Source organism: Acinonyx jubatus, chromosome B2 (genome assembly GCF_027475565.1).
Source record: "Acinonyx jubatus isolate Ajub_Pintada_27869175 chromosome B2, VMU_Ajub_asm_v1.0, whole genome shotgun sequence".
Lineage (NCBI taxonomy): Eukaryota > Metazoa > Chordata > Mammalia > Carnivora > Felidae > Acinonyx > Acinonyx jubatus.
The window spans coordinates 49,914,859-49,986,947 of record NC_069385.1 but is presented as its reverse complement, the minus strand read 5'-3'; the positions used below and the strand labels follow the sequence as shown (position 1 = coordinate 49,986,947).

The window sequence follows — 72,089 nt, the reverse complement described above, 5'->3', positions numbered from 1 at the left end:
AGTATTGAGATTTGTAAGTTTTTTATAGATTTTGGATACTAATCCTTTATTCAATATTCATTTGCAAACATCTTTTCCCATTCTGTAGGTTGCCTTTTAGTGTTGTTGATTGTTTCCTTTGCAGTGCAGAAGCTTTTTATCTTGGCGAGGTTCTAATAGTTCATTTTTGCTTTCAATTCCCTTGTTTTTGGGGATGGGTCCAGCAAGAAATTGCTGCGGTTGAAGTCAAAGAGGTTATTCCTTGCTTTCTCCTCTACGGTTTTGATGGTATCCTGTCTCACATTTAGGTTCTTCATCCATTTTGAGTTTATTTTTGTGTATGGTGTGAGACAGTGGTCTAGTTTCATTCTTCTGCATGTTGTTGTCCAGTTTTCCCAGCACCATTTGTTAAAGAGACTGTCTTTTTTCCATTTGATGCTCTTCCCTGCTTTGTCAAAGATTAATTGGCCATACATTTGTGGGTCTAATTCTGGGTTCTCTATTCTATTCTACTGGTCTGTGTGTCTATTCTTGATGATTACAGCTTTGTAGTAGAGGCTAAAGTCTGGGATTGTGATGCCTCTTGCTTTGGTTTTCTTTCTCAATACTACTTTGGCTATTCAGGGTCTTTTGTGGTTCCACACAAATTTTAGGATTATTTGTTTAGCTCTGAGAAGAATGTCGGTGTGATTTTGATTAGGATTGCATTGAATGTGTAGATTGCTTTGGGGAGTATTGACATTTTAACAGTATTTGTTCTTCCAATCCAGGAGATGGAATGTTTTTCCATTTCTTTGGGTCTTCTTCAATTTCCTTCATAAGTTTTTAATAATTTTCAGCATACAGATCTTTTACATCTTTGGTTAGATTTATTCCTAAATATTTTATGGTTCTTCGTGCAATTGTAAATGGGATCAATTTCTTGGTTTCTCTTTCTGTTGCTCCATTATTGGTGTATAGAAATGCAACTGGTTTCTGTACGTTGCTTGTGTACCCTATGATTTTGCTGAATTCATTCATCAGTTCTAGAAGGCGTTTGGTGAAGTCTTTTGGGTTTTCCATGTAGAGTATCATGTCGTCTGTGAAAAGGAGAAGTTTGACTTCTTCTTTGCCAATTTGGATATCTTTTATTTCATTTTATTGTGTGATTATTGTTGCTAGGACTTCCAACACTATGTTAAACAACCATGGTGAGAGTGGACATCCCTGTCATGTTCCTGATCTCAGGGGGAAAGCTCTCAGTTTTTCCCGATTGAGGATGATATTAGCCAAGAGCTTTTCATATATGGCTTTTATGATGATAAGGTATATTTCTTCTATCCCAACTTTCTTGAGGGCTTTTATTATGAAACGATGCTGTATTTTGTAAAATGCTTTTTCTGCATCTATTGACAGGATCATATGGTTCTTATCCTTTTTTATTATTAATGTGATGTATCATATTGATTGATTTGCAAATATTGAACCAGGCCTGCAGCCCAGGATGAATCCCCTTGATCATGGTGAATGATTGTTTTATATGCTATTGAATTTGATTTGCTAGTATCTTGTTGAGAATTTTTACATCCATGTTTATCAGGGATATTGGCCTGTAATTCTCCTTTTTAGTGGGGTCTCTGTCTGGTTTGGGAATCAAGGTAATGCCAGCTTCATAGAATGAGTCTGGAAGCTTTCTTTCCATTTCTATTTTTTGGAACAGCTTGAGAAGGATAGGTATTAACTCTGCTTCAAATGTCTGGTAGAAGTCCCCTGGGAATCCATCTGTCCCAGGACTCTTATTTGTTGGAAGATTTTTGATAACTGATTCAATTTCTTCACTAGTTATGGGTCTGTTCAAATTTTCTATTTCTTCCCATTTGAGTTTTGGTCATGTGTGGGTGTCTAGGAATTTGTCCATTTCTTCCAGGTTGTCTAGTTTGTTGGCATATAATTTTTCATAGTATTCTCTGATAATTGGTTGTATTTTCTGAGGGATTGGTTGTGATAAGTCCATTTTGATTCTTGATTTTATCTATTTGGGTCCTGTCTCTTTACTTTTCAAGAAGTCTGGCTAGGGGGTTTATCAATTTTGTTTATTTTTTTCAAAAAAACAACTCTTAGTTTCATTGTTCTGTTCTACTGGCTTTTTTAAAAAAAATCTATATTGTTTATTTCTGCTCCGATCTTTGTTATTTCTCTTCTTCTGCTGGTCTTGGGGTTTCTTTGCAGTTCTGCTTCTAGTTCGTTTAGGTGTGCTGTTAGATTTTATATTTGGGATTTTTCTTGTTTCTTGAGATAGACCTGGATTACAATGTATTTTCCGCTTAGGACTGCCTTTGCTGCATCCCAAAGAGTTAGGCCTGTCATGTTTTCATTTTCATTTGTTTCCATATATTTTTAAATTTCTTCTTTAATTTCCTGGTTGACTCATCATTCTTTAGTAGGATGTTCTTTAACCTCCATGCATTTGGAGGTTTTCCACACTTCTTCCTGTGGTCGATTTCAAGTTTCATAGCATTGTTATCTGAAAATATGGATGGTATGATCACAATTTTTTTTATATTTATTGGGGTCTATTTTGTGACTCAAAATGTGATCTATCTTGGAGAATGTTCCATGCGCATGCAAGAAAAATGTGTATTCTGCTACTTTAGGATGAAAAGTTCTGAATATATCTGTCATGTCCATCTGGTCCCATGTATCATTCAGGGCCATTTTTTCTTTATTGATTTTTTGCTTAGATCATCTGTCCATTGCTATAAGTGGAGTATTAGAGTCCCCTGCAGTTATCATATTCTTACCAATAAGATTGCTTATGTTTGTGATTAATTGATTTATATATTTGTGTGCTCTAGAATTTGGTGCATAAACATTTATAATTGTTAGCTCTTCTTGATGGATACACACCATAATTATCATATAATGTCCTTCTTCATCTCTTGGTATAGCCATTAGTTTAAAATGTAGTTTGTCTGATATAAGTATGGCTACTCCGCTTGCTTTTGACTTCCAGTAGCATTTTAGATGGTTCTCTATCCCCTCACTTTCAATCTGAAGGTGTCCTTAGGTCTAAAATGGGCCTCTTGTAGACAACAAACAGATAGGTCTTGTTTTTTTATCCATTCTGATACCCTATGTCTTTTGATTAGAGCTTTTAGTCCATTTACATTCAGTGTTATTATTGAAAGATATGGGTTTAGAGTCAATGTGTTATCTGTAGGTTTCATGCTTGTGATGATGTCTCTGCTCCTTTGTAGTCTTTGCAGCATTCCACTCACAGAGTCCCCCTTGGAGGGGGATTTCTTGCAGGACTGGTTTAGTGGTCATGAACTCCTTTAGTTTTGTTTATCTGGGAAAGCCTTTATTTCTCCTTCTATTCTGAATGACATCCTTCCTGGATAAAGGATTCTTGGCTGCATATTTTTCCTATTCAGCACATCGAATATTTCCTACCACTCCCTTGTAGCCTGCCAAGTTTCAGTGGACAGTTATGCTACTACCCTTATGTGTCTACCTTGTAGGTTAAGGCCCATTTGTCCCTAGCTGCTTTCAGAATTCTCTCTTTATCTTTGTATTTTGCCAGTTTCACTATGATACAACATGCAGAAGATCCATTCTTGTTACGTCTGAAGAGAGTCTCTGTGCTTCCGATTTCAACGTCTGTTTCCTTCCCCAGATTGGGGACGTTCTCAGCTATGATTTGTTCAAGTCACCTTCCACTCCTTTCTCTGTCTCTTCTTCTTCTGGAACTCTTATGATATGGATATTATTATGTTTAATTAAATCACTTATTTCTTTAATTCTCCCCTTGTGGTCTAGAATTTTTTTATCTCTCTTTTTCTCAGCTTCATCCTTTTCCATAATTTTGTCTTCTATTTCACTTATTCTCCCCTCTGCTTCCTCCATCCCTGCTGTCACTGCCGCTAGTTTATTTTGCACCTCATTTACAACCTTTTTTACTTCATCATGACTATTTTTTAGTTCCTTGATCTCTGCAGCAATAGAGTCTCTGCAGTCTTCTATGCTTTTTTCAAGCCCAGTGATTAGTCCTATGACTATTATTCTAAATTCTTGCTCAGTTTTATTGTTTATATCTGTTTTGATCAATTATTTAGCTGTCATTTTTTCTTGGAATTTCTTTTGAGGAGAATTCTTGTTTTATCACATTGGCTAGTTTTCTGTCCCTTATGTGTTTTAAAAGCTTGTTATGTGTCTTGCACCTGTGAGCACTACCATATTAAAGAGGGGTCATACACTGTCCATGGCCTGGCCCTTCAGAAGGTGTTTTTTGGAGTGCGTTACTTGGTCTCTGTTGTTGTGGACACTGGTTGCTTTATCTCCCTACTCATAGTGATGTTTGGACCCTCCACCAGGTATGCTTTGATTTTTTCCTTGAAGTTGCCCTGGAAAATAGAACAAAAAAACAAACAAAACAAAAAAGAACAGAGAGAATAAAAACAAAACAAAACAAAACACCATCAACAGCGAAACAACAGGGTGGGGCCAGTGTTGATGGAAGAGGCTTTATAACATACAAAGAGAGACATGATAGGGGTAGGGAGAAAAAAAGGAAAGAAAACTGAGCAGGCAGAGAAACTATATGGCCCAGTCCAGAGAGAGAGAGAAAGGGAGAGAGGAAAACAAAGAAGGAGATATAGAACAGGTATAAAGAGAATAGATTAAATATGTCTGCTTGACAAACCAACCACCAGAATGACCAGACTAGAGAAGGGAAGAAATAAGAAGAAAATAAAGGAAAAAACCCCAACATATATATATATATATATATATATATATATATATATATATATATATGAATCGTCCAAGAATTAAATCAGGAAATACAAAACTGCTGGGTGCCTTGGAACCAGTGGCAGTGCTGGTCTGGAGGGGCTGTCTGGTCAGCGTCAATCCCACTCTAGTAGATAGGCAGTTACCAGGCACAGAGGGGCGTGTTTTGCTGTAGGCTGGTCCTGCCTCCACTGGGGACTCGGTGTCCCTTCCCTGATGCCTCACCTTGTTGGTGATGGGAAGAAAAATAGCAACATTGTAGTCTCTCCTCTACCCACCAGGTGTCCCAAACCACTCTGTTGGTGTCCCAAACCTCCCAGTGCCCTGGGCACAGACAAGATGGTTTGTCCCACCCTGCCAACTCCCGTGCCTCCCTGGTGCTCGCCTGAGATTTAAACCCTGATGTCTTAAAAGGTCCCGCTCCGTGCACCCCTATTCCAGGGAAGTGCCGCTTGGCACCACCAATATATGGCCTCTGGCTGGCAGGCACAGGCAATCTTTGTCCTTTGAATGGTTACATACCTTCTTCTGACAGCACTCCAGGAAGGGGATTGTTTTCTCCCACTGCCGACTGTGCCTCTGAACTAGTTACCAAGCCCAGGGCTGGCTCCCCTTCTCTGCAGGTGCGGGAACAGGGCAGCCATCTCCAGTCTGGAGAAAGCAGTTTGAGATTGGATCTTTCTCTGTCCTGGTCCGTGGTTTTTCTTTTGTCCAGATGCAGTCTTACACTTCCCCAACCTTTCTTTCTCTTCGCTTTATCTCTCTGCGGAAGGGGATCCTTCCCATCCATGCCTACACCACCTGTTTTATCTCTCCCAGTTCGCAATCACCCACGTATGGCCTGCCAGTTTGTCCTCGTGTGCCCCTGGAGATGTCTGTGTCACTCTGCAGCTTGGACCCTTGGAATTCAAAGTCCTTTGGCCTCAACACTTCTGTGTTTGAGGGATGAGGGAACTTTGGTCCCTCTACTTCTTTGCCATGTCGGATCTCTGCACCACCAACCCCCCGCCCCCCCCTTTTTTTTTAATGAGAAGAGGGAAAATATAATTCAGAATAAATAAAGTACAAGAGTCGCTTGAGTTAAAGTTTGCTATATATTTAGAGAATGCCACCAGATTGGCAGAAATATTTCATTTTAAACCCAATTTATCCAAGAACATTTATCCAAGAATCCATGTCCTAAGGATTCTTTTTCATTGAACAATTTATCAAGAAGTGAAAAAGCATTTGTAATATTGAATTTACTTAAGAAATTAATTAGAGAATACCCAAGCATACCCAAAATCGTATCTTGCTCTGTTTTAATACCAGATAATTAGTAAATAGCATTTACTTCAAGAAAGTTAAGAAAAGTGTTTGAAATTAAAATGAAGATTGCAACCATATTAACACTATGTAAAAAAGTAAAATTTTTATTTTGAGCTGTATGCATGCAGCTAGTATGCTGTTTCTCAACATTTGAAGATCCATTTTTTTAGTATATATTGATTAGTTGACCTAATAACTTCCACTTACCAATTCATTACAGCCAAAAGTCTCCAGGTTTGAAAACACAGAATATTGTTTTGGGTGTACATAAGGACTCAACCCCAATGTAGAACAGTTTTAGTAGGTAAAGGCGATTAAAATTATTGTTGGAGTGAACCAGTGATACATGGGATTATAATCATGGACTGCTGAAAATTAAAGACAACACATGACCCAGCACAGACTCACTCAGGACTGTTAGGAGTATTTCAATCTACTTTAAAGTAGGTTGTAACTATTAAACTTATGTTCTTTACATTTTTTAAACCTTTTTTTGTTGTTGTTGTTAAAAAGAAACAGAAAACTCTGGAGAATAACTTGATACTCATTGAACACTTAATTTTTTTTTTTTTTTGCCATATAGGTTTCAGATTAAATAGTACATATTAGCATTATAGTTAGCATTAAAAAATGGCATCAGCTTTAGATTTTGAAATAATAAGTCATTCTGATAGAGTTGAAGCCACGCTATACCTTTCTCTCATCCCACTCACTCCCCTTCCTACCCAAGAGTAACCTGCACTCTGAACTTGGTATTTGTTATTTACATTATGTTTTTATACTACTTCTACTTCTATATGTACCCCAAAGCAGTATATATTAGTGTTTGGATTATTTTAAAACTTTAAATGAATGGTAATATGATGTACAGATATTTCTGTAACTTTTCCCTTCACAGTAATTTTGTGACCATTTTTCTTGAGCATGTAAGTGATTTTACTTCATGAAGATGATTTCCATATAATATTCCTTTAACATGCCAAATACAGTTATCCATTTCCTATTTATTGACCTGTACAACTGACCTTGAACAACACAGGGTAAGGGGCATGAACACCCCTCCCCAACATAATTCTTGACTCCCCAGAAGCTTAACTACTAACAGCCTACCTGGGAGCCTTACTGATAACATTAACAGTCAATTAATACATATTTTTATGTTATATTTGTTAATACAATGTACTCTTATAATAAAGCAAGTTAGAGAAAAGCAAATATTAAGAAAATGACAAAGAAGAGAAAATACATTTACAGTGCTGTACTGTATTTAAAAAAAAAAAATCTACCTGTAAGTGAACCCACACAATTAAAAGCCGTTTCGTTCAAGGGTCAATTGTAGATCGTTTCTAATTTTGCTTTCTTTGTTTTTCTTCCTAAATGATGCTAAATGAGTGGTTTAGTTTGGATTTATTTGTGAAAATGCAGTAGAGTATCACTAGGGCATGTACTTCGATAGAGGAATTATTAGATGCCATCAGATTTTTAAATTCTTCCCAAACTAATAGGAGAGAAATGATGTCTTCTTTTGTTTTAATTTGTTTCCTCCTGATTGCTCATGAATTTGAACATCTCTCTGCCAAGGTCATTGGCAATTTGAATTTCTTCCCCTGTGAATGGACTATTTACAGCCTTTACTCATATGTTGATTTGATTGCCTTTACTTAATGCTTCATAGAGGTTATTTATAAATTTCAGGTACTGAGCTTTCTCAGTTACATGTGCATTGAATATGTTGTCTCAGCTTGTGGTTTCTCTTTCAACTTTATTTATAGCGCCTTTTGTCATACACAGCTTCTACTCAAGATCTTAAAAATAATCTCCTGTACGGTCTCCTAACATATTAAGTTTTTGCTTTTCAAATTTAGTTCACGAATCAATAGATTGCTGTGTGCAATGTATACAATGTGGGATATAATTAATTTTTCCCATACGGTCGATTGTCCCAGCACTGTATGCTGAACAAAATATTTCTCCAGTGATTTGCAGTGTGGCCCGTGTCATTTATCAGGATTCCTTTGTGTGGCTTCTGGCTCTGTATAACAGGTTGGGAGGTCCAGAAGCAGTGCCGAGTTGGAGTTTGGTGTGCAGGTTGTTTATTAGGGACTGACATCGGTGGAAGGAGGAAGAGAAAGCAGGATTAAACAGATGGGAAGTCAACCTGCCATCACAGGGTCAGGAAAGACTCAGCAACACTGCGGGGGCTCTGGATATTCAAAGCCCTAAAAATTGTCCCATGGCTGAAAATCTCTGGCTTTATATCCTCCACAATCAGTCCTTGGATGTGGGTCACTCTGGGAAAGCAGGCCTCTGCTGAGGCAAATCCTGAAGGAACTGACTCTGGAAGATATCTGCACGTAGCATTAGCGTCAGCTGGACAAGTCCTTTCTGAAGAAGGCAGATAGCATGGAGCATCTTTGACTCTACCACATTATTCCATTCCACTTGCATATTCTTCTATCTTTGTATCAAGAATGAATCCTGGGGGCGCCTGGGTGGCTCGCCGGTTAAGCATCCGACTTCAGCTCAGGTCACGATCTCGCGGTCCGGGAGTTCGAGCCCCGCATGGGGCTCTGGGCTGATGGCTCAGAGTATGGAGCCTTCTTCGATTCTGTGTCTCCCTCTCTCTCTGCCCCTCCCCCATTCATGCTCTGTCTCTCTCTGTCTCAAAAATAAATAAATGTTAAAAAAATTAAAAAAAAAAGAATGAATCCCTAGTAAGCCAAATAATTCTTCGTCAAAACAAAATTGTCTATATTTAGCCCTATCATTTTTATTTCACTTTGGAAGTTTATATACCAAGTTCCAAGAAAAACTCTGGATTTTTATTGAAATTGCATTGAATTTATAATTCAGAAAGAAATGATATCTTTCGATCATCATAATATAAAATATGTTTCTGCTCATTTATAGTTTATTTTATAACCTAAGGCTTTGCAATTTTTCCATAAAGAATTTTCTCATTTTATGTTAAATCAATTTCTACTTGTGGTAAGATTTTTGTGGCTATTTTAAAGCGATTTTATTTTCTTTGGCTGTTTCCAAAGATTTACTATCGATGTATACGAACATTCTTGATTTTTTAATTTTCATCTAGCATCTGCACACCTTGTTGAGCTTTGTCAGTTCTAACAATTTGTCCAGAGATTGTTTCATATTTTCTATGTAAAATCATATCACCTTTGGGGCAACTGGGTGGCTTAGTCGGTTAAGCATAGGACTCTTGATTTCCTCTCAGGTCATGATCTCACAGTTTGTAAGATCGAGCCCTGCACCAGGCTCTGAGCTGACAGTGCAGAGCCTGCTTGGGATTCTCTCTCTCTTCCTCTCTCTCTGTCCCTCCCATGCTTGCACTCTCTCTCTCTCTCAAAGTAAATTAAAAAAAAAAAACATTAAAAATCATATCATCTTCAAAGTAAAAGCTTTTTTTTGGCCTAATTTCATTCATCAATTCATATGCTTTCCATTTCTTTATTGTCTTATTGCAATAGCTAACATTTCCAGTATCATGTTGAATAGAAGCATTGTTTATTTTCTCATGTTAAAAGGAATGCTTCTAGAATTGCATCGTTAACTTTTCCTTTAGATTTAGGTTTTTCATAGGTGGTTTTTATCTGTCCAAGGAGTCTCCAGTCCTTATTGAATGAGTTCAATAGGTTTTCTTATTGAATGAGTTCTATGCAGTATTGTGCAGTTAGTGACATCTGAGATGATCTATGGATTTTCTCTTTTGCCATCTTAACACTGTATTCTATGTTATTAAATTTTCTGATGTTGTTCCCTGCATTCCTGGGTAACAACTAAGTTGCTTATGATTCATCGTCCTTTTTATACATTTTATATGAGAGTTTTATATCGTATATTTGCTTTTCTTCAAAAGTGGGATTGGCCTGTATGGTTTTTGTCTTGTACTTGCTCTGATTCTACTTTCCAGTTATTCTAGTCCTATAAAATGGGCACTTTATCCACTTTTAAAATTCTTTGAAACAATTTGTTGTGATAGGAATTATCATTTTTTTTTTTTTTTTTTTTTTTGCTACTTGACCAAAGAAATGCATAGAAACAGTGAGAACCTGGAGGTTTCCGGGGGAGAGTGAAGTCATTGGGAGTAAGATTTTTGATTATCAGTTCAAATGATTCACTGGTTGTTAGTTTAAGTTTGAGATTTTTCTTGAGCAGATTGCACAGTTTATATATTTAGGGTTAATTATTTTGCCCTTATTTGCAAATGTATGTACAAATTTTTAAATATTTTTAAATGTTTATTTTTCTTTTTGAGAGAGAGAGAGAATGAGAGAGAGAAAGAGAGAGAGAGAGAGAGAAAATGAGTGGGGGAGGGGCAGAGAGAGAGGCAGACAGAGGATCCGAAGCAGTCCCTGCAGGAGACCTATGTGAAGCTTGAACTCACGGACCATGAGATTGTGATTTGAGCCCAAGTCAGGAGCTTAACCCAATGAGCCACCCAGGTGCTTCTACAAATTTTTTCATCCTTAAAAATTTTCAAAATTGGGTCTTCCTTTCATTTATGTTTTAAGTCATTTTTTTCCTTGATCAGCATCTATTTTTGTCTCAGCTGTTTAAAGATAATACCAAGTTTATTGTATCGATTGTTATCTTATTTACTAATTTTTGTTCTTATCTTATTTTTGTTTATGTGTTACCTCTCTTGTTCTTTTGCTGGCTGCTTGACTTAAATGCTGAAATCATTTTTTAAATCTTTCTTAATTAAAAATATATGTGCTTCAAGGTAGATTTGTTCTATTTGGGCTGCTTTCAATATAATTAACATGGTTTTATATGTTGTCCTTTTAAATTCAATTTGAAATGCTTTTTCATGACCATTATGATTTAACCTTTATTAAACAACTTATTCGTATTTGTATATTTAAATTCTCAGTCATATGTGTTTTTAAAAAGAACTATTATGAATTACTGATATTGTATGCTAGATTCAATGGTTTTTGAGAGGTAATATCAGGGAATTCTGTGCTTCATGCCATAGAATTATGGATTAGATAAAGGCTAATGTGTTAATTAAAAGTATTCTCTTTATTATGCAATAATATGATAGCCAGTCATAAATAACCATTGTGCTTGGTAATGATGATTGTTTTCCAGGGGAAGTGTTCTGTTAAGAATGTTAGAACTGTGGCATGAGCTCTTGCTGTTTCCAAAACATTAGAAATCTATTTGGCCTTAATTTTTTAAACATGCGAATTGGACAGTCAGTCCTGCTTAATCATCGCATAATCCACTACTTTTAATTATCTCCATACCTCCATGCAAAGGAAGGAACATACATAATTCTCAATTTCAGGTGAGATGGAAGGCAAAACAAGTTTCTACAGATTATTACAAATTTCATAAATTAATGTCACTTGCCAAACAAATAAGGTATTGTTTTGCTATTGCACATCTATAAAAAGTTATCGCCAAACATCTATGGATTTGGTATGATTTTAAACTTAAATTCCCGACTTTATTCAGATTTTGCCAGTTTTTCCACCAATGTTTCTTTTCTGTTCCAGGATCTAGTCCAGTTTATCACATTACATTTAACTGTCATGTCTCCTAAGTCTCCTCAGATTGGTGACAGTTTCTCGGTCTTACCTTGAATTATTTTTTTTCCTTTCTTTCACTTCCTTCTGCTCCCTCCCTCCTTTCCTTCCTTCCTTTTTTTCCTTCCTTCCTTCCTTCCTTCCTTCCTTCCTTCCTTCCTGTCTCTGATAATTTCGAGAAGTATTAGTTAGGGCAGTATTTTGTACAATGCCCTTCAGTTTGAGTTCATCTCTTATTTTCTCAGGATTAGACTGAGGTTTTGTAGTAGAATATTTTTATTTCCTTTTTTATCATAAGAAATCATATGTAGAAATAAAATCATGGCTCTAGGTCACCTTCTTTCATTAGCGTTTAACTAATTTTAGTTAATTAATTAATTAATTGATATAAATTTATTTTTTTTAATTCAAGTTAGTTAACATACAGTGTAGTATTGGTTTTAAGAGTAGAACCCAGTGATTCATCGCTTACCTATAACACCTAGCGCTCATCCCAACAAGTGCCTTCCTTTTAAAAAAATGTTTATTTATTTATTTTGAGAGAAAGAAAGGGAGGATGAACAGGGGAGGGGCAGAGACAGAGGGCGACAGAGAATCCCCAACAGGCTCCATTCTGTCAACGCAGAGCCTGATTCAGGGCTTGAACTCACGACTGGTGAGATCATGACCTGAGCCAAAATCAAGAGTCTGAGGCACCCAGATGCCCCCAAACAGGTACCCTCCTCAATGCCTATCACCCATTTAGCCCATCCCCCACTCCCCTCCCTTCTAGTAAGCCCCAGTTCGTTCCATCAGAGTTTAATTTAAAACTAGTTATAACTCTGTGAGGTAAATTGTTCAATCTGGATAGCAGTGGAGAATTGCATACGGCATTTGAAAATTCAGTTATTTGCTTCATTTTGGATAAAAGCTAAAAAAACGTCCTGAGACTTCTTGTGAATTTAATTTCTCTACTGCTAATGTAATTAAAACAAAACACAGGACACATTTTAGCATGCGTTACTTTACTCCCTGCAAGGAGTAATTCCAAACTTGATAAGTTAATACACAAAAAGCGAGCCCATCTGTCACATCCAAAGCTTCAAATATTTATTTATATACTTTGATCTCAAAGTATTTAAGAAGGCGAAATCACTATTTCTCTAATAACTTTGCAGAATTTCAAAAAGTTACTAATGTAATAGTGTTTCTGTGTTTTAATTGCCTAGATGCAACCTTTTAAAGTAGACGTGTGATTTTTGAAATTCTTTTCTTTTTTTATTAATTTTTTCAATGTTTATTTATTTTTGAGAGAAAGAGACAGTGCATGGGCAGGGGAAGGGCAGAGAGAGTGGGAGACACAGAGTCCGAAGCAGGCTCCCGGCTCTGAGCTGTCAGCACAGAGCCCAACACAGGGCTCCAACTCACGAACTTCGAAATCACAACCTGAGCCGAAGTCGGATGTTTAACTGACTGAGCCACCCAGGCGCCCCTGAAATTATTTTCTAGTTTCCTACTTGGTGTGTGTTCCGATTATACTTATTAAAGTTTAATTTATGACGATTGAATATTATAAGAAATTTTGCTTGTATTATATAAATGTAATTTCATGAGCTGGTAGTTGATTTTTTTAAAAATTTAACATTAGACATTTTAGAATATTGGTTTTCAAGTCTTATTCTGAGTAGAAAAAAATGCAATGTGTCCGCTTTTTACTTTTCTTCTATTTTTATTTCTCTTGCTCATTCTTGTCCTCTGCTGACACTTCTCTGGCTTTGAGTTTTGTGATTGCATTCCTCCAGCCTCCCAGGGCTGCCGGTCCAGAATCAGACCCTATAAGTGCATCTGTGATCCTTCACCGTCATGGATAATGGGATCATGATGATCCTGGTACCAAACAAATGGGCAACTGAGTTCGTTTCCTGAATTTATGATTTTTGTCTTTTGGGGGCCCGGTATCTTTCTACAAACCACAGCAGATTATTTCTAGTAACTCTTGAGGTCCTGGCTTCAAGTAGATTTTGTCTCTCGTCTTCTAGCTCTTAAAACTCCCACTCACCCAGAACCCCTTCAACTTTTTCTACCCAGGAAAGCCAAAAGCCTGGCCCCAACAGCCTACTCCTCAATGAGGAGCCAAATGGGTCTCTGCCTTCTGTTCCGCTCATCATTTTAGGTTTTTGTTCTATTCTGGACAGTGGAGAAGTTTTGATTCTGGAATTCCTATTTTATATCCATCATCACTATGACAACAACAAAGAAAATTAAGCCAGAGTTTGCATTTACAGATCCATGTTGACAAGGAGTCTTCAATGTTTCTCACGTCAAATGTTTTATTAGGAAAGCAAAATTTCAACTTTATCAGGCCTGCAGTTAATATATTTTTAATGTTTCTTTAGTCACACAATGGAAATTCTGGATATAATTTGCATTTGAATTGCAATAGAATTGGAATTCTATTCAGAATTTCCACTGTTTGGTCTGTGATGATACATTTATTAAAAAATTTTTTTTAATGTTTTTTTACTTTTGAGAGAGAGAGACAGAGAGAGACAGAGCATGAGCCAGGGAGGGGCAGAGAGGGAGGGAGACACAGAATCCGAAGCAGGCTCCAGGCTCCAAGCTGTCAGCACAGAGCCTGACGTTGGGCTCGAACCTACAAAGTGTGAGATCACGACCTCAACTGAAGTCAGATGCTTAACTGACTGAGCCACCCAGGCGCCCCTGTGATGATGCGTTTAATTAGAAAAAAATCTTACTCCAGACATTGAAATCTAAATGAGCTAAAGCCTGACCTCCAATTCTGTCCCACTGTCTCCTGCCATATTTTTCAGGAACTGAGATAATGCCATGAGAAAAAACACGGCATCATAGAAATTCATTAGATGCTAATTCCTCTTCATCACATCAGAAAAGTAGCAAAATATATCACCCTTTTTCCAATGGAGCTTGCTTTCAATTATTAGGAACCTTTTGCTGCTGGCCTGTTTCATCATTAATTATTCTCAATATGCTATTTCCCTGCCGTTCTATGGCTGCATGTCAAAACTTAAAGATACTTGAAGTAGGGCTAGCTAGCTAGAATTCTTCTTGTGAATGAGTTATATTACTACTAGTAGGCTACTTTTGTCTTTATAGATTAACAGGTCTGAAGGTGACAGGGTCATTATTTGTGTTTTATGATGGAGAAGATCCTTTTCCATGGTAAAGCATTTTAAATCTACCCTTCATCCATCTTTCTGTTGCTTCAGTGATTCCCCCTTTCACCTAGAGGACTCATAACCTCTGCCCTTGCCAACTCCTGGTCCCCCTTGTCTTTTCCTTTTCTCAAGGAGAGGGAGAAAGATGGGGGAACTACCAGTCGGCAGAACGGTCAGAACATACACAACACGCATCAATAAAGTTCTCTGCCTTAAACGGGCACGGTTCATGGTGCCTCAAAAACAGTTATAATAGTAACATGAGGACTAATCACAGATCACCGTAAGAAATAGACTAATGATGAAAACGTTTGAAATGTTGCAAGAAGTATCAAAATGTGACAAAGAGACCCAAGGTGAACAAATGCTGTTGGAAAAACGAAGCTGATAGCTTGCTTGATGCAGTTACCAGAAACTTGCAATTTGTAAAAGAAAAAAAATGCAGTATCTGTGAAACACAATAGACCAAGGAATGCCTGTATGGCCTTTTTTATGCCTTTTTCTACAGTCTTATCCTTCCATTAAGATGTGTCACAACAACTTGTTTTTCATATATCTTCTCTGTAACCTATTTTGTGTAATGTCCAGTTATCTGACCACTGGGGAGATTTTTATTGTTTATTTATTTATTTTTTCGGTACAGCCCAGAGTATAGGAGAGATCTATGTTCTGAATCTAATTTATGTGTGGATCTATGAATCTTATGTGACAGCAGTGGCTTTAATCCTATAACTCTCTTTCTCCTGGGCTAGGTGGTTAGAAAGAGAATTAAGAAGACTATTCCCATCATATTGCTGGGCCTTAAATTGAATGGGATGTGCCAATATCTTGGAGCCATTACTGCAGAATCTTTGCATGCAGAGATTTGTGTGAAAATATGACACATCTGGAACAGGAGAGAGAGCAATCTGTTATTCTGTTACTAAAAAATAGCAGTAAATTCCTTATTGCTACTGGCTACTTATTTTTATATAGCTGAACATGAAATAGAAAACGTAAGAAACAATCACCTAATTTACAAAGTCCATAAGAGTCCGTTGTAATCTCTTCATGAGGGAACCTCATTAACATGATGTCAGCGTATCAGTGAAAGTTTATTGAGACAATATTATCACGTCACTTTTCCACAGCCATGCTGGTTGGATTAAGTGGCTCTCCAAGTGTCAAGGGTTGGGTGTTACTGCCAGAAACAATACAAGCATGAAACGAAGAATCAGGAAACCTTCAACACAGAGTGAATTTGAAGATATTTCACCTGAATGTCGATTTCAAAAAGAAAATAATTTAAGCCATTCATTAAATCAACACTAATTTACACACAAGAATTAGGTTTGGTGAAGGACTCTTCTTGATCCAGGGGAATACAAAATGGAAAGTGGATTAGATCACTCAGAATGGGAACTCCCTGCTTGGAGCATTAGCCATATGCTTTGGGGTTTGGGAGACAAGAAACGTGTCAAGTTACTTCGTAATTCAGGACTGGAGCTGTCTCTTTAAATGCACGGCTGGTCTTTATTTTCAGTGAACATATTGCTCTTTAGTCTTTCTTCAGATACAATCTTGGTGTTCTTTCTTCTTTGGCTGCTGAGCTCTGCATTCTGTGGCTCCAATTATGGAATGGGTGACCTTAATTGTCTCCTGCGTGTTGTCCGGGCCAGAATGGCAGCTGGATGGCAGGAGGGCCGAGATTGCTCAGTGATGACAGTCATGGAAAATTGGAAGCTGGTGCTCTCACTGAGGCAGGAGAGGATGTAGACTGCAAAAATGGTCTGATTCTGAAAAGTACACTTGCAAGGGACAGCATACACCCACTCTGAAGCTTACAGGTGGGGAGCCTACCCTCATGCTGCATTATTGGCTATTTATCCCACAGTGTAAGGATCCTTTGGATTTAGCAACATTGAAGTCAGATGTATTAAGTGTGAATTATTTTAGTAGACCGGCAGAGGCAGAATCCTGAATTAAGTGGCTTGAGAAATTGGGGTAATATGAGAAAATGGGAGATAATAATGGCCAAGATTTCTTTGAAGAAGTCAGTAAGTCAAACACAAAACTTGGATGACCCCCCAAACTGCTCCTCTCACTGCCCAGATAAAATCAATCACCAAACCTGGCATCTTTACCTCTTCTTTTCCAGATACGTCCCTCACCATCTCTCTCTGAATTTTTACAGAGCACATCTCACCTGTAGCCCTCCTTCAGTACATTGTTCAATGGCCACCAGCATGACCTTTCTAAAATGGAGATACTCTAGAAACCCTTTCGTGCCTCTCCTTACCCTGAGTGATGGCTGCCTGTCCCTCCAGCCAGACCGCCTGCCCTCCTGGTGCACCCCACATTCTAGCCACAGCATACTGCTTGCACTTCCTTGAAGTGTCTTCTTTGCTTGGCGTTTTCTGTTTATTTTCTGATGCCTTTGATCCTTCCCTCATCATCCATGTATCAAGAATACAGATTCCTCTTCATCCATTAAAATTCAGCTCAGATTTCACCTCCTCCAGAAAGTCTTCCTGGCTCACCCCTACAGACTGCACACGGCGTGTGCATCAATTTTAGCATGAACTATTTGCTTGTCTGTCTTTCATGCCTTATCTCCTGAACCGTGTGCAGAGCAGGAGACTCAATGATATCCACACATTGACTGACTGATCAGCACATTGATGTGTGCTGAAAGAGTAAATGAACGCTTCGGAGACAAAGGGAAAGAGACACAGATAACCTATCGCTCCCCCTGCCCTGCCCTGCCCATCTCCTCTATTTATGTATTTATTTAGTGCTAAACTCAGGTGAATCGAAAGGAAGGATAATTGGTCCTTATTTTTCGGGTAAATAATTTAATATTTCTAGGTATATCGACACCAAGCATTCCGAAGTAATTTTTATCATACAAGGTTTAGCTTGTGCAGAGCTTGTAAATCAATTGAGATGACATCCCAAAACAAATATTTGGGATTTCATTCTCTGCCGTCTTTTTTCATAAATGTTGAAGATTTTCCCAGACATACGTATTTTTAAATCCTATTAAAATACGGCTTAGCAATTAATTCCATGCGGCATTAATTCCAGGCAGGAATATATATGTATATGTAACTTTCACACACACACACACACACACACACACACACACACACACACACACAGTTTAATGGTTCCTGCGTAATTAAATAGGTTAGGTAGGCAATATGAGGACTTGTGAATCAGTCTCCAGTTGTTACCATGGAAACCCAATTTTTAGAGTTGTTCCTCAGAGTTGTGTGATGCTGATTAAAGAGTTGAAGCACTTCGTTTTAAAATTAGTCCAAAGAATCAGCCAGGAGGAAGCCTTCGGTGGCTGGGCTGGGCTGAGCTGGGCTGCTGATGCCATGCTGTCCCTGCCCAGGGCTCTTTTCAATCTGCGTGATCGTAGGGGGCCAGGATTTCCCACATGGCGGCTCTGGCCATTCTCGCCAAGAGGTTAATAGTTATGAACCTCGCAGTTAAGAAGGGCAGTAACGTACGGCTCTGCAGCTGGGGGTACTCTGCCCAAAAGGGCTCCGTGACGATGGTATCCTGGCATTTTACATTCTGACACGAAATTCATAACCATTAAAAACAACTGCTGGGAAATTAATGGCTGTTGGATCTTTATTAACTTGCAGTGAAATATAATATGACTTTCATTAAAGTACGTCCCTGAAAAATGATGGTGATAAAAACGTGATCAGCTTGACAGCGACCTGTGAGAGGGCCCAGGGCGGCTTATTTGATTACAGTGGCAACTGGCCTTAAATACACACACACACACACACACACACACACACACACACACACACACAGTGAGTTTTGGTTTAGGAAATTCTAAAGCATAAATCTACTTGCTAACTAACTGCAAATTTGTCCTTTTTAAAGCAAGGTGTTATTTTTAACCTCCCTCTAAAACTGAAATTTTTAGATTCCTTTGTTAGAAAGACAGATGCAAAATGACTCCAGGCCAATTGGAATTTAAAATAGTCTTAAAACATGCACACACACACAAAAACTTTTGTGTAGCTGATTTTTCTCCCTTAACCTCTCTAAACCTTAATCCCTTTGCTCTCTTTAACTTACAGACACTGTCTAGCATTGTGTAATGTATGAAAATGTCAGTGTTTGTTGCTACAAATCAAAGTAGTAGTACCTGACAAACCATTGAAAGGGAAGTTAGTTCCTCACAGTGTTAAAGGGCTCTGGAACTATTTCACACAATAAAAGTATAGCGCCCATTTCGTTGGACATGGTTGGTAAGGCCAAGTCAATTAGGCATCTTTTCTATACAATGTTTCTCAACTTAAACCAAGCTGTGAAACACACAAATAAACTGCTACAGGTGTATGTGAGTGTTTATGAATAGATCAAAGAATGCATTCATGCTGAGGCACTTGACCCCAGTAAAGCAGACTAAGTTGAGGTGCATTCAGCTGAAAACGGGCCGAACTGTGAGTTAAATTCATTCATTTATTCATAAATAATTTAAACACTGCTATTTCTGTGTAACATGATAGGGACACCAAGTCCGAGCACCTTTGCACACGAACCTGTTTTCACCTTCACACACACTCCTTGCCTCCCCTACTCACTGAGAATGGAACGGTGATTGTGTTGAAATAAAAGATATTTTGGTTGTAAGGTCTTATAATAACCTGCATTCTGTGGCTGATTAATCAATGTGATTGACGATAATGAAAGAACCGATAGTTTCCTTTTTACTCTGCTCAAGAGCATAGCGTTTTTTGGGGCGCCTGGGTGGCTCAGTGGGTTCAGTGTCCTACTTCTTCTCAGGTCAAGATCTCTCAGTTGGTGGGTTAGAGCCCCACGCTGGGCTTGGTGCTGACAGCTCGGAGCCTGGAGTTTGTTTCAGATTCTGTGTCTCCCTCCCTCTCTGCCCCTCCCCACTCGTGCTGCCTCTCTCTCTCTCTCTCTCTCTCTCAAAAATAAATAAATATTAAAAAAAGAGCATAGTGTTTTTAAATTAAAGATCAATAAAATCACCGATTTTTAATCTTTGGATAAATAAAAAGGAGAAACTTCTTATTTTTGCCCTGCCTTCAGTCTTCATTTTGGGCATGAAAAATGTCATTTCACAAATCTTTTTTCAGTAGGCAGTGCTTTTTCCAGTAGTGCATCTATTAATTTGTTACTTTTCCTTCCTCTGTTCCTCCTCCAGGCTTCCTGTTTCCCCATCACATCAACAGTAACAGCACATCATTTCAAATATCAAGGTGGGATCATGCTTTTGGCAGATGTCTCTGGCCATCCCTACTATCGCTTCTCTCAGAGCTGGGAGATTTCCATAACCTTCATGAGAAGTTCACATGTATAAATATGGACACATGCCCATCAACCAGCCCTTCCCCCAACGGGCAGAACCAGGATGGATTACCAGCTTATTGTGTGTGGCTTTTACCAAAAAGTTTATTTGAGCCCCAGTTTAATGATTTAAGAGCTAGCAGTGATAATAATACTTATTAAACTAGGTTACCGAGAAGATTAGACAAATTTCTGTTGTTTATAAGATTAGACAAACTAGGTTACACAGAAGTGCCATATGTGCCTGGCTAAAGAAATACTTGTTCCTATCTTTATTTCTCCTTGCTTTCTTTTTCTTTATTTCCATAATCAATGGAATCTTATTTTTACGCAAGCTAAGAACTCAGGATGGGCTTGGCATGGAAGCTTAAACAAATAGCACTTACATTTTTATGCACCAGTATGGTTGGTAGGTGGGCATCTTATCTCAGTTGCAAAAAAATTCTCTAATTCTAGGCATTTCTTACCCTTAGAAGAGAAAAGAAGACAGTGAAAAAAAGTAGGATCTAGCCGCATGTGTCCCTTTTATTTACTCATTTTCTCTTATTTTGAAAAAATCTCAAGCCCACAAAATAGTTGCTAGTACAAAAATCTTTTTCTTTCCCTGAACCACTGGAGAGTAAGTTGCTAATATGATGCACCATCACCTCTGAATACTTTAGCATGCATTTCCTACAAACATAACCACCCTCGGAGTATCGTAATCGGGAAATTAACACAGACATATCACTACCATCTAACTGCCAGACTCCGTTAGAGTTTTACCAGTTGTCCTAATAACATCCTTCATAGTCAAGGGATCCAGTCCAGTATCACATGCTGTATTTAGTTTTCATAGCTTGTTAATCTACCTCAGTGTGGAGTGGTTCCTTAGTCTGTCCTTGACTTTTATGACCTTGGCACTTTTGAAGATTATAGGCCTGTTATTTCATAGAACATCCCTCAACTTGATTTGTCTGATGTTTCCAGATGATGAGATTCAGGTTATGCATTTTTGACAGAAATAACTCAGAAATGTTTTCACTTCTATAATTTTGATCTGTACTGTTACAGTGATACCACTGACATTAAGGTTGGTGAACTTGATCAAAGTGGTATCTGACAAGCTTCTCCACTGTGAAGTTACTCCTTTTTTCCTCTGAGTTAGTGGGTATTGAGCTAATGAGTATTTGCAGGAAGATAGTTTGAGGCCATGTTTATATCCCTTTTCTCATCAAATTTTCAGTGTATTTAATTTATTTGTGTAAGTATAGATTTCTGTTTTACCCAATGGGCCATAATTCATTATTATCATTATTTAGTTGATGTTTAAATCGTCCTATATTTGGCCAGGGGGAATCTTTCAAGTTGGTTCCTGTGAACTTTCATAAGATTCCATTATTCTTTGAATGCCTCCACTTTTTCTACTTTCTGGAACAAAACAGATGTTCTGGAATTATCTTGTACTTTCCCTGCCCCAGTCCTAGAATCAACTGTTTCTCCCACAAGCCCCAGTTTTTTTAGGTGGAAATGTTGTTCGGAAACTTTGATGTGGTCATTAGGCATGCTTTCTTGTTACCTGGAGATTATTGTTCCCAGGATCTCTCAGGGACTAGAGCTAGATAATTGTGACAAACTGAATATGTGTGTCCCCCAGAATTCATATGTTGAAACCCTATCCCCCTATGTGATGGTATTAGGAGGTGATGTTCTTGGAGGTGATTAGGATTAGATGAAGCCATGAGGGCGGAGCCTTCATGAATGGGATTTCTTCCCCTATAAGAGTCACCACAGAGCTTGTTGCTTCCCGGTGCCAACCACCTTGTGAAGAAACAGTGAGAAGTCAGCAGTCTGCAACCTAGATGATTTTCACCAGAACTCAACCATGTGGGCATCCTGGTCTCAGCCTTCTGGATTCCCGAACTGTAAGAAATAAATTTCTGTTGTTTATAAGCCACTCAATCTACAGTACTTTGTTACAGTGGCCTGAACTGACGATGAAAATAATACACATATATATGTGTACCTGTGGATATATGTATATATGTGTACCTGTGGATATATGCGTTTAGGTACACACACTTACAACTCTATTGATACATCTATCTGTATATATTGAAAACTACATGTTCACACTAGTGCCTTCAATTTCAATCCAAAGTCACAAGACTTACTTGAGTTTTCTCCCTTACCATAATTTCAACTCTCATCTCCAACAGTGAGACACTTGGCTTTCAATATTCTTGGTGTATCTACTTACTGATCGGTCCCCTGTGTGGAACCCATCTGAGACCATACCCACCCCACACAGATGCTCTCCTTACCCTGTTTGGGCCACTCTCTCACTCTGATATCCTCCTCAGCCCCATGGGCTCCGACACTCTGTGCTAGCCTGCCCCACTGTGGGAGCTTCCATCCCTCTCAACCTCTGTTACCTGATCTGAGTTGTTCTCCCTCTTCTTTCCAACATTGACCTTGCCCTGCCTTACCTAATACTTGGGGAATTAATTGTTTAGGAAGGTAAGGAAAAGAAGTGAAGGAAAGAAAAAGGAAGGAAATGAAAGGAAGAGAAAGGGAAGAGGAGCAGGAGAAGGGGAAGAAGAAGAGGAAGAAGTATAGTTTTATTTGTTCCTATTTTCCTCACTCAAATTCTATTCACATTTTGATTTTGGGGGGAAATAATAATAATAATAATAACCATAATAATAATAAATGTGGATGGTTCATAATGTTCTTTCCCAAGTACAGTTTCTCCTCACTCTCATTGGTTTGACCAAATAAGTTAATAAGACAAAGTTGTACAAAGAGACTAATTGATTAAAAGTAGGTCTTTTAAAAAGACATTTTGACTACTCAGAATGTGTTTAGGCTACTTAGACTCCTTAAGTAAATAAAGAGAGCTGAGAAAATACTTCTTTAACTCCCTTATAAGAAATGCCTGAGTGGGGCATGTCACAGCTCAGGGGCATTGTAGAGTGGGTAGATATGAGTTGCTGTGACTTTAGCATAGTCCTGTTCATCAGTTCTGAATAAAGCTGTCTCTCAGACAGATTACATTGATTTAGAGGAAGGCATTCACTGGTAATTTCAAATCGGGAAAATATGAAAACTTGAGAAAGATGAATGTTTTTAACCTATTGGTAACGAGACAAGGCATAGCTTTAGATCAGATTGGGGACCAGAAGGAATCAACTTTGGCCAAAGGCAGCCTGGATCAGATAGGCCAACCAGGTGTCTGGGGGGTGATGTCAACCTTCTGGGAACACTTAGACCTATGTCGGCTTGTCCCCATTATATTAAAGGAAACCAAAAGAAGGATAGGGTAGGAATGGAGGCCACTTGTCCGAACCCTCAGCCTTTTATAAAAACTTTTCCTCAGAAACTCTTCTCTAAAATTTAACTCATAAAATTTAAAGTTTTGTTTTCTACCTGAGGCTTCTTCTGTATTTTTTCCATGTCACACACAGATATTTACATGCTGGAGACAAGCACACCCACACCTTAAATGTGTGAGAATGAGGGGAAGGAAGACATTCTCCTTCTGGGAATGTGCCAGGCTGGGTCCCACCTTAGAGTTCCTGCATTAGTTGCTTCCTCAGCTGGCAAGCCTCAAATTCAATGTCCCCTCTTCAGTGAAACCTTTCTGATCGCCTAAACTGAAGTCCCTTAGTGTCACTCTCTCAAAGTACCTTCCACGTTAGTACTTATCACTATGTGTTTACATTCTTGCTTATTTATTTATTTTTTGTCTATTGCCATCCACATGAATGGAAGTACTAAGTAAACAAAGACTTCGACTAAGAGAGAGCAAGTGGAGGAGGGGCAGAGAGAGAGAGAGAGAGAGAGAGAGAATCCCAAGCAGACTCTGCACTGTCAGTGTGTGGAACCTGATGTGGGGCTCAAACTCACAAATTGCAAGATCTTGACCTGAGCCAAAATCAAGAGTCAGATGCTTAACCGACTGAGCCACCCAGGTGCCCCCCGCCGCTCCCGCAACAACTGTATTTTTAAAGAACGAATAACAAGGAAGCAATAGTGACTGAATAGGATGAACTCTATTTAGTTGAATCACACCAGACCTAAGAGAAAATAGCTGGCGTACAAAATGAGCCACAATAGCTGTTTAAGTAAGTCTTAACAAAGTAGTTCAAGAGTGTAATTTACTTTGCATTGACCAGAGGTAATAATAAGTTGCTCTCTAATTGAATGGGATTCAATCAATATGGTTCCTTATGACTAATGGAATTAATTTTTAACTTTAAGTGTCTTGTAGACATTTAATATGTTTAGGACGTTCTCTCAGTGATGCATTGTAGGTCATTCTCTTAACACTCTTGGAGCGCAAACATCTCCTGGGCTATTTCCAGGTACTGAGAATACAATGAAGAACTAAGAAACATTTGCTTCCTTCAAAGAACATATTCTAGTGTCTAGAGTCTAGAGGAGGATATACATCATGAAACACAGGTGAACCATATTTGGCTAAGAAATTGCCAAATAAAGCATGCTGTGAGAGCACATTGGAAAGGCAGAAAAGGTCATGAAGACTTCTGTGAGAGGGTAAAATCTAAGATAAATAACTTTACAGGAAGGCTACAGGTTAGTTCATCAAAAGGACGATAATGAAAGGGGCCAGTGACCCAAATACATATAAAAGGAGGTAAATGATTCCAAGGTCACTTAGAGAAGCTTAAGAACATCTGTATATTTGTGCAACAGACCATGAGAGGATACAGTAAGCAAACCCTACTCATCCAAGTGATCGTGTTGGGGCTCTTCTATAAAGGATTTCATGCATCACTGCATTTACCAAGGGTTAGTGAATTAGTCTTTCCTACTGTAACGGAAGATAAATTCTCAGTGTGTCACACGAAAGACCAAGTAAGTTCACTTGGGAATTTTGCAGTGCCTCAAAAACACGGTGATTTAAGAAAAGCACCTAATTTTGAGGATCTTCCTCTTTTATTCATTGGATATTGTCTACTTTATTGCGGGCAGTTTGGTTGATGCTGAATGTAGGCTGGAGAACAAAATGGATGGAATGCATACCCCTGGGGAAGATGAAGTCTGTGCCTTTGGAAACATTTCTGGCAGGAGTTCTGACATTGTTCTGAGGGGGTACTGTCGGCAGCAGCATTGATGAAGCTCCCCCCATGGCTTTATGGGCAGTTGACATCAACGAAGAGTCAGGCAAACAGACATTGTAGATGCCATGCCATGGCTATGGCACAAATCCTGGAAGCACATGTGATATCCCTTGGATGTCTCTTGGAAAGACCCACTTTGTAGTGGGGGTGACTATGTAGCAGAGATGGCTGAGATTGTTATAGGCAAAAACAAGAATGGATGCTCACTGAATATTGAGTATTGAATTTTGACTATTAACATTAAGGTCACTTCATCCACACTCACAAGTTTGTAAGGAAAGGTAGTCTGTGATTATCCTTGTGACCAGGTTGTGATGAATCCTGACATTTCTGTGTATCGTGTCACAATGGATGAGGACAGTATTAATGTCAGGTTTCAATCATAGGCACCTTTGCTGGGTCCTGGCTCATGATACTGGTGCCGTCATTTTACTAGTGGAGTCACCACTCCTTCTCTGGGTTGCAGTAGACAGACATCTCCCCTCCAGCGTAGCAAGAAAAGTCACCTCCTGACTCTGCTGATCCATTCAGGTTTGTGGCCATTCGCGAGATACTAAAAGTTCATACGCACAACTTTCGAACACTAAAATGAAGCAAACCTGAACAAGGGATGATGTGAAACACACAAACGTGGGTGATAGTGTCTCCCTTTCTCTTGTAAGCCAGGAGGGAAAGAATGTTTCTAATCAAGAATTTAAATTTTGAAAGCAGTTTGAGGAGTGCTGGAGAAGCCCCAGAGAGTGTCATTCAAATCTTACTTTATAAACTGTAAGAAAAAATAGGTGCTGGGATAGAAAACTTCTGAAGAGGTATTGGAAGAGGGCCATTGGTGTGATTTTATTTGATTGCTTGGAGTAAAATTAGCTTACTTGGAGCTCTATTAGTTTTAGAGTTTAAGCCCGTCAATCCAACCTTACCTGTCATTCATCTATCCCGTCTTTTGCTGAAAAGCTTATTGAAAATAAGCCAATTCATTTTAACAAATGCTTTATGCTTTTAGGGATTTGAAGAAACCCACTTTCATTAGATGAAAATGCTATTATTATTGCACATGTAATCATTTCTGTCAGGGGAAAATGGTGTTTCTTCAAACCCCAAATGAGATCTGTGTAGGTGTTTGTGTATTTGCCATAAATCTGTACCCACACAAAGTTCATCCTGCTGCACAAAAATAAATCATCTCATTCAGGTGGCATTGAGCTTTGACTCAGGAGTACTTCTCACTTCTCTCTCCCAAATCAAAGCAACACTTTTGCTTCTACTGCCATATGCTATCTTTCTCAGCTGTTGAACTGCTTATTATATATAATCTATCTATCTATCTATCTATCTATCTATCTATCTAGCAAGCATCAGTTCCTTTTCCTTCTTTGATCTCAAAGTCACGCTATAAACTAGAGCATGGTAATGTAACTCCAACTTGTATAAAACCACCGAACAGTTTGCTTTAAAGAGCAAGGGGAAGAGGGCTTTTCCCAAAGTCAAGATAAGTCATCACACAGAGGCTTTGGGCAGACCTTGCTGTCCTGCAGTATTTGCATTCAAATAAACTGAAGTTTTCCTTCCTTGAGGTTTATAATAACTTCAATTTTTTAATTGGCGCCTTCTCTTGTAAAAATGCATATTTACTATCCATATGCAATCTCCCCCCGCCCCCCCCCCCCCACACACACAAATTGAGTATTCTAGGATACAAACTCTTGCTTTCCCAAGATGGTGGAGGGAGAGGCGGGCTATGAATGTTTATGATCGTTTGTTCCAATTATCTGGATTTCCGGATGTGAGAATGTAAATTCTGGCATCTGCTTGGCCCGTTACTTACCTGTAATATTGGGGCAGTCCTCGGACGCCTTGAAAATTCCCAGCTCCCATTTGTAAAGTGACAGAGATGCAATGATACTAAATTCGAGTCAGTTCCCTGATTAAGTGATTTTCACAGATCTGAAAAGTTGGAGCTGTAAAGGCTAAGAACCTTGATAACAAGTAGATGGAATCATCTGCCCTGTACCTGGAGGTTTAAGACAAAAACCTAAATCAAAACACTAACAGAACCACAACACCCCTTTTCAGTCTCCTCATGAGCAACCTCCAGGGGGTGGTTCAGACTTGGCCATTCTCAGCCTACTCTCAAAGCAGCATATTCTTCTATAACTAGGAAATTCAAGAGAAACTCTATGTGGCTGGATTGTTGGCAACATGCTGAAGTACAAAGGGTGACATGTAGATATTTGAACATATTAATTTTTAATTTTATTATGGAATGTCTAGGCGATTTTTTTATTGAAAGCTAAACATATCTGATATTTTGAACACATTCTGAAAATTAAGAATATATGGGAGGGGTGCCTGGGTGGCTCAGTTGGCTAAGCATTCGACTTCAGCTCAGGTCATGATATTATGGTTCATGGGTTCCTGTCCTGTGTTGGGCTCCATGCTGACAGCGTGGAGCCGGCTTGAGATTCTCTCTCTCTCTACCTCTCCCTGACTTGTGTTTTTGCTCTCTCTCTCTCAGAATAAATAAATAAACTTAAAAAAAAAATGTGGAAGAAATTCTGAGGCCAGACTTTCTGGCATAGTGGCCATGATATAGACACAGAATAAAATTTCTGAAAGTGGTGAAAATGTCCTTCTTCTGCATTTAACTATATATTTTACTGTCAACAAATTTTAAGACATGATTTATTTAGAAATCTACTGAAATATTCTTATGCCCTGCAAGGTGACTCCATGAAAAGTATAAAGAATTACAGAGTCCCTTTTCTTAGTTTTTTTTGCCCTTTATTCACATTGGCGGGGAAGAACTCAAGGTGGGGCAGTATTGGGCATTTCATGCCTTGACAGGTCTGAAGCATTTTCCGTGGGAAAAAATAAAAAATCAGCTAGTTCGGTTCTCAGTTCAATCATACAGGCACTTTTCCTCTAAACAGCATTGTGCTTTGATTGCAGTCAAATTTCTTTATGCCTTCTTCCCATTTTCTCACTCAGAATATTAAAAAGACCATGCTCAAGGTTTGCGATTTAATAGAATTAATAATCTTTACTCAATAATACTCTTAAGTGAAACTGGCTCATTTTTTAGCTCAAGTGCACAGCTGTGAAGAATACAGTTGGTTGCGCTGCTTTGATTCATGCGAAGCTGCCAGCACGGTTACCGTCAGTGTAACTGTCCGCATGGTCAAAGCGACAATTTCATTGGATTATTGTGAGAATTGTTTTTTAAAATCTTTTTTTAACATCTTTATTTATTTTTGAGAGACAGAGAGAGTGTGAGCAGGGGAGGGGCAGACAGAGAGGGAGATACAGAATCCAAAGCAGGCTCCAAGCTGTCAGCACAGAGCCTGACGTGGGGCTCGAACCCACAAACCGCGAGATCATGACCTGAGCCAAAGCCAGATGCTCAACCGACTGAGCCACCCAGGTGCCCCTATATGAGAATTGTTTTGACCATTCGAATTCCCTGGAAGTGTCATGGGGGACTCTAGAGATTGACCACAGTTTGAGAACTATTAGTTTTCTTTTTTGGTGTCCTCTTATTGGATTTTGCAATAAATGTATTACTTTAAGAAGACATTTTAGACACTTTCCTTTCTTTTCTATGTTCTGGATCACTGTGAAAGCATTGAAATCTGTACTTAAAAGGTTAGGGGTTATACTTAAAAGGTTATGTTGCCTGTAAAACAATCATACGTGACCAGGTCACGACCTGAGCCGAAGACAGATGCGTAGCCAACTGTCTTTTGGAAAGATGTCATTTTATGATAACTGCCTCTGCTTCTTCCAGACTAACTGATATCTTTATATTTCCTAGTTCTTATGGGGTTTCTAATATATATTTTCCTAGAAAACCATTCCATTCAGGGTTTTTTTTTTTCCATAGAATTAATCAAAGTGGATACTTAGGATTCTATAATTCTTTCATTGTTGATATTTCCTTTTCATCATTTTTATACAGTTAAGTTGGCCTTTTCTCCTTTTTATCTTATTTGGTTAAGCCTACTTGAGTTTTGTTACTCCTTTTTTTTAAGTTTTTTTTTTTAAGTTTATTTATTTGAGAGAGAGCGAGCAAGCAACCACAAGTGGGGGAGGGGCAGAAAGAAAGGGAGGGAGAGAATCCCAAGCAGGCTCCACACTGTCACTGCAGAGCCCAAAGTGGGGCTAGATCTGACGAACTGTGAGATAATGACATGAGGCAAAATGAAGAGTCGGACGTTTAACCTACTGAGCCACCCATGTGCCCCTTGTTTTGTTATTTTTTAAATGCAACATACTTACTCTTAAAAATAATTCTACCATTTTTTTTAAACTTTTTTTAACGTTTATTTATTTTTGGGACAGAGAGAGACAGAGCATGAATGGGGGAGGGGCAGAGAGAGAGGGAGACACAGAATCGGAAACAGGCTCCAGGCTCTGAGCTGTCAGCACAGAGCCCGACGCGGGGCTCGAACTCACGGACCGTGAGATCATGACCTGAGCCGAAGTCGGCCGCTTAACCGACTGAGACACCCAGGCGCCCCTGTCTTCTATTTTCTTATTAATTTTGTGTCCACTTGAAGTATCACTGACTGTGAGAAGTGAATTAAAGTTTCCTGCTATTTTTTTAAATATTTATTTATTTTTGAGAGAGAGAGAGAGAGAGAGCGCGCGCATTGGGGAAGGAGGGGCAGAGAGAGAGGGGGACAGAGGATCCAAAGTTGGCACTGTGCTGACTGTAGCCAGCCCAACGTGGGGCTAGAACTCATGAACCACGAGATCAGGACCCGAGCTGAAGTTGGTCGCTCAATCGACTGAGCCTCCCATGCGCTCCTAAAGTTTTCTACTATTAATATATTTCAATTTCTCCTTTTTTTCCTTCCCTTTATTTCTTTATGTTTACTAACACAGTACTGTTTGGTATGGATATACTCCGATGGTTAGATATTCATGAGGTTTTAAACTGGAGTCTAGCCTCCATCTGGTTTAATGGTTTTCCCCCAAATTCAAGCTCATCTATTAAAATCACAGCCTCTGATTTCTGTTTATGTTTGTCTAGTATGTCTTTTCAGTTCTTTAGTTTTCTTTCTTTCTTTCTTTTTTTTAATGTTTATTTATTTTTGAGAAAGAGAGACAGACCATGAGTGAGGGAGGAGTAGAGAGAGGGGGAGACAGAGAATCTGAAGTAGGCTCCAAGCTCTGTGCTGTCAGCACAGAGCCCAACACAGGGCTCAAACTGATGAACTGTGAGATCATGACCTGGGCCAAAATCAGATGCTTAACCAACTGAGCCATCCAGGAGCCCCTCAGTTCCTTAGTTTTCAATCTTTTTGAGTAACTTCCTCCTTCAGATCCACAGTGACATAAGAAACCTCTAAGTAAAGTTGCTTTGCTGCCTATTTGTAATATGTAGTTGTAAAGCTTTTTTTATTTGACGACTGTGTTTAATGTCTCTATATTTTTATATAAGAGGCTTGGTTTTAGTTATGTTACTATAGTTTATATTATGCTTTCTATTTTCCCAGCTGGTGTGTGAGTACGTTGTAAAGGAATTTTTAAAAAATAATTTCAAAGTTTCTCTTGGTCTAATGATTATGATGTTTTCATTTTTACTTTTTAGTCATGGAACTACTGAATTCCTACTAAAACTTTGATAAACCATGATGAAGTCGGTACATTTTCAATTTCTTCCTCTTCCTGTCCTTTCCCTTTCCCAGAATATTTTCATTAATTCATATATTTCATATTTTTTTCTATTTCAGACAAACTTATGTTGATACTATTATTATATTTAATAATTTTAAATGTTATCTATTGATCCTCTTTTTGATATAAAAAATTATGAAATTGGCACACTTAATTTACCTTCTTGCCTATTCCCTTCTTGACTTTGGTCAGCCATTTCAATTCTACAAAGGTTTTATACCATTTACACTCTGTTCCTATCACCATAATCACTACATTTGATTTTGTCTTAATCGTAGAATTAAATAGTTTCAGTATTTAATATCATTCCTTTTATAACTGTTTATCAGTTTTTGGTTGACTGAAGTGTGTTTTCCAGTACTTTCTTCGAGAGGGAACTTGGAATCTGATACATGAGCTCTTGCTTATTTAAATATGTTTTCCTTTTGCCTTCGAGTCTTAAACATTTTTTTTTCTGGGAAAAAAATTCTTGGGCTTTGTTTTGTTTTTTGTTGGTTTTGTGAAGAATTACTCCATTTTCCTCAAAGTTGACTGTTTTGTGGAGAAACCAGACACCAGCCAGTTTGACAATGTTTTCTCCACAACAGATCCCATAATCATTTGCCTGTTCAACCAAAACATTTCCTTATTGCCTGTGATATCCATTAAATATTCTAAGATATGTCTTGGTAGTGATCATTCTACATTTTTGGGATACAGTATACCCTTCCAATCTTCAGATTCAAGTTCTTTTTTGTTTCTGGAATACTTTCTTGAATTATATGTTTGAATAATTTTCTTCTGTTCCATTATTTTCAACTGTATTCTAGGACTCCAATTATTGAACTTTGTGCATTTCTTGGATGTACACTCCACATATAATATTTTCACCATAATCCACTTAAACACTTGGCTTCATTTCTTGTTGTTAACTTCAGTCAAATCCTGGCCTGCATGTCTCTTCCTGTGTTGACAGTAATACCTCTTTCTTCAGAGTAGATTCCAATGTGGGCTTCTTTTCTGGGACGGTTTCATTTTTCTCTTCCATGTCATTAATGAGTTCAGCCAGATTATATATTCTTCCTTTCAATAACCTCGCCATATTGTCCTGATCATTCTTAGTTCTATCTTCTATTCTTCTATTATAGAAGTGACTGTTCTGTAACTTTTCAGGTACCTGTATGTTCAGGTAGAGTTTTCTTCTGGACCATACCAATTTTAGCAACTTTAAAAACGTTAACATCTATCATTTACTGTTTGGCTTTTTCCGGTTCTTTTTATTTGTCTTTACTATGCTGTTTTGGTTCTTTTGACTGGCCATCTTTAAATGAAGTTCATACTTTCTGAACTAGCTACGTGAGGAAGGATGAGGACCATCTTGTGGACAAATATTTTCCTTACAGGAACGGTTCTTAGTGCACTATTTTCAGGTTATTCCTCACTGTCCAGCCAGGACTAGCAGCTTCAAGGCTACTCATTTTGCTGCATCTGGCTCCTCCATCATCTCCGCCAGAAGGGCTGTCTGTGGGTTTTCCTGCTCAGCTCCGACTCAGCTTTTCCTCATAACCAAACCAGATGTGGTGAAGCTCTCAACAGCAGCAGTCTGCTCACATGTTTTCCATGTGGCCAATAACATTTTATTGGTTTTGCACTGTAACCGTTTTAGAACATGGCTGCACATTCTTTAGACTCCTCTCATCTGGACTTGGAGATTTCACTTCCATCTGGGCGGGTCTGTGACTGCTATTGACTAACAGAGTACAGCGAAAGTGAGGCTATGTGACTTCTGAGGCCAGGTCATAAAGGACCAGGTGTCTTCTGCCTTGTTTGCTGGGAAGCTTGTTCTTAGACTTCTGAACTGAGATGTAAGAAGGCTGGGTCTTCTGAGGTTGCCATAGTGGAAAAGCCACCTGAGGTACAAGTGCAGATGGTTGTAGCCGGTCAACAAAGGCAGCAGACAGGAGAGTGAGGCTACTTCAGACATGCCAGACCATCCACCAATTGCTGACCGTTGAATAACCTCCGTCAAGGTCAGATGGAACAGAAAAATGACTCAGATGAACACTTATAAAGTTGTTGAGCAACAAATTCATGAGATAATAAAATGGTTGTTGTTTTAAACGTGCTAAGTTTACCTGGAATGAACATCTTTGTGGTGCTTGCTTGCAGAAGTGCACTTGGTCTGGTTTTTGTGGGATTTGGAGCTGTAGGCCTCCTTGAACCGCATCTTCTCACACCATTTAGACTTTCAGAGCTTCTGGAAGCCACCTTCTTGTTACTACTCATACTGAAGTCTTAGCAACCCCATGGTTTCAAGGAAAGTGGAGTTTCTATTCTTCATTTTCACTTTTATGTTTGGGTGATTGTTGAAGAAGGGAAATCTACATTTGCGCTGTTAGACTGAAACTAAAAATCTCAGCCAACATATTATATGGAGAACAGGACTGTGACTAGCAGTTGTAGATAATGTGAGGCTTCAAATAGAATTTTCTATACCAGAGCTAATGAAAAAGCACAAGTTGAGAGTGTGAAGTGACTTTTCTAAAGACATAAAACTAGTTGGTATTAACTTTGGTAATATTCCCAAATGATCCGTCTTTCTTTGCTTTGTTCATTATGCTACAAACACTATAAAATGTCAATAGAGACAAGAATTCCAGATTCAGTATTTGGAATTCATGAAGATACTTTGCTTTCTCAAGTAACAGGAGAATTGAAATTTAAAGAATAAAGTACAGTGTATTCATTTGTCACATAATATTGTATAAATATACTTTCATTTAGAAAAAATAAGGAAGATATCCAAGTTTAACAATTCCTGAAATGGCTTAACAGACTGCCATATATTTAAATGAGGTCAGATGTATGAATAATCGGGGACTTCCCCAAGCATTCAATTGGTAATCAGTGAACAAAGAACTCACTTTTACTCATGTAGTAATGTAATTTTTTGTGTGTTAATAAATTTTAAATGTCAGTTCTGCACAAATGTCTTCATTTATGCATCAGAAATTTTCCTGTTTACAATCTATGAAAGAAAAATAAAAATAGTTTTGTCAACTTCAGAGGGGTCTATATTTTATTAAAATATGCACATTTAATATTCTAATTTGCATGTCTCATAAAAAAATAAACATTAAGTCAAGGATTGATTTCAATATAAAATTGTATTAGTGTCTAACAGTGCTAGAAATCCTGGGAGTGCTTGATAATTTTTTGTTGGTGAATGATAATTGTATTATACATCACAATTGATTTGATTGATAGAAACATTTATTTATTATGTTGTAGGTATTGTTCTTGTGGGTAGTATTACAAAACCAGTAAACAGAAATCTTTGCCTTAGACAAAGTTTCAAGTCTCTAGAATATTTACAAACTTAATCTACATTTTTGAAACTTTGTAAGAACACTGTGCCAAATTGCAATTGGCAGAGGGAAGCAATGAATGGGGAGACCTAGAGGGAATTCAAGGTTTCCTGTTTGGGGAATGGTGACTTGGGACAACATTAAGCAAAAAATTCAAGAATTCGGAAGAACAAGGTTTTATGGGAAATTACCCTTTGGATAGTTTTTTTTTTTTTTAATTTTTTTAACGTTTATTTATTTTTGAGACCGAGAGAGACAAAGCATGAATGGGGGAGGGGCAGAGAGAGAGGGAGACACAGAATCTGAAGCAGGCTCCAGGCTCTGAGCCATCAGCCCAGAGCCTGACGCGGGGCTCGAACTCACAACCGCGAGATCGTGACCTGAGCTGAAGTCGGACACTTAACCGACTGAGCCACCCAAGTGCCCCCCCTTTGGATAGTTTTGAATTCATGTTTGATACTTGGTAGGCAATTTGTAATATGAATTTCTAGTTGGCTAGAGGAGAGATTTGAAACGGAGATACTGTTATTGAAACGTTAGAGGTAAAGAGATGCTGCAGGTTCTCTAAATAAATTTATAAGACAAAGGGTGAAATGCAGGGGAGCACAAAAGCTGAGGGAGCGTTAAATAGACTGCTAAAGAGATCTTGGATTTAAATATCAGATGGTTCTGATGATTTCTGCTGAGTGGTGATGCCAGAAGTCAAAGCGTAATAAATTACAAACTAGGGAACAAGTAGGAATTAAAGAATCAGAAATGAAAACAAGAATTTTGGCCGTGAAAATATAGGGAGTTGGCTATCCAAAAGCCATTACTAATCTCCATGTCCCTTATCCACCTTCTACTCTTATTGGAAAAGACAGTAACAGATTTTCTACTAGGCTTTGCAGATAATGCTATTGAATGGTAACTGTATTTCCCGTTTTGAAGATCAGGAAATTGATCTCAGAAGAAGAGTCTCAGAGATAGTGAAGGTATAGCATGGAAAATGGTGCAAAACTGGGGGAGTGGTTTCCACAAATATGTCATGGTCTGCTTTCAAAACTTTTTCATTTTCCCCCATGCCCCAATGCCTTGGAGATATGATAAAAGGACAGGTGACAGTGAAATGGGGAGCCTAGGGGACACTGTAAATATTTTTAGTTTGTTTGCTTGTGTGTTTTGTTTGGGTAGGTTGAGGGCAAGGAATTGGGAATTCGTGGAATACTGATGGGAGGAAGGTAGGGATAATTAATAGAATACAATTAACCAAAACTACAGGTTTGAACTGTAGGAGATGAAATCCGTATTTTCGGTGAGAGAATAATGTTGCACAGCATAGGTATTTTCTGACTTGAGGCAAAAAGAAAGAGGGAAGAACAGGTACTAAGGTAAGTAAGTAAATCTAAAAGTGATACAGGAAGAAGCAGAAAGAAACTGTTCTGCTGACTTCCTTCTCTGAAATAAGACCTGAGAGTGAGAGGGAGAGTGAGGAGTGAGGCATGAATCAGAGATTTGAAAAGGGAAGTGAATGTTTGGAGAAGCAGCAATCCTGGGGTGTGGGAGGGTCATCTGACCAGGGATCAGTGAAGAACCACTGAACACAACCAAGAGTTTTGGTGAACCTGGGGGTGATTAACAATATTCCACATCAACATTGACATGGTTTGAAATCCTGAATTTGCCTTTGAATGGTTAATGTCTATCTAGATATAACCAATTTGTCACTGAGCCCTGTCAATTTTCCAAAGTTAGTTTTCAGATACTCCTTTGTCATTTTTGAAGGACCTCACAATAACAGATTGTGTTTGTAGGAATTATTACCAATTATTTCAATCTGCTTATTGAGAAACGCTTAAGTATATTCCCAGATTATATACCAGTCTATCTATAATCCATATGTAAAAAATAGAAAGATGCTCAAATATATAAAGGCTCAAGACTATATACTCAATTGTAGCTTAGTGTTTAAGAACAAAATTTTGAAGTTAGAATTTGGACAAATCTTTCTGAGGCTCTCCTTTTAACACTACAAGCTCTTCAGACTACTTTAGCACAAATTGCTTAAACTCTCTAGTTACGTAATTCCTTAATCTGTGAAATTAACACCCTCATCTCTTTGTCGTGAAGATGAAATGAGAAAATGCACATTTTTAGTAAAGTGACTGCAATGTTGTAAGATATATATGTATATATACTGTATGTGTGTGTGTGTGTGTGTGTATATATACATATATATATTTTGTTTCATCTCTCAATTCTCATATTGTAGTCGTGTTTAAAATAATTGTATATATATATACACACATACATATATATGCACGTATATATATACATATATATACATATACATATATATGTATGTGTGTATATATATATACATATATATATACACACAGAATTATTTTAAACACGACTAGAATATGAGAATTGAGAGATGAAACAAAATTACCAATTCAAAAAAGGAAAATTTCAGTATAAAAGGAAAATGCAGTGAGCATTGAAATCATATAAACATAGAAAGAAGGGTAAATAAAGCTTAAATATAATGACATGATAGAAAGCCAGTATTTCCCTGAAATCACTGATGCACACACTGCAGTCCATCAGTATTCATTCTTTCAGCTAGAATTATCAATTATTCTTACTAAACCAGCCCTTTGGTCTTAGCAAAATGATTTCATTTTTCTCCCTATGCATTACACCTTGCCTATCTCTGTCATGTCTTCTCTCTTGTTATGGATTTCAGGATCCATCTTTTCGGCCATTTTCTTGGGAGTATCTGAAACTCCTTTATTCCACTGTCCTTCCATCTTGGCCCCTTGGCAAAAGACCCAACTCTGAATTAATGAATACAATTGTTTTAGTTTCCATTGGTAGCTCCAGGAATTGTGGCTACATGCTACAGGAGAAAATGTGCAAGCAAACCAATTGATTCCTCTGTTAATCAGACTTTATTCAGGTCCTAATGCCTATCAGGTGATCTTGTGCTTTCTCTGGACATCTTCCTCTCCAATTCACCACAAAGGCAAATTTAAACTTTCTTCTCCTCAAACCTTCAGTCCTTTGCTTTAGTCCATTCTTATTTACTCTCAGAAACTTTACTTAGAAAGGAGCTGGGAGTATCCTCATTATTTCACCAGTTTTCCTGCTTCCACACCCACCCTTCCCTCTCTTGGTCAAATTTTAAAGATAGAGGTGTTTCTAGAAAATTACTATCCCAACTGGGTTCTAATTATCTATTCCAAGGGTTTTGTTTGCCCTCTCCAGCCTCTTCTGCTGAATTCTTTTCATTTCATTTGAGCTTAAATTTGTTGCAGTCTCTCACATCTTAAAAGAAAGAAACAAATAAACAAAACAAAATCTCTCTCTATAATCTTTCTCTGATAGCCAATTACTTAAAGAATCGTCTAAAACTCATTGATTCCGTTTCCAGACTTCACCGTGCTTTCACTCTTCAGACAGTTTGGCTTCTGAATCCACCATTCTGTAGAAATAGCCTTGTTCATGGTAAACCCTATCTCCATGTCACCACACCCCCAGGAGTATATTGAGTATTTTTCATACTAGATTTCTTGGCAAGATTTAACACAGATAACAAATCCTGCTTCCTTCAGTTATCTCTCTTCTTGGAATGGGCACCAATTTTCTGTTTCTACTCATCCTGTCAATATTGTAGCTCCTCAGGGCTTGGTCCTAGGACATATATGTCTCCCCATAGTTGATATAATCCACTCTTACAGGTTCAATTATTAACTAGATGCCAAGTGCTCTCATTTATCTTTCTCTAGTCCATATCATCCTGCTAAATAAACTCCAGAGGTGCATGTCCAGTGGGATACTCATATCTCCACATGATTATTCACGGGTTCCTCAGCTCCTCTTTCCAAACTTAAGCCCAGCTTCTTTTCTCCAGCCTCTTCCCACTCCATATCCATCACCTCCTTTGTGTCACCGTCTGTGTTAGGCAGGACTCTATGGTGTCGTCCACCCTGTGCAATTCCTGTGGGATTTTTGGTTTTTGCACTCATGATTGAGTTATGTTATCTGGCACAGTTGACTTTCAGTAAGGGAGATTATTCAGATGGAACTAATCTAATCACAAGAGTCCTTTGAAAGCAGAGAAGAAAGTCAATGTTTGGAAGCATGGGAGGGATTTGGCACACCATTGCTGGCTTAAAGATAGAAAAGACCATGTGACAAGGAATGTGAGTGGTTTCTAGTAGCTGAGAGCAGCAAAAAAAAAGACCTCAGTCCTACAAACTCAAAGTCCTACAAACTCAGTCCTAGAAACTCACCAACAAGAGTAAGCTTGAAAGAGGACTTTTTTGGTTGACTTCAAACAAGAATTCAACTCAACTATCATCTTGATTTCAGCTTTGTGATACCTTGAGAAGGGATTGCGGTCATGCCATCCCTGACTTCTAACTTGCAAAACTGTCCATTAATAAGTGGGTGTTGTTTGAAGTTACTAGATTTGTAGTGATTTGTTGTGCGACAGTAGAAAATTAAAACATCTGAGTTTTGAGAGTCAAAGAGTCCCAGAAACCATCATTAATTATCTTTACTCTAACTTATTCTTAAAGGTAGCCAATGAGTTTTGTAGGTTCTCTGTCATATATTTGAATCCACCCACATTTATTTCTCCCCTGCTACCATTCAAGTCTAGTCATTACTGTGTCTTGAATGGGCCTCTGAAACACACTCATAATCTGTTGCTCCCAATTCGTGCCTGCCTTGATTTAATCCATTCTCCATGAGGCAACCATTGATCACTTCTTGCTCTCCTCAATGCCTTCATCTCCCCACAAGTAACACGCTGTGTATCATATTCTAAATATCTGACTCATCTGAGAGTCATTGCACATTATGTCCCCTATTGTCCCATCCAGCATCACCTTTTACCACTGAATCATCACATGTTCTACACCACAGTCTGATGCTTTATTTCTGCTCCTCTGCTGTGCTGTGCTCTTCTCACTGCCAAGTTCAGAATTAGTCTTTCTTCCACATATATTTTTGTCCCTCCTCTACACTTCCTTGTTTAGCTAATTCATGGTCATTCCCAAGTCTTAGGCTATATAACACTTTATCAGAACATTTCTAACTACTCTAGGATCAGTGAGCCCTCTGAATTTAATGTGTACTGTTTGTTCTAGTCTTTCTTAACTACACTAACTGCTATCTCCTCAGTACAGAGGCACTCAGTAAAGGACATATTTAATAAATATTTCTTTGTGTAATTTTATTTTATTTTACTTATTTATTTATTTATTTTTGAGGGGGTGGGAGAGTGGGCAGAGGGAGAGAGAGAGAGAAAGAGAGAGAGAGAATCTTAAACGGGCTCTACCCTCAGTGTGGAGCCCAATACAGGGCTCGATCTCACCAACCGTGAAATCACGACCTGAACTGAAATCAAGAGTTGGATGCTTAACCAACTGAGCCTCCCAGCACCCCTCTATGTGTTATTTTAAAATAAGAAAATACTTAAAATAAGTTGTTAATAACTGTAGTCCATTTCTCAAGGAACCGTTTTCTTTCCCTGATGTTTACTGATTATTACAAAATGAGAATTGTATGAGTAATGGTAAGGATCACATAGATTTTCTTATCTCAACTCCTTGATGCATATGAATGTACACCAACCATGTTATGATTCATCTACATACTTTACAACAAATTAATGTTTAAAAAATTATTTCCTACTTTGAAAAAATATAATTTATTGTCAGATTGGTTTCCATACAACACCCAGTGCTCATCCCAACAAGTGCCCTCCTCAGTGCCCATCACCCACTTTCCCCTCTCCCCCACCCTCCATCAACCCTCAGTTTCCTACTTTTGTTTGAGGTAAAAATCTTCTATATTGTCTTCAGAGCCACTACTTTGTTTTTAGCTATTATTTTATGGACTATATGATATGACAAAAGTCTGCTGGGGGTCTACTTTAGTTACAATTGTGTACTTCATAATCGGCATGGGAAACATTCAAAATGTAACTCAATTGTTCACCAAAAACAATGGTAAGTGGTGCCAAATTGAAATGGAAACAAACAATACATCTTATGTCAGTAACACATATGGAAAGAGCAAAGTGAAATTATATACTTATCAAAGTTAATAACTAACTTTATATTTTTGGAAGTAACAAGACCACTAATAATCATAGCATTGAACACAGAGTACAACTGAGAAACAGATGTTTACAGTGAACATGCCTTATAGCTAAATCCACTAATAATATGTATAGTAAAACACACCCTTGCTCCCCAACTGTTTATTGTTTTTCCAGATTCTGCATAGATCCTGTTTTTATAGCTGTCTTTATGACTCACAGAATAAATATGCAAATGCATGTTAATAAATATGTTAATGTCTATTATAGTTTGATGCTGACTTTTTGAATTACTTGAAATGCATCTCGGTATGCAATTAATATGGTATGCATGAAGTAAAATAGTCACAAATTGTAGCATGTTTTATATTTTTTAGTGCATCTCTGACCATGTTTTAATTTTTTTTAACTTACTTATTTTTGAGAGAGAGAGACAGAGCATGAGTGGAGGAAAGGTACAAAGAGGGGGAGACACAGAATCTGAAGCAGGTTCCAGACTCTGAGCTGTCAGCACAGAGCCCCACAGGTGGCTAGAACCCACGAACCATGAAATCATGACCTGAACTGAAGACAGATGCTTAACCAACTGAGCCACCGAGGCGCCCCTTCAGTGATTTTTTTTAAAATTTTTTTCTAATTTACATCCAAGTTAGTTAGCATACAGTGCAACAATGGTTTCAGGAGTAGATCAATTAATGCCCCTTACCCATTCAGCCCATCTCCCCTCCACAACCCCTACAGTAACCCTCTGTTTGTTCTCCATATTAAAGAGTCTCTTATGTTTTGTCTCCCTCCCTGTTTTTATATTATTTAATATTATCTAAATCTTATATTTTTTGAAAAAGGTTAAGACTGGACTATTCCCATCTATTTTATTTTTTATTTACTAATTTTTTTTAAACAGTGTGTCTTTGTAAAGTTTATTTATTTATTTTGTGAGGGAAAGCGACAGAGTCCATGAGCAAGGGCGGGGCAGAGAGAAAGACAGAATCCCAAACAGGCTCTTCACTGTTAGCACAGAGCCCATCGCAGGGCTCAAACTCATGAACCGTGAGATCATGACCTGAGCCGAAGTCAAGAGCCAGATGCTTCCAGCTAATACATGGTCTATTTCAAAACTCAATTAAATTATTATATTCTAGTTCAACTTAGGAAATAAAAAGAACTTTCTGATGTATTTTTCAGTCATTGTCCTTTGATTATGCCAGAGAAAATGTATAAAGATTGGTATGAATTAGGTAGTAATGCATTTAGGTAACCTTCTAGAAACTTCCACTCTACTTGTTCCACTGAGGTTGGGACTCCACATCAGTAGTCCTTTAAACATTAGAATTGTGTCAGAATTTCTGTGAACTGAGAGTCACCAGGCTTATCATTGGAAGTTTTATTAAAGACCATTGCTGTACTTGGATATCTTCCTAGTCATATAGTGTTTTATTTTAAAATGTTGAAGGAGATTAAATAGAGGAGACATTGCTATTGGAAGAAACAAGTCAGATGTATTCTTTGCTAAATACTTTTAGTAAAGTTATATATTTTAATAAAGGTAAGTCTGATGGTAAAAATATTTGCTTTCACCTAGGCAGATGGAAATACTTTCCACATTTCTTGAGAGAAGTTTGGAAAGCAGAGGGCAGATTCTGAAACTAACCAAAAGATTATAATGAGATTAATCATCTGCCTAGGGCGGTGAGGTTCATCGACTGCACCTCACCAGGGGATAACTGGAATGTAAGCTCACATTTACAGATGGTCTTGTGGTTACATGAATCTCATTTGGGCAGCTAGATCTGGAAGGCAGTGGTAAATCAGATTCAAAACCTGCAAATATGTTGTCCCGGTTCTGCATGGATTATCAAAGCCCTGGCAAGAGCAGAACAAGCCTTTTTCATTATCATTTTGTACAGTTTTGCTGTGCAGATCAGTCATGCTGACTTATTCTATTACTTACTGATTTTTGCCATCTCATGACCAATTTGAGCAGGCTGACAAAGTTTTGAGAAAATCCTGTGATGGTTCACTATTCTGTATTTTGCTAGCAATAATTTTACGTTCTCTATATTTACCTGAATTCAAGGGTAGAAAGTCGTACTTCAAACCAAATTTTAATATTCATGATTAAAATTAGAAGTGTTTTCTGCAACAATATATTACTTTAACTCTAGTATTTTAACTCTACTTATATTTAAATTTCTATTTTAAAATGCTCACTCATTTAATTTGTTGTTAAAATTTCAAACTAGGTATTTACAGATGATTTTTCTACCATCTTCCTGGTGTTATTCTCTAAATTTTATATACTCAATTCTGACTGTATATTACAAACCAAGAATAGTAAAGGAATGAGATAGGTCACTATCCTCAGCAATTAGGGGAGGGATAGCACTGACCTTGAGTATTTCTGAGTGAGTATTGACAGATTTCCTATCCTTAAGAATAAAGGGGGAAAATGGCTAAACATTCTTCAAATTATACTTTGATTCTCTCTATTAATTCCTTCTGTATTTTTTTTGTACTTCAAAAAATATTTATTTTGAGAGAGAGAGAGAGAAAGCAGAGGAGGAGCAGAGAGACAGAGAGAGAAAGAGAATCCTAAACAGGGTCTGTGCAGAGCCTGACATGGGGCTTGATCCCACAAACTGTGAGGTCATGACCTGAGCCAAAATCAAGTCGGATGCTTAACCCACTGAGCCACCCAGACACCCCCTTCATTCCTTCTTTATTCAATTTTGGGATTAGATGGCTATTAGCTAAATATTAAAAAAAAAAAACCCAAGAATTTGTACAAGATTATTGGTCACTAGTACAATTTATTACAAAACAGGTTTGCTCCATCCCTTTTTGCCTCTGTTGTGTGCTCCTGAGAAAAAGAGCTACAGGACCCACTGAGTCACTGAAAGAAAAGTTCATTTACATGTTGATGAATTACAAGGAAAGAGCAGCCTTACCCTTAATTGATTTAAGTAAATAACAGATTCTCTCCTTGAAGAGTTTAACTTTAGTGAAATTGAAATAGACAGTTTCAATATATCTTGGAGTACACCATTTTAATTACAAGACGATGCTGGCACAGTAACAGCATTTTTTTCCGAGTGACGTAAGCAGATTCATAGTGCAAAACATTTATTTTTTATTTACTTTTTTAAATAAAAAAAATGTAATGTTTATTTGTTTTTTAGAGGGAGAGAGACACACAGAGTGTGAGTGGGGGAAGGGGAGAGGTGGGCGGGGGGAGACACAGAATCTGAAGCAGGCTCCAGGCTCTGAGCTGTCAGCACAGAGCCTGATGCGGGGCTCGAACTCAAGCTGTGAGATCGTGACCTGAGCAGAAGTCAGACATTTAACCGACTGAGACACCCAGGCACCGCCATAGTGCAAAACATTTGATAGATTTTTTTTTTTGGAAGTCGGGCTTGTGGAGGTATAATTTACATAGAGTAAAATTCACCCCTTTTAGACTCACAATCTGGTTCATTTTGACAAACGCAGAGTCCCATACCCATCATCACATCCAAGATACAGATCATTTCCATCTCTCCAAAGAATTCCCACGTGCACTATTGTAGCCAGTCCCTTCCCCTGCGCCCACTGGCAACCACTGCGGTCTTTCTGGAGTTTACCCTGTTGAGAATGGCGTATGAAATGGAACCACATTACATGTAGCATTTTGAGTCTGGCTGCTTTCACTGAGCAAAATACGGTACTCATCCATGTTTTCGCACGTATCCGTGGCTTACTCCTTTTTCTTGTTGAGTAGTATCACCATGCAAAGATGTATCACAAATTGTTTATCCATTTACTGGCTGATGGACAGATAGATTATTGCCAACTGTAGACAATTCTAAATGAAATAATTTTATTCATATTGAAGATTTTATGTGAATATGTTTTCATTTCTCTGAGCTAAAAATAGCTAGGACAGGGATGATTGGGTTGTAGGGTAGTGGATATTTAACTTCACGAAAATCTCTCCAAGTGTTTTAAAAAAAACCAGCTGTATCATCCTGCATTTCCACTAGCAGTGTAAGAGTGATCTAGCTCCTCTCCCTCTTCATCAGTGAATATTGTTATTCTAAAAATGTTGGCCTTTGTAATAAGTATGTAGTGATATCTAGTTGTGATTTTATTTTTCATTTCCCTGTATGGCTAGTAATATCAAGTACCTTTCTTTTTTTTTAAATATGAAATTTATTGTCAAATTGGTTTCCATACAACGCCCAGTGCTCATCCCAACAGGTGCCCTCCTCATCGCTTCTCGGCCTTTTGGCTAAGATCAAGTGTAGTATCTGTTCTTATCAGTTTAATATCTGATACGTCCTCTATCCAACAGGTACCTCAATACCCATCACCCACCCTCCCCTCCCTCCCACCCCCCATCAACCCTCAGTTTGTTCTCAGTATCAAGTACCTTTCTGTGTGCCAATTGTCGTCCACGTGTCTACTTTGGTGAGGAGCCCAACCAAACCTTTTGAGCAAAAATCTTTTTTAAAAAGGAGCTATTTTATTATTATTGAGTTTTAAGAGTTTTTTATTTAATCCGAATTCCAGCCATCTCTCAGATATATTTTCTGCAAATGTTTTCTCTTAGTCAGTGGCTTGTCCTATCTTTTTCCAAACAATATCTTTGAAAGAGTGGAAGTTTTAAATTTTGATAAAAACAGTGTTAAAATGTCTTTCTTTTGTGAATCATGCTTTGCATTGTATCTAAAAAACAAAATCACTGATCCTAAAGCGACAAAAATTTCCTCGTGCATTTTCCTTTAGAAGGCTTTTAGTTTCAGGCCTATATTTAGACTTAAATATATAGTTTAAAATATATGTTAAAATTCTTTTCTTTTTTTTTTCAGGAGAAGATATTGAGTTATATTTTTTTTCAGAACAATTTGTTGACCTGAGAATCCTTCTACACTGAATAGTTTTCACACTTCTGTCAAAAATTAAGGGTCCACATGTGTAGGTTTATTTCTGGACTTTGGTTTTGCTCTTTAATTCATCTATGTAACCCCCTCTTTTTATTACTTCAGCTTCAGAGTAAATATTGAAATCAGCTACAGTGAGTTCTCTAACTCTTTACTCCCAAAAATTGTTTCAGCTATTCAAATGCCTTTACTTTTTTATATGAATTTTAGAATTAGCTTGTCATTTTCCATAAAAATCTTTCAGAATTTCTACTGTGATTACATTAATTATAAAAAGTAGTTTTGTAAGGCTTGACAATATTGAATCTTGCTCTTATGAAGATGGAACGTCTCTTCATTTCTTTAAGTGTGTTTGATCTCTCATAATGTAGAGTATAGGTTTTTTGGAATTATATTTTTTAAGAACTTGTTTTTGGTGCTACCATGACTGTGTTTCTTAGCTAAATTACCAAATATTCAAAGCTAGTATATTAAAATACAGTGGATTTTCCTACAGTGACGTTAAACCATGCCAACCTTACTTCTTATAACATTTTTGAGGATTTTTCAAGATTTGCTATGCAGATAATAGAGAAATTTTTCCCTATCTGTATGCCTTCTGTTTCTTTTCTTTCCTTCTCATACTGGCTAGTACCTCTAGTGTGATGATGAATAGAAGAAAGAAAAAACATCCTGGCCTTGTCATTCTTTCACTTTTAGGCATCAGGTTGGCTATAGGTTTCGCAGAGATGCAAAATTTAATTAGACTGAGGAAGTACCAGTGCATTTCTAGCTTGCTTAATTTTTCCCTTTTTTGTAATGAATTCATATCAAATTTATCAAATGTTATGTCTTCATCTGTTGAGATGATTCTATAGTCTTCTGTGTAAGTCTGTTGATACGGTGAGGCATACTGGTTGATTTTTAAACTTTGAACCAAACTTGCATTCTCAGGATAAATCTTACATAGTCATCAGGTATTATACTCTTTAAATATGTCTGGATTCAATTTGCTAATATTTTACGGAAAATTTTGCATCTGTGTTCAGGAGAGACGTGTTTTTTGCTATTGTTTTTCCATATTCACTTTCATTATGTTTTGCTCTTCTTTTTATTATTTTTTTCTTCTTTCTTCTGCCTTTATATTTCATCTGATTTTTCTCTTTTAGTTTCTGCCACACACTACATGTGACTTGAGGCTCAAACATGTGACTTGCTTTGGCCAATGGTATATTAGAAACTGTGATACAAGCAAAACTTGGAAAAAATTTTGTATGTTTTCACTTTTCTTTTTTCCTCTGTAATCACCATGAAAGAATGCCAGCTTGCTGGAAGATGAGACACACATGGAACGGAGCTTAGCTCTTCCAGTTAAAATCATACAACTCAGTCTACATCTGACTAAACACGCATGAGCAAGCCCAGACAAGATCGGTAGAACTACCCAGCCGATCCCTAATCTCATGAACAAAAACCAACAGATGTCATTTTAAGCCATTACATTTTTAGGTGGCTTGCTCTTGCTTATCTAGCTTTGCTTTTTCTTAACACCTCTGAAATCCCCACAAGAACACGTCTGGAGTTCTATACGGAGAATATCCCCAGTCTAGCCTGCTGGAGGAGAAGATGTGCAAAGCAAAGTCAGGCAGAAAGCAAAACTGGGTTGTCACAGCCAAGGTCATCCTACCACAGTTGACCTACAGTTAACCTCAGATGCAGGAGCAAACCCAGCCTAGACTAGAAGAACTTCCCAGTTGATCATAGCCTCAAATGATGACCTGAGACCTATGGGCTAAATCACTTGCTATTGTCTTGAGTCCATGCAATTTTAGGTGTTTTATTACACAGCATGATGGTGGCAATAGATACCTGATATATAAGCCGAGAGTCATTTGTCCTATATTTAGAGAATGAGGAAGGTTATGGAAAAAGAAAATGGTTAGAAGTTTGCCTCACTTTGTATATGATTTCTCTAGAGCAGTGAAGGAAAGAATAAGGAAGATTGTCTTGATCTAATCATATCTTTTTCATTACTGTTCTTCCAAAAATAAGAGAGCCTACATTGCAGATTTTAATGACATAAGGGTTAGAAAATGTAGTGTTCACATTTTCTTAGACTTGTAACATCTTTAATCATAATTTCTGGTATTTGTAGTTTCAGTGTTTTCAGTATTTTATTAATGATAACTGTGATTCTTTTTCATGCCTTTTTAGATATGATTTTTATTCTCCTAGTGAAGCACACACTTTACATGGAAATACATTGGAAGTTTGATAATGAGGACCACTGGAAAAACAGCCCAGGCATGCAGGAATTTACCTGTAGGCAATTATTCGGGAGCAGAGTTTAATAGAAATTGAGAATTCTTGCAACACAAAATGAATTCCATCTCCCAAAATTTGCATAGGAAGCATGAGGTTGAGCTTTTCCTCTGAGTAGATCCTTGCACAAAATCTCTTTCTCCAGAAAATCTTAGCAAATAACATAACACAAAGAGATTATTAGAATGGAGGCACTCAGTTGCAGAATACAAGCATTGCACCTTATTTTTACATAATGACATTATTCATAATTGTAAGAACTCTTAACTTATTTGCATAAGAGAAAACCCTTTAGGAAAATGTAGACTTACTTTAAAAGTTTTGTTAAAAAAAACCACCCAAATTGCACATTTGTGGTCTTTTCCTATTTATCGCAGGAGCCAGAAATAAAGATCAGTTCCCTGAAATGTTGCAGTAATGGGCATTTATTGTCATTTGTGTTTTGACAGATCCAATTAATTCTATAAATTTGTGTTGGACTGATCAAATACCTGGCCTTTCTAAATTTTGCCTCTGAAGTAACATCATTCTTCTGTTACATATGCACATTTTCCTGTAAAATCCTAATTTCCCTTTCCTCTGAAAAACAACACTGCTTTATATGGGCTATTGTGCTCAGAAAAATCTTTGCAGGCTTACTGGGTAAGCACAGCAGAAACATTAGGGATGGTGTGTTCAGTGACGATAATATGAAAGGCACAGGGGCATATAGTACAGAAATGGTGCTTCCAACGAACGCGTAGTTAAAATTAAGTTGCAAAATCGGATTTGAATCGCAGCTCAGATACTTACTAGCTGTGTGATCTTGGGAGACTGGTTTACTTTCCTTCAAACCTCAATTTTCTAATATGAACATGGGTATAATGGAGATACCCATTTCTAAGGACTAATTTCAAGGTTTGTCGAGGGAGTATTCAAACTCTTCTCCCAGATTAAGGATGAAAGGCTGGGTAGAGACAGGGTGTTGCCATTTTAGGAGCCCGGGGGGGGGGGGGCGGGAACAAGAGAGTTGTATTGACTGTGGGGCCTGGAATAACTGAAAGAGTGAAAAGTAGTAGAAACAGAAACATTGTATGAAATATTCGATAGCAATAATAGTACTTGAAATAATGACATTGTGTGCCAATGTGCCAACACTTGTTGAGTCAAATGTATTCCCTCATTTAATCCTCACAAAAATCTCATGAGGTGGATAGAACTGTTTAAATGAGAAAACGGAGCCAGAGAGATGAAATTATCTCCTAGTTTTCGAGTGACAGATACCTAATTTGACCTAAGTACACTGACTTCAGAATCTGCTTTAACCACTATGCTATCCTGCCTTTGTACAAGTTCTGAGTTTCAGAGAGGACAACACTAGCCCTAAGCAGTGTCTGCAATTGCAATTATTAAATGTGATCTAGTAGATTCTGGATTTTGAGCAGGGAGGACGAAGAGCCCATCCATTTATTGAATCAATGATTCACTCAACACATACATGTTTTGTTTTTGAGGCTAGGCATAAAGCTGGGAGGGAAAAAAGCAAAACAAAATAGAAGAGGTCCATGGTCTCATGAAACTACATTTAAGGGGAGGAGACAGACACTGAACAGATAGGCGGTATTGTTATAGAAAGTAAGAAGTATTAAATGAAATAAACGAGAGTAGGGAGAAAGAGAGAGGCTGCTTCAGAGAGCGGTCAGGGAAGGCTTCTGTCTCTGAGGAGACTGACATTTAATCTGAACTCTGAATTGTGAGATGGACCCATTTATTTAATAGCCAGGAGAAGTTCTTTAACCGAGGAAGGTGCTAGAGCAAAGCTCCCCCCCCCCCCCCCCCCCCCCCCCGTGATAACGGAGGCACTGTGAGTATGGCCTGGGGACACAGGAAGTAGAAGGCAGGACTGAAAGGTTGCAGGGCCAGGGTAGGGGAGGTTCCTGGAGTCAACCTTTGACAGAGCCTGAGAGCCAGGCCATTTTCTTTAATAGTCCTGAGTAGAAGATTCTAGTGTGGATGGAAGGAGATCCTTCAAAGGTTGTTCAAAGGTTCAAAGAATCATACTTTTTATCTGGGTTTAACTCAAACTATGCCATCAAAAATCACCTGTTCACTTTCCATGGCTTATTTAGTTCTATTTTTTTGACAAACCTTAGTGGACAAACCTCCTTGAAACCTGTATTACCTAAAGCAACCATGAAGAGGGAGATTAAATGCAGGTGCCTGATGCTGATGATGAAATTTATTTGTCTTGGTTTCCTCATCTGGAAAATGGAGGGAGCAGCGATAAAATTAACTAATATCCTTCACTACTAATTTTCCATTTTTCACGTTTCTAAGATCCAGATAGACAGCAGAAATTACCTCTCAATAACTCATTTTTTTTTCTTCTCAAGATTATTTAAGACTTTAATGCCTGCAGCTATCAAGAGAGCATAGGGACTAGATAATGTCACAAAGTACAAAAGGATACATATATGTACAATCGGTGTACATATTCTACTAGTTGTGGAGTTTCACCATACACATACCAGATTCGTCAAATACTCCTGTTAAGAGAGTCTTTTATTATAGAAAGCCAAGTGCACAGAAATTTATCTGGGAGCCTGTGATAGACCAACCACTTTTGCCTCTTTCTAATGCGATGCAGGCTGACTGGCCATCCCCTCTGCATTGTTCCACTTACCCAGTTTGCAATTGTTGGCCTGCCATTAATAGGCCCTGGATGAGGAACCCTGCCTTCACGTCGAGACATTAACTTGAACAATTTCTATCACAGGGAATTAAATCTCGAAAATCGGCCACCTTCACTAAATAGAGGATTAAACAGAGCTTTAAAAGTGAGTTCCCATTGATTAGTTAAAGGATTTACTCTGAGCATTCTTAAAAATCACCTTTCACAGCAGTGTCAGAATATTCTGTTGAACAGCAGGTACACCCATCAGATACTAATCTGGAGCCTGTGTGTGTGTGTGTGTGTGTGTGTGTATGTGTGTGTTTAAAAAGAGAGCCTCAGTTTGTTAGGGACTGAAGAAAAACACACTTCCCATCTGCACGGTCACACCCTACCTCCAGGAGGGTCAAATGTACTTCTGAAAAGCTAACAGTTGCTTGAATTGATTTAGCTCAGTAGGAAACCTGTTGGTATTCAGGGCAGTTACTTAGCACTGTGGTGTTTTGTGAAGGCTGGGCCATTAACACATTTTCTAGCAAAAGTGGGTTCTAGCTTTGTTATAGCTGGAGAGTCACATCCCTTTACTTTCAACTTGAACATGATTCATTTGAAGACCAGACCACAATGCTCTTGAATTTTATTTTGGTTACCTTCCCTGTTCATATCGCAATCAACTGTGTTTTCTCAATCAGCAAACCAGGTTGGAAGTTTATGGGAGAATGAAAGCCAATTTTGAATTTGAATGAATCTTGTTTTTGAGCAAGCATCTTAAAGAAAACTTCTTCCTGAGAGCTATCAACGACGACTTCCTGCACACCCATCTAATCTGTGCTTTGTTCTGCATGAGGACAGAATTTGGAAACCTAGATTTAAAAAAACATAGGGCATATACCTTCATGATAGCACTATCTAAGCTCCTTGGGTACCTCATCCCTTCCCAGCTGGAGAAGTATCACTTATATTTGTTTTCCCAATCAGGTGCTGCTAAAATAATTGAAAAACCACAGTCCTGGAAGAATTTTGTAGACTGATGACACACACACTTAAACTTAGGAATCATACAAGGACGGTCTTTCTTTGATATTGACGTTTCCACCTAGATCTTCTTGGGAGCCGTCTGAGTGATCCCACATACTGCTTACTATTGTGACCTCTTTGAATTTTTATGAAATTAAAATCCTGGGAGGTTTTGGTTTCTTGATGACGTTATTTCACTCTGATGTGTTCTCTAAGGAAAACTCTAAGACCTGTTAACTTTGTTCTCACTGCTTGCAAACATTCAGGGCTTCTGTCCCCAGAATTCCATAAACAAGCAAACATTTTTCGTTTCTAAGATATGTTATCCGTACTAGCTGGCACTAGACTGATCTGCTTTTGCCCTATTTGTGCGTTTGTTTTTGTGTTTCAGTCCGGTCTGTTTTCTCCAAAATGAAATCCACTTATTTCTAAAATCCCAGTTGAATCTGAAGGCACGGATACATTCTCAGTTTCATTCCCCACCATTTTACTCCCCAGTGTATCCTTTGCCGTCTCATCGTCCTCCATTCGGGGTCCCATCTTCTTTCCATCTATTTCTTTTGCCGGGCGAGTTCACCATTCTCACCTCTGCTTTCCATCCTCCTGCCAGACTCCCCACGGCAGACCAAGCTGCTGCACCCTTCCCCCCCCCCCCCGCAACCCCCCCGCCCCAGATCTGCTCGTGCCGCACCTGGATTCCTGCAACCAACCCGGGCGCTGCTGCTACTGCTGTTACGCACTTGGTAAAGATCAAGCGCGAAGTTCTGCGCGCAATGCCAAATGGCAAAGGCCCGCCCACAGGCCTGCTGGCTGGTTGCAGTGACCTGCAAGGCCTTTGGATTCCCTGCCGTGCTCCTTGAGAATGCAGATGTTATTTATCATCGGAAGCGCAGAGGAGCAACATGCTGCCATGGTAAGTGGACTTTGGCCAATGGAAGCCATGGAGCGTAGCGATCCATCAGATAAATGTTTTCAGCTGGTTGGTCTGTCCTGCGTGCAGGAGGTGTAGGGCTCTCTGGAGACATCCATGAGGAGTCAGCTATCCAGCTGTGTAATAGCCCTCCAACATCTACTCTTTTCCCCTCCCTCATTCACCTCCCTTCACCCATATGTCTCTAGGGTTTTATTCTCCTGTGAAGTGTAAAGACAGACACTTTTGCTTTGGGCTTATTCTCTAGGGGACTTAACCCAAGACACTGCCAAATTTGTACTTCTGCTTCCCTCCTCTGTGTTCCAAAGCCATATATCCAGTATCCAGCTGTCTATTTGGTTTCTCCGCTTGGATTTCTAGCTGCAGCTCAAACCAGCAGATCCGAAACACTTCTGCTCCTCCTAGATCCATAATACTTCTTTTTTCAGGGTCCTTGTCTAATAAATTACATCCTGAAACACCCAATTGCTCAGGCCTCCAGGCCGGGGGTCATTACGGTTTTGTCCTTCTATTAATTCTTACATATGATTAGTCCTTAATTGCTGTTAATAGCATCTGTCAAATACCTCTCTATTCTGTGCATTTACTTGTATCTCACTGCTGCCATGGTAGTCCAAGTATGACCAGCCTTTACCTGGACAATTGTAGTAGCTTCTCAACTAGTCTCTCCCGAATCCATGCCGGGTGCCTGTCAATTCATTCTCTAAATGTTAGCACAAAAGCTTTTTGCTCTTTTTTTTAAGTTTATTTTTGAGAGAGAATGGGTGGGTGGGGGGAGGGACAGAGAGAGTGGGGGGGAGAGAGAGAGAGAGAGAGAGAGAGAGAGAATCCCAAGCAGGCCCTGCACTGCCAGTGTGGAGCCTGATGCGGGGCTTGAACACACGGACTGCAAGAGCATGATCTGAGCCAAAATCAAGAGTCAGACGCTTAACCGCCTGAGCCACCCAGGTGCCCCAAACACTTCCATAAGTGTGAATCTCATCCAGTATCTCCCGTTGTCAAACCTTCATTACCTGCCCCTTGGCTTAGAATACAATCTCGAATCCTTAGTATGGTGTACAGGGCCCTACACGAATACCAGGGACTTTGCATACAGCCTCAAACTCATCTTCCATTCCTGTCCTTCTTGCTGTCTGTACTCCAGCCACACCAAACTTCTTTCCTTTTCGCGGTCAAATATACTCTATCCCACCTCAGTACCTTCACACATGCTGGGATATTTATTCCTTAGCACATTCGCCTGGAAAATTCTTCCCGCTCTTCCAAGTCTCAGATTTTATGCTTCTTTCTTTGAGAAGAATCTGATGAGCTTCCAATTTATATTAGAGAGTAACTCTCATAGCATCCCAAACTTGTCCTTTGTAGCACTCAGCGTGCTTTGGATTATTTGCCAAGTTTCTATATTTCCAACGAGACTGTGAAGTCTATGTGATCAGAAGCTTTGTTTTGTACACTGTTATACCTAGGCTAACGAACTAACTACCCCTAGCTAAATACCAGGCTAAATATTTTGTCCCCTATCCTGTTCCCTGTGGCCATGCTGCCACTTTTGGTGGGGACAAGCAACAGTGATAGATTGAAGACCCAAGGCAAGCAGTTAAAATTTCCAGAAATTTCAGTCTACTCATAAAAGCTACCAAAAGAATAAGGGCAGTTTGGGGTTTGCTTTGTTTCACCTGGTTTTATTTTTGTATTTGTTTTTAATGGCCAGAAGTGACACTCTGAATAGAGGAGTTCATCTGAAGGTCAGAAGAATCAGAGCAGAAGATGAAACCAAGATAATCTCCAGCTTGCAAGGTCAATGCACTCTTTTTAAATTCTAACTCAAAACATCCTCGCAACTGATTTTAGCATCACAGTCAGCATCCTTCTTGCAAATTCTTCCTTACTTCCACTCCACTTCCTCCCTTGCCCTTGTTTCATGAACGTTAAAGCTATGGTTAAACGTTAAAGCTTTTTCTTTACCATTCTTACGTCCCTGTGTATCTTCCTCAGTGACATAAGCTCTTCTGATTTTATGGTTTCAAGCAATTGTTACTGTTTCAAACCATTTTTCTAGGATTTTATTCCTCAGTGAATTATAACGAGCCATGCTTTTGCTTCAGGCTTATTTTCTAGGGAGCCCTACATTAAGATGCTCTCAACTTTATACTTCTGTTTATTTCTCTCCACTAATTCCAAAGCTATGTATTCAATGTCCAACAGTCTAAGTGTTTTCTCCATTTAGACCTCTCGTTGCAACTCATATCAGCAGGTCCAAAACACTCATTCTATCTTTAACCGTAGCACAAAAGATATAGAATATTAATAAAAATATCTGACTCTACGACCTCATAAACGGCATATTTCCCATTAATTTTGCTTAAAGGAGTTCTTTCTTTCAGTGTTACATGATCAGTGCTGGTTACCATTTACCATTTTGCCCAGCAGCGAACGAGCATTGGAGAATGGATATATGTAATATTCATCGATGATGAGGCAGTGGAATCCCAACTCTCAGAATGCAGTAGCCCTTCCCTTCCTTCCTCCAAGTCAGTAATCCACTACTAACTGGAGAAGTTCTTGGATTTTATAAAGCCAAATCAAGTTTAGATATTAAGGATGATTAATCTCACCTATAGAATAAATGTGTGTGTGTGTGTGTGTGTGTGTGTGTGCACGCATGTTTCACTATTTGGTAATGTGGAAGAGAACTGCTGTTGAGACATCGCTCCCCCATTGATGACCTGGCTTGATGGAATTCCATTGGCTTAATGTGTCTCCTTTTCTTATAGTTTCACATATGCGACCTGTTCAGTCAAAGAAGACAGCCTTCAGGGATAAAACAGAAACATTCCGTAATTACTCGTATGTAGTTTCTATATGTCTATACAGGAATTTCAGTGATATATAGTTGATCAACCTAGTGAGTGGTCAGAGCATAAATAAGATGGAGGAAATTGAAAAGGAATAGATCTCGGTAGAGTGTAGGGAACCGTTAATTCTGTTTGGTACCTTTCAAGATTGAGAAGCCAATTCTATGGAGAGATGTTTTATGGGCAGTTAGATAACTGAGTCAAATATCCATGGGAAGGGTGAGAGGTAAAAGTATACATTAGGAAATCGTTGGCCTATAAAACTGGCTTTTGAAGCCATAGTATGCAACGTTTCCATTTAGAGCATCAGTGTAGTTAGATGGAAGTCTGAGAATTGAGCCTTAAAAGGTGCCAATACTTAGACATCAGGGAGAGGTGGATCCAGGAAAAGATGCTAAGGAAGAGTGGCCAGTGTGATGTCAGGAAAACCAACCAAAAGTGTCCTAGAAGTGAAGTGAAAGAGAGTCTCAAGGAGGTGGGAGTGATCCACCATACCAAGTGTGGCTGATGGATCAAGTGAGGGGAGGAATGAGGATTGACCCTTGGGTTTTTCTTTTTTTTTAATTTATATAAGTAATGAACTAATTAATTAATTTTAGAGACAGTGAGTGTGTGTGTGTGTTTGAGTTGGGGAGAGGGGCAGAGGGAGAGAGAGATAATCCTAAGCAGGCTCCACACTCGGCACAGAACCCAACGTGGGGCTGGGTCCCACGACCCTGGGATTATGACCTGAGCTGAAATCAAGAGTCAGATGCCCAACTGACTGAGTCACTAAGGACCCTGGGATTTTTCAAGTGGAGGTCATTGTTGACTTAGAGAAGCGAAGTTTCAGTGGGGGTGATACAGATGCAAGCATGGCTAGAGAGTGCTTCTGAGAGACAGGTGGCAACTGCAGGGGCAAATGTGATGAGGATTGTTCATTTCATAGCTTCAAAAATCGAGATATAATTTAGACATCATGAAGTGTACAGCTCTTAAAATTATACATCACTCACCTTTGGTAAGTGTGCATTCCCATGCAACACACACTCCTCACACAGATGCAGACCAGTCTTGTCATCCCAGAATGTCCTCTTGTGCCCATCCCAGTTAGGCACATCAACCAGTCCACTCACCCTCATCGGCCCCATGACATAACCACCATTCTGATCTCTGTCACCATAGAATATTTTTGTCCAGTCCAGAGTTAATGTTGATGGAATCACAGGGTATGTCATATTTCAAGTCTGGCTTATTTCACTCAGCCTAATGTGTCTGAGATTCCTTCATGTTGCTGTACGTGTCAGTAAATCCTTCTTTTAAATTAGCGAGTAGAATTCTGCTTAATGAATATGTCATACGTTGTTTATTCGCTATCCTGTTCTTAAGTGCTTGCCCTGAAGTGGGATGTTCTATGATCATAGGAAGCCCGTTTCATCAAACAGCTTGTGTTGGTAAATGGCTCAGTCTTGTGGGGAAACAAAACCATCTCTCTACAACTTCCAATCACTCATCCTTACAAGTTACACACACACATGGAAAAATCGTGGTTTTCTTTAAGTTTTCTCATCCAGTGTAACATTCAAATGTTACTGATATGGCATATGCTTCCTCAAATAATTACTGGTCTTGCTTCTGAGCATGTAATGATTTATGTTCCTTGAAATAATAGTGCTAAGACAAACAAACAAACAAACAAAGTAGTTAAATAATACAGATGTAGTTTGGTCAATAGAATGACTAGAACTGTCACCACTTCTAATACTACCTGATACATATTTTTATTTATTTTGAGAGAGAGAGAGAGAGCATGGGGGAGGGGAAGAGAGAGAGGGAGAGAGAATCCTACATGGAGCTTGATCCCACAAACCGTGAGATCATGACCTGATCCAAAACCAAGAGTTGGACCCTTACCCAACGGAGGTATATTTTTATGTATATTTTTAATGTAACCCAGGATCATATTAGATTTCTCTCAGCCACACAATTCCTTTTAAAATTTTGAGTTGATTTTCAGTTATTATATTTGAATTGTCATGTCTCCCAAATTATAATTTTTAAGTCAGTTTCTTTGAGCTATTAGTGAGCGCTTTACATGTATCCCTATTAAGCTTTATTTAATTAGACCTATTATATCGTTCCTATGGTTTGAATTCTTTTCAGGATTCTAATTATTTCACACAGTTTATTTCTTGTACCATTCAGGGTCATATCATCTTCATATGTAATCAGAACGCCATGAATATACTTGTCAAAATCATTGGTAAATACTGCATAAGCTGGGTGCTACTAAAGATAAACCTTTGATATCCTTAAATAATTTTCTGAAGGTTTGCCTTGATCCATATTAAACACATTTTGTTTATAGTCTTCAGACAATTTCAGATTCACTTATTTATACCATTAGCTCACTTACACACATTCCTTTTAATGACTATAATAAAAGATGATGCCTTTTTGGTATCCAGATTCATGATTTCTAAGAGTCTCTCTGCTCTATCTGTTCAGCACCCTTGAGAAGTAAGTAAGTAAGAGTTGTTTGGAATCACTTCTTAGAAACAACAAACTGACTTCTAGGGATCAGTGGGTCTTTATTCCAAAAGCCAAGAGACATTTTAAAAAATGATTTAGTCTAGAATCTTCCCAGGCAACATGATATATAAACAGCATCATGTTGTACTGAAAAAAAAATAAATAAAGGAAACACTTTAAATAAAGTCAGACTTGACCTGAAATTCTAGCAGTATGACCTTGAGCAAATCATTTAGGTTTCTTCAACCCCCAAATGGGATCATCATGTCTACTGCAATGTTTCTCTCAGGGTTAAGTAACAGAGGGAACGCGGACTGAGGGTTTGATAACATTGGTGTTGTTATCTGATGTCTTTCATCTTGCCTTTGCTGTGCACATACCTGCAGACATCAAGGAGATGTGCAGTCTGTGAGGCTTCCCAGTACTGTGGGGCAGGATTTATTTGGGACCCAAGACCTAAACCTTTGAAAAGAAATTTCCCCAACCATATGCTTCACCACTTCTTTCACATATTCTTTTTGAACCTGAGTCTCCTCGTACCAATATTTTTTTCTGTTTTTCAAACTTATTTGTTTTTAATAAAACCATGTGTTTTCTAGTGATTGTTATTTTTTTCAAACACACTATGAATCAAACTTTAATAATTCTTTTTAAAGGAACTATTTCAAACAGTATACAGCATGTGCTTAACTATTTGGGTTTTATGGTAGAAAGAAAAATGCAGTTCCCATGCCATCCGACACTTAATAATTATTTAAAATTTTAAAACATTGGATCCATGGGAAATGATAAGATATTTTAGTAGAATTTCACATGAAAATTACTTAGAATTGTATACTTCTTCTGCTTATGGACTCTCTACTTAATTTGTACTAAAATCTTTGTAGTATTGGTCAGATCTGAGACTCTATTTAAATGATAATAATAATGGTTACTGATTATAATGGGATAAATCTTAAGGGTTTCTCATAATTTACCTGTTTAATTCTCAAGAGAAAACCTATGAGGTGATTACTATTTCACTCCCATTTTACAGAATAGAAAATCGAAGCACAAACTGGTTAAGTAGCTTACCTGTGACCACACAGAGTGGTGATGGCTGGGATATGAACCCAGGTATCTAACGGTTAGCTTATTTACTATTGTTAAAAGAAGTAAAAGGAAAGGTTTCCCAGAAGATGCAGTTAAGAAGAAAAATTGTAGCTAGAAGAGCTATAAAGTAGATTTGCATCATCTCTTTTCATGAACAACTGAGCCCCCAAGGCTGACTCAAGGTCGGAAATTTAGCAAGCATACACCCAAATGTTTATACGCTGGGCTGTGGTCCTACCCCGGCAAAGGAGGAGTGCTCCATGGCTTTCCTCTTACATCCCATGGGCAGAGGCAAGATTTTTACACTCTAACTACAGGGCAAGAAACTGTCCAACAGCCTGCTTCAGTGACAGCGTGGAGGACAAAGAAGACAATATCATACAGCCATTCAGGACACCATTACAAAATATAAAATCCACATGCGGTTTTTATTTCATAAGGCTACCCAGGAACTTTGTGAAATTAATCCAAGGTAGTTCAAGGGCATGCTGCTTATTTATGGCAATGGCTGAAGCTCTTGCCTGCCCAGATCGAGGACTGAAAAACAAACTTCACCTACGTGCCCATGAGTGAGGTGGAGACATGTTTTCTCCATGATTTATCTTACTGTCTTCAGACAAAAGCCTCTATGAATTTGAATTACAGACACATGACCTTATGAATGTGGATAGTATTCTGCCAACATAGGTGGCCATCTTACATAGACAGGCTCATTGTGGCAGTATACGTTAACGTTTTATTGTGTAGTTACAACTGCTTGTGTTGGTGTTATTGTTGTTGGCTTTTTTCCCCCTCTTTCTTAGAGAGAGAGCAAGATAGAGAAAAAGAGATAGAAAGCACATGCACACAAGCAGGGGAAGGGCAGAGAGGGGGTGGGGGAACAGAGTATCCAAAGCAGGCTCTGGGCTCTGTATTGACAACAGAGAGCCTGATGTAGGGCTTGAACTCGCAAACCACGAGATCATGAGCTGAGCCAAAGTTGGATGCTCAATCGACTGAGTCACCCAGGTGCCCTACTGTGGTTGGCTCTTTATCCCCCACTCCACCTCAACACACAGACACACACACACACACACAGACACACACACACAGGAATTAATGTAGTCATTTAGGCTATAAGTTGAAGCCATAACATTTATGAAAAAGTGAACTTACTCTTGAATCATACATTCCAAATAAAAGAAATCAATAGAGCAAGGGGTGTCTTGGCTTTCATTCAGTGAGGCAAGCTTTTCAGGGATTTTAAAGGCTCTTCATCTTGCTAAGCGTTTCTTTATGACACATTTCATAGTGAATTAAATTACATAAAGGGATGCATCTATTTCTCATACAGGTCAATATTCGGGTGAAGAGTTCAATGTACCTCGCTGCATATCAGATACTTGTATGCTGGCACAAGGTTAAGTTTTTATAGTAATCTTAGTATGAAATTCAACATGAGTTTTTCCAGTTTGGTAGAAATTTTTTATACCCGTTTCCTGTTACTTGATAATTTATTAACATAAAGAAGGAAGGGATCAAGTGTCTTGAGGACAAAACTGAGCTTTTAGAATTCAAGGTGATGTATATTCCTAGTAAAAGGCAATGTAATGACTCACTGTTTTACAGACACTAATGGCTTATCCTACACTTTGGTGAATGGATTAATCACCAAATATTAAAATGTCATGATACATTAAAGAAAAAAAAAACCTGTTTGCTTTGATGTGATGAGGCTTCTACTTAAATCAATTCATCTGGTGAAAATTGTGCGATCTTCTAAAAATCTCATTAGTTTGCTATTAGATGATGCAAAGTGGTGACTTTGCTGAAATCATATGTTTCCCGTACAATGAGTGATGTTCTAGCATGTGCTTTGTGAGTGATGTTTAGGTAGGCGAAGTACATTTGATTTAGAAGAGGTTTTATGCATAAAATATCTCAGAAATAGGGAAATATTAAATTCAGCAAGGGAGATTAAGAGAGACAGAGTCTAGATTTTCAATTACAAAAGAATTAAGCCATGAAAATGGAATCATTGATCAAAAAGTTATTGAAAGAGGAGAAAAAAATGCTATGATTTACCACAAATAGGTAAATCAGGCATCTTTTGCACTCAGTTAATAGTTAGCAAGATAGAGTCAATTTGAAAAATGATTTCACAATAAGAAAGAAAAATCTTCCTTCCTATGGCTTATGCGAGGATTCTTCCTCCTTTTCCTCCTATCTCTACTGATCCTGGTATACTTTTCTTAAGCCTCCATCAGATTCACATTCCCTGATCTGTGCAGACAGTTCAGAATGACTTGGCTTCTTTGAAAGGGTCTTCCCTATGAGACCCTCTCACAGCATTCTAGAAACATGAAGTCATCAAAATGGGTACATGGAGAAATATGGAAGGTGTTTGATGAAAGGAGACTCTGGGTCCTATTTTAATCTTTTATTTTAGCACAGTCACACTGTTTAGACTTGGCCTACATTTGTGGGCTATGGTTCAACAGTTTAACTTTCAGAGGCTTTGTTGTGTTATTTTGGTCTGCTTGGTATATCTGGTGGCCCTGGGGTTCCCACTGATTCTCATTGGTGTTGCCTGGCAAGGAGGAAGGGTTTCTCTAGGCCCAGCTGCAGGGACCTCTAGCTGGGGAAAGGAATCTCTGGCCTGTTGGGGGAGAAAAGTATGCTTCCCAGGTTGGACCACGTATTCAGCAAGATCATCCTTGCAGGTGCCACACGGCTACATCAGTTTTCTAGGTGGGAGAAATGAAGCCAATGAGGGTGAGGAGGCTTCTTGTACTGGTTTCTGGTTGTGGCAGGATCCCTCTTGCCATTGCCCTCCAGCCACTCAGCCTCTCTGGATTGGGGTGGGTGGTACTCAGGCTCATGGGGAAGGATAGCACTGCCCTTGTCTGCTTCTTGCCAGTAGAGTCCCTGGTGAATCCTCTTTGTTATGCTAGTTTTGCTTGGTGTTTTCAGTAGGATTTCTGCTCCATCCAGAGAGGGATGAGTCTACCTGGGCTCTTCTGTTGCTAGGTTGGCAGTCAGGGTACATCAGGCCTGGATAGACTTGGATAGCCATCTTCTGTCATAAGATCACCTGTTGCTATGTTTATTCCTCCAGTCCTTGGTCTCTAACCAGTTCTTCTTCTTCCTCCCATTCTTCAGGCTCCTTCTTTGATTTCCTCAGCATTATTTTCAGGGTGAAGAGTTGCGTTCAGCAGGACAGATCTGGGAGAAATGATCCTATGCCATCTTATATGGGCTGAAAGCTTATCATAATTACTTTTTGAATAAGATAATTTTACATTAATATACAATAATTTTAGCATAAATAAGTTTTGAAATCAACTTACTATAGATAGAACAGTCTTGTGTAGAATTCTAATCTAGGAAAAGGGGAAAACCTCTTTCATTCCTATTTTTGTGTTTAATCAGGTTATGCTTTAAGAGTGTTCTAAGAATGAATTGATAAATCCTGATTAAGACTGCCAATATTTAAACTCTAGTGATGTTGGTCATTTTTTAAAGTTTATTCATTTATTTTGAGGGAGAGAGCACACAAGTGGAAGAGGGACAGAGAGAGAGAACCCTAAACAGCCTCCACACTGTCAGCACAGAGCCTGAAGCGGGTCTTGACTTGATTGAACCCAGGAACTCTGAGATCATGACCTGAGCTGAAATCAAGAATCAGATGCTTAACTGACTGAGCCAGCCAGGTACTCTGATGCTGGTCTCCTGTGCACGGAACACCTCCTTTTATGATACCAGATTAAATAGACAAATGAGTTTAAATATTATACATTAATCATCTAGATAGTTGTCTAGCTAGTTCTATCTCAAATCCCTTCACTCAGTCTTGACCCAATCCTGAAATGCATGTAAATAATTTACTTATGTAGAATTTATCTAAGTGGCAAAAAAAAAAACCCAAAAAACAAAAACAAAAAACACGAAGACTTTGAAGAGGAAGAGATTTCTATTATTTTTGTGTCTAAGCAGAAAGAGATGATACTATTTCTAGTCTTTCTCATTAAATATTTAGCCTTGTTGCTTTTCCCTGGGATCACGTGAATATGGAAGATATTATCAAAGCTTGTGTTAATCCTCTAATGGCAGAAACTTTTTCAGGATGTTGTGAGAAGACAAGATGAAAATAGTAATGTTTTCATTGAGTTTATCTTCTCCCATGCCTTCATTCTTTCACTATTTCAGATTTGCTTATATGCCCTACTTCTTCTCTTCAGCTGCCTTTGTCATGGTGTTGCTGCGTTTGTATAATTGGGATTATGGATGTGATGGCAGAGAAGGTTCTGTACCTAAAAATCTTTGGCCAGTCACAAGGCAGGTCTTTAGGACCTACAGGATGGAGCTTTTGAAAGAGTTTATCCTTTATAAAAATAAAATGGAAACAAATGAAAGCATTTTATATACTACTTATACCTGTAACAGCTTTGTGGCAAACCATGATATCAAATGAGATCTAGTGGAGAGAATGTGTATGAATAATATACCACTATTAAATTATGACTATACAGAAAATTAAGTGAATGCATCAAATTTTAAGTGACATCTAATGTAGGAGGTGCTTAATACTTTTGTCCTGCTGGATGAAAATTTAGGAATTTTCTCAATGAAGCTTATAGTTTTGAATGACTTACAAAGAGTTGTACCACACAGGGGTTTCATACATGCGATTCTTTAAAATGTTTCAGGATCTATTTTTAAGGATGTCTCAGATTATTAAAATTCAAGAATAATAATTGAAATGAAATAATTCTTTGTATTATATGTGTGTTATTTGTGGTTCTGTGAAAAATAATTTGTTTCCATTGCCTGAATCTTAGTTTGGCAAGAAAAATTTGGCCTCTTTAGGCCTTTTTAAAAAAAAATGACAGTATACTGCTCATTTATATTGTTCAAGCACTTTGTTTTTCTTCGCCGTCATGCTTCTGAAAGAATGTAAACAGAATTTATTTTTAAAACCCTATTCATTATACATAAGTAGAAGTGACAGTGAACTCATTGGTCTTAGAACATCAGTGTATCTCCGAGTTTCTCCCCACCCCCCACCCCCCACCTCCAGCCAGGAAGACAGAGCATAGGAGCCTATGGAGAAATTCCCAGGGAGGTATTTATTAATATTCCTTGAGAGCTAATAAGTTTTATCATGGGTCTAAGAGTCTGTTAGTGTATCTCCCAGACATGGCTGACCCTTATTCTCATTTGGAAACTCTAAATGCAGGAAAGTGTAAGGCCTGGGATGTGTTGTGTTATCCTGGGGAGGGTGAGTATAATAAATGAGGAATGATTCATGCTGAGCCATTGCCCTGCATCCAGGTGTACTGGGTAACACTGAGATTTATGGGCTACACCTGACTCAGAGGAAGCAGTCCCTGCGGCATATTCAACCCAGCCTACGTGCAGAACCACTAGGGACCTCATATTGTAGGACGGGGCTTAAATAGGGCAATGGAGCTTCCAAAAGTTCTGATGTGACTCTTACTCAGAAGTTATCATCCAAAACTTCCATCCATAACTAGGTACCACCCTGGAGAGGCTTGGGTGATAAAATTTAAGTGTCCATTCCCCCCCTTTCCCCCGAAATGCCTTTAGATAGAATAAACATTTAACAGAGTGGGTTCTCTGTCTGGTCTCCAACTTCAGTGCCTTCCACAATACAGCGGTGCTCTAGAGCAGATTCCCCACTCTTTATTTTATTTATTTATTTTTGAGAGAGTGAGAAAGCAGGAGCTGGGGAAGGACAGAGAGAGAGAGAGAGAGAGAGAGAAGACACAGAATCCGAAGCAGGCTCCAGGCTCCAAGCTGTCAGCACAGAGCCTGATGCAGGTCTCAAATTCATGAACTGTGAGATCATGACCTGAGCCGAAGTCATATGTTTAACTGATTAAGCCACCCAGGTGCCCCAAATTCCCCACTCTTTTAAACATTTTTTAAGACATTTGACAATGGATCCAACGCTGCTTGGTGTTGTGTCATGATGAGATTAAGACTGATTGACAATCTTTGGAGCTAGCAATTAGCAGCATAACACTCATGAGGCTAGAAAAGCAAAGTGAGCCCAGACTTTAATTAAAAGATAATTAAAATTATTATATACTCCTGAGAGAATTAATATGCGTTCTTGTTCATAATATATTTAAATGAATAACATTGTTAAAATATATGACATGAAAGGATGTCTACTTTCTAGTTTTTAAATACTCTTAACTTCGTTATTTGGGAAATTTTAGATTATATTACCTAAGTACGTAACTATCAAAGCAATTGGAGGAAATGAGGTACAGGATTTAAAGTGCATCTTTATTCATTTTCACTTGTTAAAGTATATAAACACAATTTCTTTGTGACCTAAAAAGATATATCTGTTAATCAATTCTTTAAAATTCCAAAGTGAATTGTAACTTTTTTCCCCCTTAAATTTTAGCTTTCAGATGGTGGAATTAGCTCTGGCCCATACTAACTTGGTTTGACTGAAGTTCTGCGCCATGTTTATTCAAAATATCTAATTAGGTTTAGGAGAAAAACAAGATAACTTACCCTGAAGACTCCATAAATCTTGGCAGGGAATCATACTCAAAGGCCATGGTTTTAAGCACTCTGATGGAACTTACGTTTAATTTAATAACAGTCATATGTTCCATGCTGTGATCTGTGTCTGGTGGTGACAACATATATGCTTCATAGTTTCAAGCAGAAACAGTAAATCTCACACTTGAGGGGTTGAAATTTACGTATGTATTTCATAGTGTGCCTCCGATCTTTTAAGTCCTTACCTGTCAGTTGTCGATTAATTATATTTAATGTTACCTTTTTGACAAATACTTCCTGAGCCAATCAGGGAAAAAAAAAAGAACAACACTCCAAGAATAATATCATATTATATTATATTATAGAAGAACTCCAAAGATAATATAATAATAGTTAATGTTCGTGGACGGCTTACGCTGTGTCCGGCCTGGTTCCAAGTGCTTGGTGTGAATTGTATTCTGGTTGCCGCTCTTGCTCTGGGTACTGCTGGGTGCCCGTCAGCGCCCTGAGGCGCTCTGAGAGCAGACATTCAAATGCTTCCTCTCTAAGGACACACAAAGGAGTTCTTCAGCGAGGTATTGACTGGGGTGGAGGTACTGTTTGTGGATATGGGGCGTTCCCAAGAGTGTGGTGAGAGATCTTTCAACAACTCTGCTTCAAAACCGTCTCACCTTTGCGCACACGTATACCCGATATTATCCCGCCCAGCCTTTTGCTGCCGGACTTTTTACCCTGCAATTTGCATGAGGTACCAACAGGTCAACTCAAATCCAGGTATTGGTAGATGGCACGGGGGACCGACCAACCAAGCTAGCACTTCGACCGAAATGCCACAGAAGAACCAGTTGCCAATGCCGCCTTCTAGAGGTCCCTGTGGATAATTTGCTTGGATGTATTCCTTCCACTGGCTTGCAAGTCGAAGAAAAGCCTACTAAGTATGGTGCAAGATTGGGGAGTCATAGCCCCAGCAATTCCCTTTTTCTCTTTCCCCCAATTCCTGCTTAATTGGATTTAGAAATCTGTGCGTGTGTATGTATATGTGCACATGCACGCTCGTGTGCACCTGTGTGTGTGTGTGTGTGTGTGTGTGTGTGTGTATGGTGGAGGAAGGGTGTGCAGGTTATGACTGGGGAGGTTCATGTCTAAATTTCTTTTTAAAAGGTAAAGTACTTGATGCTTCTTGTCCCCAACTGTGAGTCCTAGTCATCGATTGCAGGGCAATAGGAAAAGTCCCACTCACGGTCTTGGTGCACTACGATGTGGATGAATTAGCAAGCTCATGAAAAGGAATAATGGGAGAGAAAGTTTACAAATTAGATTGAATTAGATCACAATTCAGTCTTCAGACTAGCTCAGGAGATTTATACCATAAGCAGATGGAAGGGTAATGTAACATTGTATTTTTATTTGAAAAAAAATTAATGTTTACTTACTTTAGATAGAGGGAGACCGAGTGTGAGCAGGGGAAGGGCAGAGAGAGAGGCAGACACAGAATCCGAAGCAGGCTGCAGTATCCTAGCTGTCAGCACGGAGCCCAATGCGGAGCTCGAACTCACGAACTGCAAGATCATGACCTGAGCTGAAGTCAGACGCTTAACCCACTGAGGCACCCAGGTGCCCCAATAATGTAATATTTTAAAATTTAGGTTATTTAAATGTTAAAATCTGAATTATAAGTGTTCTGTCCTTCTTTTCTTTTCTTTTCTTTCTACTCTTTTCTTTTCCTTTCTTTTTTCTTTTTTCTTTTTTTTTATTGGATGGTGCTATCAAAAGAGAATTATTTCTGTTTTGCTCCTGCAGGGGATCTGGCTTTTCAGTATCATAATAGTTCTGAAAAAAAAAATGTGTCTTTCCAAACAAATATAATAGATTTAAATGTTATAGTTGTAGCTCAGATACACAAATAGCTTATGATGAACTCTTACTGACCCCTTAGAATTTGTGTTTCTCGAAGTTATTTAGAACAAGTAATTGTAAAATGTAGCATTGAGGAGAACAGCAAATTGGTGCTGAGCATGATGAATCACTGGGCATTCTTATGGGTACAAGACATTAGGATAAATTAGTTTGATCTCACTAGAAAACAGAATGAAGTGTGAGGACCTCATGCCTGTTTACTTGTTTGTTTGTGTTTCATCACATGGTCCAGGTCGTTCAATAAGATGATTTTCTAGTGTTAACTAAAATTAGCATGCCTGAACTTGCTTGCATTCAAATCTTATTTTCAGATGGTTGGATGGAAAGCACTGGAGGCTTTATACAACAGGGAATTGAGGTTTCCAACATAAAGAGCCTGCTCCTTTATAGCAGATCACGTCTTTCAGGATGGTTACACAATCAGATCTTTGCTTTTGCCATGCAGCCTACAATGTTGCCATGGGACACACAGCCATGGCAGATTTACAGCCTGAGAAAAACCTTGATATGCCTTCTGCACTCGTATCATTCTGAAATCAATTCTTAGTAACTCTGCCAGGTGTTTCTTAGTCCTGGCTTGTCTATACTTCCTGTTAGTGTGGAACTATGATATTCCTGGTTCAGTTCTTTTTAAATTTCTAACCTCACAAATGACACGAATCACATGTAAAAGAACATGGAGTATGAAGAAAATATAAATCTGACAATCTAAGTGCAGTTTCACACATTCCTTGTCGCCAAGACAGAACGAAGATGTACTTATGCTCAGAAAAATTCTATGTCGAATGGATAAATCATTAGTAGCCCATTTAAAATCTCATCACTTTTTTTTGAAAATGCAAGCGTTGCAAGTGACATTCAGGTGGAGGCTCTCAATCTTCTCCTCATATCCCCTTGCAGTCTTCCCTAAAGACAAGGGAATGTTAATCTAATTGGTAAAATTTCAGGGCACAGTACCACCTTTGCTAATGGACAGGGCATAGGGTACTTTCTGGTAGGAGAGCTCGCTGAGGCTTTTTCTTAAAAGGAAGTGGTTTCTTCCTCCCTCTCTCTCTCTCACTGCCCCTCTCCTGCTTCCTTTCTCCTCCCTCCCTTCTCCTTCCCCCCTCTTTCCTCCCCTTCCCTCTCTCCTGGCCCCTCCCCCTCCCTCCTTTCACCTCTTCTCTGCTTTCTTCTCACCTAAGAGAAATGGTATGTTTTACATGTGAAAGATTCTTACGTCTATTTATTTATTTTTGAGAGAGAGACAGAGCAAGTGGGGACGGGAAGAGAGAGAAGGAGAGAGAGAATCCCAAGCAGACTCTGCACCATCAGCATGGAGCCTGAGGCGGGGCTCCAACTCATGAACTGTGAGATCCTGACCTGAACAGAAACCAAGAGTCAGAGCCTTACCCGACTGAGCCACCCAGGTGCCCCTACAAGTGAAATTTTTGAATAGATGGTTAAAGTTATTTTATTTCTCCTCAGACTCTTCAGAGATAATTTCTTTCCGCTTTTTCTTTTGTCACTGGTCCTAAATGCTTTACAAACATGATTGCCTTATCTATACACATTCATAATTATGAATGTTTCTTTCAGAAACATTTGGTGAGAATCGAACACAACCCTTTATATTGGTCTTAACCATCAAAGAAAGTCAGTGAACTTAGTTTTTGATACACAATCATAAAAACTGTAATTAATACTAAGATTATAGAAGCTTTTTTCCCCGCCAGAGAACACTGATGATTTACATTAAGTGTGTCAACTAAAAGGTAGATATCTGATCAGCCAATTTTCCCTTCATTCTCTTTGTCTGCAACCAGGCAGCAGCATCAGGATTATTTGTGTGCTATCTTTGTGATTCTTCTGCTTACCTGGTAATTGCCCTCCTTTTTAGTTTTCTGAAAACGTTCCTCTACTCATATTTTCTCAGTATTGCTGAAAGTTCCTTTGAGATAAAACCTGTAAATTACTGCTATATCTTGAGATCGAGTTTTCCCAGAGATGGAAACTTAAACTCATTTAATGTAGGTATGTATTCGCTGACATACTCCTCACCTGCTTGGATTTCAATTCTGTTTCTTCTTTTCGTCCTACCCTTCCATTTCAAAACCAATCTTTCTGGGGAAGACGTATACAAACTGTTTGTTGAGGGGTTCTGCTCTTAGCAAATTACTTCTCAGGTTCCTTTTGTTTTGTTTTCTTATTATAAACATAGCTGAAAGAACTTTCTGTGGCTTTTAGAATTTCTGGACTTCTGGGAATTTTTCCTTTGTGACCCTCTTTTCATGTACTTATGATGTTATATTCATCTTTGAACTTCTACTAGTCTTTCTCTTTTCAATAGACAAGTAATTTACGTTTACTCTGAGAGGGCATCTTTGAATACTGTCCAGGGGAAGGATGGGTGTGACCAAAGCCATGCTCCAGGTCAGGACATCCTGCTGGGAGATTAACCCATGAGCAGGCTCAAGCTCTGTGTCTACATTCATGTCACCACACTTTAGAAGTACAGACAGGTCTTGGTAATGTAGTGGTCAATAAAGAACAGATTAATAAACACTTGACTAATTCTCCTAAACAAACGTGGGAAGAAAAGTAACCAATCAAACTTCAAGGAAAGTGCAAATCAGGTGCCAGTGAAGCAACCCGATATCAAAGATCCGAAATCCAATCTATCTTAATTGTCAAGTGGTCACTAAAGAAAAGAGAACTGGAAAATCATAAGCTTTAGACCAGGTGTACTCAGAATTGTTAGATGTTTCCTAAGGCAGCATTAAATTTTCTTCTGAAGGATTTACAGCTGGCTCTTCATATATACCATTAGCATTTCTCTATATTTCTAGATGTGGGTAAGAAAAGAAAGTCATCATCTGTTGTTCTAGAATATACTTTCCTTTTTCCTCCTCCCAAGGTATATTTTTTCTCTAGGTGAATAGGTGATTAAAATAACTAAATTATAGGGGCGCCTGGGTGGCTCAGGCAGTTGAGCGTCTGACGTCAGCTCAGGTTATGATCTCATTGTTCGTGAGTTCGTGCCCTGCATCGGGCTCTCTGCTGTCAGCGCAGAGCCTGCTTTGGGTCTTCTGTCTCCCTCTCTCTCGGCTATCCCCACCCCCTGCCAGCTTGTGCTCTCTCAAAAATAAATAAACATTTAAAACACAGAACCGAAACTAGATTTTATATTCAATTAAATATAAAATAAAATTAAAAGTGATTAATACTAAACACTGACCTCTGCTAAATCATTACACTCTTGTCCAGTGACACATAAATGATGAAATAGCTTTTTGATTTATTATGTAGGAACATCATGTTAGCAAGGGTGCTCACCACAAAAATAGTTAACGTTTTGTTAAGGTTAACTTTCCTTTGGTGTACGTTGTCCATTTCAATAGAGAAATGACAAAAGGAGAACTAAAACATTTATTTATTCGTTAGTTCACTTCACAAATATTTGTTGAGAATCTAACATATATCCTAGGAATGATACTGCTAGAAATAAAAGAAACCAAATAAACAATTGCTCTAATATTTTGCAGATTATAGCATACCGAGGGACAAGGAAACCTACAATTATAATACATTGTGATAGGTTACTTAGAAGATGAGCAAATCAGAAAAGCACCTAGACCACAACCAGACTGTTAAAAGATTTTCTGCAACATGTGGCACTAAGCAGACTCATTGAGAAGAGATGGAAGAAAGGTAAAGAACAGATCTGATGGCCTATACCATGATGTAGACTACCACAGGGTTGAAAGCATTCAAGATTTGCATTGTATAATTCTCTTTTGGTTTAAGAATGGGAAATGTATTGGGGGATGCTACCGGAAATCAAAAGGGAGAGTGTGGGACCGGCCAGTAAATTCTTTAGTAGTTCATGGAAGAGATGATAGTGACCTGGATTGGGCAGTGTCAGTCAAAGAGGTGAGCAATTGGATGTGAAAGATGTTTTGAAGTTATAGCTATAGGACTTGGCACTTGATTAAGTGAGGACGCTGAGGAAGTGAAGGAGGTCTCCAAAATGATGTTCTGGTTTCTGACTTGAGAACATGGGTTGGGATCTTGTTTGTTTGAGATAGGGAATGTCAGAAAACAAATTGGATACAATCATTATGTAAGACCTCTTCTCTTCTCTTGTCTTCTCTTTCTCCTGTTCTCTCTTCCCCACCCTTCTTTTTACTTCTCTCCTTCCCCCCCTCCTGTCTCTCTCCATCCCTCCCCCATCTTTGAAGACTGAATCTTTAGGTTAACATTTCCTATCCCTTGAAGTCACTGTCTTCTATGAAGCCCAAAATTATTTTGACAAAGAAAAGTCACTTTAACTTCTGTACTAAGAACTAATCTGTGGGTAAAAATAACAACAGTCTATCACCTTGCCAAGTTATTTCAAATATCTTTAAATGCTTAATCAAAGGAGACAGAACATTGATGGACTTAAGGACATTTGCCACGAGTATCTCTTGACCTTATTTAAGGATTGAAGATGGAGTGAGGCAAATTATTCTGTGCAAAATAAAATAAAAGTAACCAAGGAAGATATATCCTTGGGAAATTACATGCTGCCATGTAAATATATTTTTTATGGATTTTACTTTGAGTACTTAGAAGGAATAAAAAGGGAGTTTTTATATTTTGTAACAGGGCTCTGCAAATGAGAGAAGTCGCACTTAAAACCGTGTTGACAATGAAAATAACTGAATTCATTTTCTTTGTTACCCAAGAAAAGAGAGTTAAATCTAATCCACCCAGGGACTCAAATGCTATTACTGGGTCTTCTCGTGTCCCCATCTGTCTCACATCTCGGCTTTGGTTTTTGTTAAGTATCAGCTCGTTCTCTTCTACTGAAGATGGATCTCTCCAAGAGGAACAAGAGGGTGGTGATGGTGGTTAACATTACCTCAGCTAGTGTCCACAGAGCCATGAGAGGGCGTTTTTCTTTCACTGATCCTATAGAAAATTCCAGAAGATTCTAACTGGTCTGGCTTGGGTCATGGCAGCAACGCTTCTTTGGCAATTGTGGCCAGGAG

At 38.5% G+C, this 72,089-nt stretch overlaps 1 pseudogene; it reads left to right on the top strand.

The window, feature by feature from the left end:
• The first annotated feature begins 44,603 nt into the window (after positions 1 to 44,603).
• Positions 44,604 to 44,703, top strand: LOC113599000 (uncharacterized; annotated as a pseudogene).
• Positions 44,704 to 72,089: the final 27,386 nt, after the last annotated feature.